Genomic DNA, 72,089 nt, shown 5'->3' with positions numbered 1-72,089 from the left:
TAAACTCCATTGACAACACTCCTCACTCAAAAATGCCAAAGTCCTCAATACATGGCCCTATACAATCTATACCCTTGTCAAGCTTCCTTTTTAATGACTCTCTCCCTTACTCACTTACTCCAGGAACATGGTCCTCAAATCCACCAGACATTATTCTACCCCATATGTCCTTTCTGGCCTTAGTGCTTACTGTTCCTTTTTCCTATGAAACTGTTGCCTCAGATATGAACATTGCTTCACATTTTCACCTACTGTTAGTCTTTGTTTGAAAGTCATCTTCTCAATGAGGACCACCCTGATTATCCTACTTTAAGTTGCAATTTCTCCCAATCCTAGCACTTCCACCTCCTTGTCTCAGACACACTTTTCCTTTTCTCATAGTACCTATTGTCTTCTACACATCATCTTCTACTACAATACATGGCAAAATTCTATTCATAGTCTGCTGTTGACTTTTCCTTGCTAGAATGTAAACCAACGAAAGGATGAATCTTTGTGTTATCCACTGATTTATACCCCTAGCCTCTAAAGCAGCCTGGCACTATTATGTATTCAAATAAATTTTATAAGTTCCCAATTCTGGAAATTTCCAAAAATAGCTGGATGGGAATTTATGAGGATGAAAGCTTTACAGAAGTCAATCTGGGTAAGAGCTGAAGACAGCTGGAAATACTGTAAAACATGAAGTCACACATATATCCATTCTCTTACTAAATCCACTAAAATTATAGCTCAGTTCAGTCGCTCAGTCGTGTCCGACTCTTTGCGACCCCATGAACCGCCACACGCCAGGCCTCCCTGTCCATCACCAATTCCCAGAGTCCACCCAAACCTATGTCCATCAAGTTGGTGATGCCATCCAGCCATCTCATCCTCTGTTGTCCCCTTCTCCTCCTGCCCTCAATCTTTCCCAGCATCAGGGTCTTTTCAAATGAGTCAGTTCTTCGCATCAGGTGGCCAAAGTATTGGAGTTTCAGCTTCAACATCAGTTCTTCCAAAGAACACCCAGGACTGATCTCCTTAGGATGGACTGGTTGGATCTCCTTGCAGTCCAAGGGATTCCCAAGAGTCTTCTCCAACACCACAGTTCAAAAGCATCAATTCTTTGGTGCTCAGGTTTCTTTATAGTCCAACTCTCACATCCATACATGACTACTGGAAAAACCATAACCTTGACTAGATGGACCATTGTTGGCAAAGTAATGTCTCTGCTTTTTAATATGCTGTCTAGGTTATTCATAACTTTCCTTCCAAGGAGTAAGTGTCTTTTAATTTCATGGCTGCAATCACTATCTGCAGTGATTTTGGAGCCCAAAAAAATAAAGCCAGCCACCATTTCCACTTTATCCCCATCTATTTGCCATGAAGTGATGGGACCAGATACTATGATCTTAGTTTTCTGAATGTTGAGCTTTAAGCCAACTTTTTCACCCTCCTCTTTCACTTTCATCAAGAGGCTTTTTAGTACTTCCTCACTTTCTGCCATAAGGATGGTGTCATCTGCATATCTGAGGTTATTGATATTTCTCCCGGCAATCTTGATTCCAGCTTGTGCTTCTTCCAGCCCAACATTTCTCATAATGTACTCTACATATAAGTTAAATAAGCAGGGTGACAACATACAGCCTTGACATACTCCTTTTCCTATTTGGAACCAGTCTGTTGTCCCATGTCCAGTTCTAACTGTTGCTTCCTGATCTGCATACAGGTTTCTGAAGAGGCAGGTCTGGTGGTCTGGTATTCCCATCTCTTTCTGAATTTTCCACAGTTTATTTTGATCCACACAGTCAAAGGCTTTGGCATAGTCAGTAAAGCAGAAATAGATGTTTTTTTCTGGAACTCTCTTGCTTTTTCGATGATCCAGCGGATATTGGCAATTTGATCTCTGGTTCCTCTGCCTTTTCTAAAACCAGCTTGAACATTTGGAAGTTCATGGTTCACCTATTGCTGAGGCCTGGCTTAGAAAATTTTAAGCATTACTTTACTAGCATGTGAGATGAGTACATTTGTGCGGTAGTTTGAGCATTCTTTGGGATTGCCTTTCTTTGGGATTGGAATAAATACTGACCGTTTCCAGTCTGTGGCCACTGCTGAGTTTTCCAAATTTGCTGGCATATTGAGTGCAGCACTTTCACAGCATCATCTTTCAGGATTTGAAATAGCTCAACTGGAATTCCATCACCTCCACTAGCTTTGTTCATAGTGATGCTTCCTAAGGCCCACTTTACTTCACATTCCAGGATGTCTGGCTCTAGGTGAGTGATTACATCATCGTGATTATCTGGGTCATGAAGATCTTTTTTGTACAGTTTTTCTGTGTATTCTTGCCACCTCTTCTTAATATCTTCTGCTTCTGTTAGGTCCCTACAATTTCTGTCCTTTATTGAGCCCATCTTTGCATGAAATGTTCCCTTGGTATCTCTAATTTTCTTGAAGAGATCTCTAGTCTTTCCATTCTATTGTTTTCCTCTATTTCTTTGCATTGATCACTGAGGAAGGCTTTCTTATCTCTCCTTGCTATTCTTTGTAACTCTGCATTCAAATGAGTATATCTTTCCTTTTCTCCTTTGCTTTTTGCTTCTCTTATTTTCATAGCTATTTTTAAGGCCTTTTCAGACAGCCATTTTGCTTTTTTGCATTTCTCTTTCTTGGGGACGGTCTTGATTCCTGTCTCCTGTACAATGTCACAGACCTCCATCCATAGTTCATCAGGCTCTCTGTATATCAGATCTAGTCCCTTAAATCTATTTCTCACTTCCACTGTATAGTCATAAGGGATTTGATTTAGGTCATACCTGAATAGTCTAGTGGTTTTCTCCACTTTCTTCAATTTCAGTCTGAATTTGGCCATAAGTAGTTCATGATCTGAGCCACAGTCAGCTCCCGGTCCTGTTTTTGCTGACTGATAAAGCTTCTCCATCTTTGGCTGCAAAGAATATAATCAATCTGATTTCGGTGTTGACCGTCTGGTGATGTCCATGTGTAGAGTCTTCTCTTGTGTTGTTGGAAGAGGGTGTTTGCTATGACCAGTGCTTTCTCTTGGCTGAACTCTATTAACCTTTGCCCTGCTTCATTCTGTACTCCAAGGCCAAATTTTCCTGTTAGTCCAGGTGTTTCTTGACTTCCTACTTTTGCATTCCTTTCCCCTATAGTGAAAAGGACATCTTTTTTGGGTGTTAGTTCTAGAAGGTTTTGTAGGTCTTCATGGAAGTAAAAATGCTTTTTCATTCACAAGAATAAAGAGAGTAGCAAGAAGATGATGAAGAAAATTAGCAACAAATTTTAGTACATGTAAAGATGTCTGAGACAGATGGGGTTTCAAGTTTCTCCACTACACTAAATGACTTAAGGAAAGAAAGAAAATAATCTAACAAATTCATGCTGCACCAAAGAAGAAATGACTTAGAGTCAGAGACAAGAGAAGTGAAGAGAATTTTGGAAATGATGAAAAACTTCATCTGCAGGAAGATAACATTGAAACAGCCTAGACAAGAACCAATTCCATCAGAACATGACAACAAATAACTACAGTAGAATAAAGAGGCAAGTGTAGGGAAAAATTAGAAATGAAAATGTGGTGATAGAATAATGGTTGGTAAATGCAAAGGGGAAAGAAAAACTGAAAAACAAGGTGATTATAAATCTATCAAAAACTAAAGTTTGATTAACCCTCCCTTAACTGGTTAAGTTGTAAATCATGTAAATAATTACTGTTGAATTATAAAATAGATGTTATTCATATTAACAGTGTAGGCAGAGAAGGAAAGTTTGTGTTAGGGAAGGGGTTTAAGGTTAGAAAGTAAATCTGAATCTCATATTGTGTGGAATCAATTGTTGTTTAGTCATTAAATTGTGTCTGACTCTTTTGCAATTCCCTGGACTGTAGCCTGCCAAGCTCCTCTGTCCATGGGATTTCCCAGGCAAGAATACTGGAATAGGTTGCCATTTCTTTCTCCAGGGGATCTTCCCAACCCAGGGATTGAACCCACATCTCCTGCATTGGCTGCAGATTCTTTACCACTAAGTTATTGTGGGTGGAATCAAGGAATAACATCTAAACTTTTAAAAAATCAAGTAATAGTAGGAAAGCATATCATTTGAAAATTAGGTCATAAATATCTGAAACAAAATGCCAAAAGAGTTGAAAAGTATATTTCCTCAAGAAGTGGGACTTGGAGATAATATTCTGTGGAAACAGAACAAATGAGTGCTAATCATAAGCCTATAGTGCTATTTTACTTTTAAAACTAAATGCAAGTGTTATTTTAATAAAAATAAATATAAACAAATAAAAGTTTGGCAGATTTATGCTTTGCAATTGAAAACAAACAAGGGGAATCATACCATAAATAAAAATGTTAAATATAAATGTCTTTAAGTGATGGGGCTACAGGTAATTTTGCTTTTTATTCATGTTGTTGGATTTTTCTAATTGCTCAATAATATGTGTACATTACTTTTGTAATTGAAAATCTCAGCAACATTCTTTCTTTAAAAAAAAAGCAAAACCCTGCCTTCATTTATCAGATTAAAAAAATGGGCTTTGGACAGATACTTGACTAATCAAGGTGCATAGTTAATTAGTGTGAGATAAAACTAGAGAGTATATATTTTCATCTTTCAATTCCTGTTCCAAGTATTTCTTCATTAAGATCTTTTATCTTCAAAAGTGGTTATAAAAGTGGTTATAAAAATAAAAATCAGAGAATGTGGGTTAAAATTACATTTATTTTGAATAAGTAACTCTAAGGAAAGAATTTTAAATCATATTCTATAAGTTACCTATGTTAAAATTCATTCTAATTACAGGAAAGACAGGTTATAATAAACACTTAGAAAAGTGTAACGTATCTGGAAACAGGCCTAATGATTCAGCAGCTGGAGTTTGATGAAGACATTAGTGAAAGCCAGAGTTGAAGTGTTTGAATTTAAGTCACTTGCATGTATGCGTCAGTACTTGCTTGGTGTGTGGTTGGTTGGTTTACTTTGAGGGCACTGGGGAGGAAGTGTGGGGAAGAGGCTGGAAGCGTGTGGGTAAGGTTGGTAGAGAAGAGTTTGCTCACATAGAAACGTTCCTGGCAAAGATTTCTCATCAAATATCACAGATCATATTTTAACTTAATGTCTTAAAAATACTTACTGAATGACTACATATATCAAGTATTATGCAAGGTTCTGGATATATTTCTTCAGTAAACTTCATTATTGTTAGTATTATTTTTCATGATACTAGTTTCCACTACTTTACTCTGATCTCCAGAGACTTGAAAGTTCTCTAGCAAGTACTCTTTGTGGTCCCCTGAAAACTACTGCAAATAACAAATGATAAAACTAATTTAGGTTATATGATTACCATGGTATTTAAAATAAAAATTTTAAAAATAAGCCTGTATTCTATTTTGTCATCTCATTTCAGAAAATCTTTGCCTGCATCTTATTTCATCAATAAATCATTAAAATTCAATTTAGCCTGGCATCTCAAATTTTAATTCTGATAGGATTAGATTTTTTTTTCTTTCCATGTTAGAGCATTGTTTTTTGTTTGTTTGTTTTGTTTTTTGCTTTACCAAACCATCTTATTTTAGTTTAGGTTTTTAAGCTGTTTATGTATATAGGGGTAGAACTGATGAACAAAGTTCTGATAGTTTCAGATGAACAGCAAAGGGACTCAGCATACATATACATGTATCCATTCTCTCCCAAACTCCCTCCCATCTAGGCTGTCACAAAACATTGAGCAGAGTTCCCTGTGCTATACAGTAGGACCTTGTTGATTACCCATTTTAAATATAGCCGTGCCTACACGTTAATACCAAACTCCCTAGCTCTTCCCCTGCCCTCATTCTTCTCCCCCGGCCACCATAAGTTCACTCTCTAAGTCTGTTTCTGTTTTGTAAATAAGTTCATTTGTATGATTTCTTTTTCAATTCCGCATATAAAGAATGTCATACCATTCCTTCTTTGCACTCATTTTTTTTTTTTTTAAGGTTTTTCTTACTGCTGAAGGATGTAGTTTTTTTCTTTGAACATCCAGCAGAGGGCATGAAAGCCTACCTATAATTCTAGCCCAATAGCCAGATTTGATGTAACGGCTAAATGAAACCATGAAGCTAGGTTTTTGACAGACCCTAGCAGAATGTAATAATAATGAGGTTCAAATTTGCAAAGAGGAATTTTGCACTTTAGCTCATATTGTTCACAATGAAGCTGAACATCAGACAAGATGCATGCCATCAGAAAATCTAGGTAATTTGAAATGTATTTCTGCAGATGATGTCTGTGAGTTTGAGCTGCCTAAAAAGGCAGACTAATTTATGTATATGCTCCTCCCGTGGACTGTAACATCTACAGTACTGACCCTGTAGGTCTAGTCTGTTTCTTTTTTTGCCTGACTATGAGTTCCCCTTTAATTTTCAGTTTTGTAGTTCCAAATTTGTTTCATTTGTGTTAGGAGCACAACTTTTATAAAATACAACCATAAAATTCAATATCTTTCACGGAAATGAAATGGAGCTAGGATAGGACTGTATAGCATTCAGGTAGACAATAAAATGAAACTCAACCAGAATATTATATTTAAGGCAAAATGTGAAATACTTCAGGTTTGAATAAGAGAAAATGAGACAGTGAAAATGTGTTGGCTGTAAGGCTCCACTATAAATGATTTTTTTTATCAGAACAAAGAAAGGAAATAGAGTATACATTTCAAAAGAATCTTTCAGGTTTGAATTCATTTTGCTTTGTGATTTTGAACAAAATAACAATACAGGATTTCCCCCCCTGTTTAATACTATATCCTGGAAAGTAGTATATCTTTTTATTTTACCAAATGTTGTTCTTGGAAAATGAAATGAAAGTAATATCCATTTACAAAATGGCATAATTTGGTGATAAACAAAAATGTAATTGCATTTGTGCACTTGAAAATAATAATTTTTTCCTCTTCTAGAATTATGTCAGGGTAGACATACTATCTGACTGATGAAACAAGCAATGTATATCAATCAAAATGTCAGATTTTTATATTAGTAAAATGAAAAATGGGCTTCCCTGGTAGCTAAGATGGTAGAGTCTACCTGCAAAGCAGCAGACCTAGGTTCAGTCCCTGGGTTGGGAACATCCCCTGTTGGAGGGCATGGCAACCCACTCCAGTCTTCTTGCCTGGAGAATCCCATGGACAAAGGACCCTGGTGGGCTAGAGTCCACAGTGTTGCAAAGCGTCGGACATGACTGAGCGACTAAGCACAGCACACCATGACTGAGCGACTAAGCAGAGCGCAGCACAGGATGAAAAATGGTGTTTCTCAGAAGCACTGACATTATCAATGAATGCAGGTATCATCATTTCACTATTATGTTTATTGAGGGAAGGATTCCTCTTTGGAAAATCTATTTATGGGATGCAGTAAGTAAAACTATGAGAATTTCCCTTTCTCTAGTAATTAATTATAATATAATTACATCTGTCTTTATATTTAATAAAGCATCAGTTTTCTTTTTCTATGGACATGAAAATTGAATTCATGAATCAATTCAGATTATTCTCTAATTTATGTATCTAAATCTGGATAAATTTATAATGCTAAAAAGTCTTAGTTACTGACTAGTTGCTATTTAGATTTAGAAGGACCTGAAACAATTATCTTTTTTTTTCTTGAAAAATATTGTTAGATATAAATAAGAAAACCTAAGTATTTATTTTAGGACTTCCCAGGTGGCGCTAGTGGTAAAGAATCTTCCTGATGTCTGGGGAGTTTGTAATTTCCTCAGTTCTGTCTGGTCCCAACAAAAATTTGAAGCAATGGACAAACCAGTGTTACAGCTCTCAGACAGACCAGTGTTACAGCTCCATGTTACAGCTCAGTTTTATTTAGAAAGTAAAGGAAAATACATCCTCGAGGCATAAGGGCATGCCAATCCAAAAGACACAAAGAGAAAAGAGGCCCCCAGCTCAATTTTGGCTCCTATTTTTATATGTTTTTTCTCCTCCCCCTAAGCCTGCCCTATGTAAATTGGGCTAGCCAGGAGTGCTGTTTGTTTTACCTGAGGTCCTCACTCTGGTCCTTGGAACTTCCTTTGTTCTATTTTTGTGGGCTTTTCCCTTCCCTTCCCTTCCACCATTCTGGACTCCTTTTTTCTAGTCTAACTACCTAACACTGCCAATGCAGGAGACGTAAGAGACACAGGTTCAATCCCTGGGTTAGGAAGATCCTTTGAAGTAGGAAATGGCAACCCACTCCAGTATTCTTTGCCTGGAAAATCCAATGGATGGAGGAGCATGATGAGCTACAGTCCATAGAGTTGCAAAGATTTGGACATGACTCAAGGATTTATTTAAACTAACTTTAAATACACACAAGGATTTATTTTAAACAATCAGTGGACCATTGAATGCTTACCTGATACCATATGAAATGTTTGTCACTTGTGACATGGCCAACAATATAGACTGATGTTACATTAGGAGAGTTGGATGAAGGGATGGGAATGCCGGTCTCTTAAGGATGCCAAAACATCACCATGGTTCTTTCTGAAGATAATGGCTTTTTAAGGAGAGTTTGCAGTTGAAAGGAACACTTTGGTAAGCTGTGTAAGGAGCAGCCAGTCAAGGAGCAAACACTCAAGTAACAATAGATGGTCACTAAAAAGAATAAGTCTGTAACTGCATGACTTCCATTTTGTTGTTTGAAGCTTAAGTGTTTGGGACTAAAACTAAACTATGCAAGGCAAGAGATTGTCTACATTTTTATTATAATTCTTTTAGTGTAAGGAGAGGATTCCATTGAGAATTGGTATATGCTCAGAAGCCAATACTGGAATGCTCCGTGTGATTAAGCCTCCACTGTGTTTTTAGCCTCTGATTTTGGTTTTCCAAAGACACACTTTTTTCTTAGTTTCCTTCATTTTTGTTTTGTATGTTTTAGACAAGGTTTGCTGAGTCCTTCAGTTTCTTCTGTATTAACTAATCAGTTATTTTTTTATTTACTAACTTGAAGCTTTTCCCTTTGCCAGTAAAATAAAGCACCCCTCTGATTTCCTCCTCTAATCAATACTTCTTGCTCCATAGTTTTAGAAAACAAAGGCATTGTATAATGTTTCAATTTAGTGAAAGGAAAACAAACACTTGTAGCTAGAGTCTTTCCTCTCCTTCCCCTAACTCTCCAGGCTAGGTAGGCTTAGCTTAGCATAAAAAACTTAATTTAGAAAGTAGCAAAAGTGTTTAATGATTCCTACAACCCTCCTCAATTTTCTGCCGATATCCAAAATTTCCCCCAGCAAACTCAGGAAGACCCTAAAGGGACACATCTATTTGGCTTCATTTTCCTTTATCTATGCAAAGGCTGTATCACAAAACCTTTCCCTTAACATCCATTTTCAACTGCAGTCCCTCTCTACTCAAGTATTGTCAACACATTTAATCCACCAGTTTTGTGGAAGCAGTTGAGTTTTTGTGAAGGAAACCTTATAGCACTTTGAATTTTTCAAAGGTCACCTAAATACTGATTCAAATGCAGATTTTAGAAATTAAAGTTACAGTATTGTATTTGAACCATCGCAAATGCAGAGTGTGGATCTTGCATTTAGAACCAGTTGAAAAGGACATTTTTTCAGACAATTAGAACAAAACAGACATTGGGAAACAGATATTAGATATTACTGAGTTGTTAATTGTTGATTTTGTTTGTGGTCTTTATTAGTAAAATTATGTGATTTCTAAGATCTATTTTAAGCAATCAAATGAGCATTCTTATTTTCTTATTTAGCTCTGGAGACAGTCTCTCTGAATTTGAGCATATGTCCATTTTTCACTTATTATTACAGCTTTTGCTTAAAGTATATTTTATTTTAAAAATATTGCATTTATTAGACAATTGCATACCAAAATTCAGCTACTCAAATTTGGATTTACCTATTTTTGATATACACAAAAACATTTTTACTTATTTTTATTTTATTTTAAAATCAACTCGGTTTCAAACTTAAATGTATTTAAATGAAAACTTTAAATTACATAAGTGGAAACATGCTTTTTCAAATCCACATAAAAATGAGTAGGTTGCTATAAAATAAAAATATTTAATGTACCACCTAAAAATATTTCAAATACTATTGCTAGTAAGTACAATATAACACATTTTGAGAAAATAAATACATGTTTTGAAATTGGAAATAGGCCATAGCAGGGAACAAAAAAAAAAAAAAAACAAACCATAATTTCCATCTCCAGAAATAAATATTCAAACAATTAGTGATTATTTAAAAAAGTTTATCAACTATACTCAACTTAGTTAGGTAAATGAAAATCAAAACAGTGTATAATTTTTAACCATAAAAGTGGTAACAGTATTAAACATTGCTAATATCATGTGTTGGCAAGGCTGTGGGGAAATAAGCATTTTTATATACTACTGGGGGAAGTATGAATTAGCATAACATTTCTTGGAAGCCAATTTGGCTACGTGTATCAAAAGTGATAATACATATTTTCATGGATTTGGTACTTCTACACACAGAAGGCAATTTTATAGTTATAATCCTACAAGAAGGCAAAGATGTTTTCAAAAGCATATTCATTGCTTAATAATAGGAAAAATGGCAGCAACAATGGAGATGATTAAGGGAACAAACAATGGTACATATGAACAAAGAACTATGCAGCCATTAAAAAGAATGAGGTGATATAGGAAATGCTATTAAGTATGAAAAGTGAAAGTGAAAATCGCTCAATCATATCTGACTCTTTGTGATCCCGTGTATATACAGTCCCTGGAATTCTCCAGGCTGCAGTACTGGAGTGGGTAGCCATTCCCTTCTCCAGGGGATCTTCCCAACCCAGGGATCAAACCCAGATCTCCCGCATTGCAGGGAGACTGCAGGATTCTTAACCATTTGAGCCACCAGGGCAGCCCAAGAATACTAGAGTGGGTATCTTATCCTTTCTTTCTGACCCAGGAATCGAACCAGGGTCTCCTGCATTGCAGGCGGATTCTTTACCAGCTGATCTACCAGGGAAGCTCATCAATAAGTATAGCTAACTATTAATTTTATTTTTAAAGAGAAGATAAAGAATAGCAGTATGGTGTATATATTTTCAAAGGATTTATATATGCCATAAATTTCAAATCTTTTCTTTGTTAGGATAGAAGAAATATGTGATAGTTATATGTCTTGGGAGAGAGATGGTGGGGGAAAACCATAAAGGTGGGTAAAAGAGACATTGTATAATATTTACATTCTGTATTGTTAAGTTTTGAAAAATCTTACCCATATATAATTTTTCTCTATGTTAACAGACACTCTTTGGGGGTGAGGATAATTGGTGTTTTTATTTGTCTGATGTTTTATTCTTTATTCTTTTCTGTTTTAAACAAATAAAGATTATTTCAATAAAAATTTTAAGTGAAAAATCATCAGATTTTTGAATGGAAACCTAGGGTAACCAATATTGGATTATGTATTATATTGTTTTCCAAATATATCACTGCATATCAGGGGCCAAAATTATTCACTTGAAAGTATTTAGTATTTCAAAGTTACAGAAACTGCTCTAAGAATATATTTTTTTACAAATAATTCCCAGTTTATCTCCTTAAAATGAAATTGGAACTATTCTTTCCAGTATGAGGATGTGGCGATAAAGAAACAAAACCAAAAGGGTAAAAGAATTGATTTGAAAGAAGATTGAAGTGTAATGGAGAATATATGGTAGGAAGATTAATTTGGGAATCAAACTTATCTCTGTGATGGTGAAGTCTGCCTTAATAAGACTTTGCCTCATAGATGATGCTTCAAAGAGGCTGACTGTAGAATGGAAGCCAGGATAGTTACTGACAGAGTAACACTAGCACCTTATGACCTTGGATTGTATTTCTAATGAGTGCTTTTTAGCAAATTTCTTCATCTTCATTTTCTTTCTTGAAAAGGGGAAAAATACTATTTTCCTAGGGTTTTCATTTTAAAGTAATTTGTGAATTTCAAAACCACCTTATCCCAGTTATGTTCTGAGGTCATGGAATTACAATCTTTAGCACAATAGCTGCCCTCTCTTGATTCTATTTCTTTGTACATATTTTTCTCTTTATAAGGAATCATTTCCCTGTTATTTCTTTTCTTTGAAAATGCCTGTCATCCTCCTTTATGCAACTGAAATTTCCCTCTTCTCTGAAGCCTTCCCTGACTCTAAAAGTAGAAGCAGGGGTCACTTTTCCCATGACATTTCATTCACAGTGACATTATGCAATTATTTTATTGTACTCTAAAGTTTCATTTTTTTATGCCTCTGTCCCCTCTTTGCCTTAGGTTGCTTGAAAACATAGAGATGATCTTTCAATAAAACTGCACAAATGTGTGCATGACTAATGGAAGGAACAATTCAATGAACAAATAATTGCATATATTGAACACAAATAAAATACTTAGTTTCTCCGGACTAAGGTATTATCATCATTCATTCACTCATTTATTCAAAAATATGCATTAATGGCTTACAATGCATCAGGCACAGTGCCGGGAATACAGCAGTACACAAAGTAGGAAGTGTTTTGCCTTTTCAGAATTCGCAAACTTGCAAGATTCAGATACAGATCAGGAAACCGCACTCATAGTGAAGGGCAATGGGGTAATGAAAGTAGAGCCCTTGGGTGTTGGGGAACCTAGTCTAGTGGAAGTCAGGGAGGCACTCCCTGAAGAAGTGATGTGTTCCTGGAGACAGGAAGGATGACGGGATAAGAACTGGAAAGGGAAAAGTGGTTCCAGAGCTGAAGCAAGACAAGCATATGGCTTTTGAGGCAGAGGCTGAAGTGCAGTTTGATTGGAGGGTGATAAGATATCCTGGCATTGGTCCCATCTCTTCATGGCAAATAGATGGGGAAACAATGGAAACAGTGAGAGACTTTATTTTTGGGGCTCCAAACTCACTGCAGATGGTGACTGCAGCCATGAAATTAAAAGACGCTTGCTCCTTGGAAGAAAAGTTATGACCAACCTAGACAGCATATTAAAAGTGGAGACATTACTTTGCCAACAAAGATCCATCTAGTCAAAGCTATGGTTTTTCCAGTAGTCATGTGTGGATGTGAGAGTTGGACTATAAAGAAAGCTGAGTGCCGAAGAACTGATGCTTTTGAACTGTGGTGTTGGAGAAGACTCTTGAGAGTCCCTTGGACTGCAAGGAGATCCAGCCAGTCCACCCTAAAGGAAATCAGTCCTGAATATTCATTGGAAGGACTGATGCTAAGGCTGAAACTCCAATACTTTGGCCACCTGATGTGAAGAACTGACTCATTGGAAAGACCCCGATGCTGGGAAAGATTGAAGGCGGGAGGAGAAGGGGATCACAGAGGATGAGATGGTTGGATGGCATCACCGATTCAATGGACATGAGTTTGAGCAAACCCCGGGAGATGGTGAAAGACAGGGAAGCCTGGCCTGCTGCAGTCCATGGGGTCACAAAGAGTTGGACACGACTGAGCAACTGAACTGAAGAAAGGGAGAGAGTGCTCAAAGAAGTAGGAGAGGGATCCAAGGACCAAGTTATGGCCGGCCTTTTAAAATCTTGCTGAAATGTTTGTTACTTTATCCTAGAAACAATAGGAGGACATGTAAGGTAACATTATTGGATATATATTTTTTAAAAGCTCCATCTGACTGTGGTGTAAAGCATTGACAGGAGGAAGGGAAAGAGGAAGCTGACACAACCATCAAAGAGAGAAAAGATAATGAACTATATATTGATCATTATAATATCAACATATCTGAAACTTTTCAAGTTTACAGTACTATAAACAAGGAAATTATATGATGAAGGACATAATGAGACATCTGTATAGTTGTATTGTCCAATCCCCCTGTGTGGAAATCATCTTTACTGTATCAAGAAAACACAACAGCTAGTTTACAAGAGCCCACACAGACCAAAGGTCTGTATCATTTACAGACCTTAAGCATTTAAGTATCATAATAACAATCACTATTATGGATTAAAGCACATAGAGTTAATGGTAAATTGTAGGTTGATAATGACACTTTAATACAAACAAATATTGAAAAAACAATATTCATCACTTTTTGAACTATTAAAAAGAAGGGCCATATCTTCTTACCTTTCCAGGAAAGACCTGACTTAATTATTAATGGCCCCTACTTTTACTTTCAAATTGGCCCTGTTTGGATGATAAATTACATATTATCTCACTAATAAACTAACTCTTTATTTTGTATTAGTGAATTGGCAAACGAAGGGGAAGAATTTTAAGCATTTATCCTGCCTTTTCAGGGTAACTCAAAGAAACTAAGGCTTATTTTTCAGAAGAAATTTTACGACAGATGAAGATAGAACAGAATTAGAAAACCATCTTTCTACAAACTGTAAGCAATGTATTGACTCCAATAAAGATTATTAACTTTAAAACTGTTAATTTAAAATTATTATTATGGTTGATCAAGAATAGGATATTTCTGTAATTTCTAACATAAAACCACAATAATCACTTGTATTTGTCACTAAAGGAAAAATACGTACAACTGAAGAATGGAGGAATTAGATAAGCATCACCCTGATCCAGTGGACAACTTTAGTGTAATTAAGTCTAAATCAACCAGATATTAGGTCTCCAAATACACTTCACATCACCTACAGTATGTTTTAGAAACTATTTAACTTCATTTCTTCAAAGCCTTTTGATTTAAATTTCAATTTGCTGGAAATACAAGGTATAGAAAAACAAGCTAAATAACCACCAGACAATCCAGAAGATGGAACAAGCTAGGAAAAACTGTTCAGCTTTTTTTTCTTTTAAGTAAATTAGGGAATGGTGAAAGAAAATGTAGCTTGATTAAAAGAGACTTGAGTGGCATAACAACCAGAGGAAATGCAAATATTGATTTGAAGAAATCAGTAGTACAGTGCATTTTGAGAAATTTGGGTAAATTTAAACATGGATTGTGTGTTAGATGAGATGAAAAGTTATTGCTATGAAAAGACAATGATAATTAATGGAGGAAATTTTTATTAAAAAGCCACACATCTGGAATGCACTCTTAAAAAAGAAATATATTGTCTTTGTACATATATGCATAAACAGAATATCTAGAAGAATGTGCAGATGTTCAATAGGATTTTAGAAGTAGTGATATAGGTAGAGAGCATATGGTCCCACTATATTTTAGTAAGATAAAGTTTTGGTTGTTTGTGCTTTCCAGCTTTCTGTTATACAATGCACACAGATAACTTTGTTAATAACAAAAGGCTAATTTCAGTTTACAATATGATATTAAAGATTTTATGAATTTTATAAATTTATAATTTTTTATTAAATCTTTTTTGTTTATATATATTTTATTTTTCCATTTTATAAATTTTATTTTTTCTCATCACAATTAATAGGACATGATTAAATTATAGTGCTCAGATTGAGTGGGCTATTTTAATATTTCAATCTAATAACCAGATATGTATATATTTTGGGCTTATATTATTTTTTATTTCCAAGCATATTGATCTATCATTGTGTCAATAATTGCTTCTTCACAATTTGACATTTGCTTTGCTCTTCACTAGCTGCTTTATTTGGGGATGCTTCATTAAATTATTGTGGATTAGGAATAAAGATTCCCAAGGGAATTTTCAAAAACTTACTAATATTTTTCCTAGAATATGCAAAATGTTTTTATTGAGAAAAAAATTCAAAACAGTCTTAGATTTTAATTATCCCCATAATCTTCTGAAATATTTCCTCATAGAAATGAAAACTTTAAGGAGGGAAAATTTGTATCTCTAAAATTTAATTAATTATTTAATTAATTTTGCCCTGCGTTTTCCCAGAAATATTTCAAGATACTTATTAGAATATACAAAACATGACAGACAATAAATCATAAAATAAATGTGGGAATAAAAAATTTAAATGCCAAGGTTGAGTAAAAAGAACAAAAAATAAATTTTAAAATGCTTGGAATAAAACCCATATAATTAATAAACATAATAATTAATTTTGCTAAATGTCAATTAAACAGTTAATAACATCCATTAAGTAAAAGTGAATCAACCAATCACTCTTAATTCTAAGATTAGACTAGTAATTCTCCTGAGATACTGGTAGAGAGATGCTTGTGAAGTATGAACATCACTTTCTTTTTTTTTTTTCATTTATTTATATTAGTTGGAAGCTAATTACTTTACAATATTGTAGTGGTTTTTGCCATACATTGACATGAATCAGCCATGGATTTACATGTGTTCCCCACCCTGAAACCCCCTCCCACCTCCCTCCCCATCCCATCCCTCTGGGTCATCCTAGTGCACCAGCCCCCAGCACTTGTCTCATGCATCAAACCTGGACTGGCAATCTGTTTCACAATTCATAACATACTTGTTTCAATGTTATTCTCTCAGATAATCATTTTCAATGATATGTGAACAAGATGCTATTATCTTATTTTTACATTATTTAGCTTTTTAAATTGGAAACACTTTTTTTGAAGGCTTCAGAAATTCATAACTGTATTTCCATTTTCCAGAGAACTGATTTTTAGTTTGGTTTTATAATCTGTTAAGGTACTGCATGACTATTAATGCTATTCATGTGACTTTCAAGGAAACAGAAAAACTAAGGTTAAATTTTATAGCTTTAAAAAAAACTCTACAGTTTAAAAATTGAAGAATTGTTATATTATGTATGTGAATGAAAGCCATTAGCAATATTTCATTGATTTCTTTAAATGTGTATATAACTCTATTTTTTTCAAAAAGCACATATTTTGTGAGGAAAATTGACTTTTTTCCAGTAGAGAATTGTGAGCCTTTATTGCTTTCAAGCAAAAAACTATTTATTACATTTCATCATATGTTGGCTATTTTGCTGGCTGCTGAGGATCCAGTGGTGAGAGGACACCTGAATCAGTGAATTCTAATATGGCACATTCTTGAAAGGCATTTAGATGCCCAATCAATACTAAGTGAACTCCCTGGTTTAGCTATTAACTGCTGTGGTTTAATGTTTGACAATATACAAGCAAACTTGGAGTAGTGATAAAATAATACACAGATCTCTTATGTTGCTCATGAGGAAGAAAGGCAGCACTGACTCTGATATTAATTTGGTATTAATTTAGCATTTGCTTTTGACATTTAGAGCATTGAGAGGGCACATTTTATCTTTAACTCCCACCAGTGGCTGGTACATGGAGCTGTTCTTTTCTTTTTCTATTTTAACAGAATCAGACCAATGGTAAGCTTTGATATACTGGTTTGAATTTGGAAAAATCATCTTCTTCAGAGTTATCAAATAACTCACTCAGTGGAGAATACAGAAAGTGAGCCAAAAGCCAAGGAAAGAGCTAAAGCTTGTCAGTCCCTTCAAAGATTAGAATCTCCGGCCTCCTTTGAAAGTTTCTGGGAAGTGTGTGTGTGTGTGTGTGTGTGTGTGAGAGAGAGAGAGAGAGTGAGAGAGAGAGATAGAGAGATGGTAAAAGAACATAGAAGAAAGTAATAATTGAGAAGGAGAAACAATAAGAGATTCTAATTTTTTGCGTAAGCTGAGCAATTAATTTAGTTGGCCTTGAGGCCTAGATGTCTGTTCCTGGATAGATCTGCTATTTGGTTAATTTGAACTCACTTGATTAGTTAAACAATATATATACACAAGACTGATACATGTCACTTCACACCCTAGTGTCGATGGCATACATTTTGGCAGTCTGTGTTCGAGGGGTCGCATGTGACCAGGGCATGGAAACAGCTGTGGTTGAATAGGCTTTCCTCGTGGAATAAGGATAGTTCCTCTCAGGTCCAACATCTGTTTGGAAGAGATAAATGTAGCAATATAAAAATAATTATGGCTCAGTAAACTTTCAAGAAAATGTAATTATATATTCTTTCAAAGAGGCAAGAATATAAATATTCTAAGAAGGAATCATCTAAGAACCCTAGAAGAAAATCTAAGGGTTTCAACCTGAAAGTTGTTTTTAGATTTAAAATTCAGCCAAGTAATTTCCCTTTTTTTTTTTTATGAGAAGAGAAATTTCCTAGTTTTTTCTCAGTGACATTTTAGTAACCTAGTAGTAACACATTACATTCTTTAACAACAAGGATACATTTGATTTGACTCTGCATCTACTTCTCTGTTTAACTCTAGAAAAAAATTTAGTCACTTGTGTGAGATGAGATATATAAGATAATGACACATTGAAATAATCACTATCTATTTGGGTATTGGACACAGTTGTAGCTGCTTTGCTTTTTTTCCCCCTTTTTCAGCAAATATATCACTAACTGGATAGTAAGGTTCTAGTATTAAAAATCAGTTGTCCTTGAACAATAGAAATTCCTAATAGTAATAGATAAGTATCAAGCTATCAATATGACTTTGGGCTGGTGAGATGTGTTTCCATTAGGTTGGGAGAAATAACACTGGAGGCAAGGAAGTGTGCTATTTTATTTTGTCCTTACCTTTGAAGAGATATAAACAGCATGTGAGGATAGCACCAGCCAAAAAACAACCCAAAGAACCAGCCATTCCAAGCCAACAGGACCAACCAAATTTATATTGGTTGCCAAGAAATATATTGTGCAAAACCAGAGAAGAACGTTCTACATAAACATCAACGGCATACCAAACAGAGCCAATTATTCCTGGGGCACCTGAAAGAAATGGAAATTGCTAAAAATAATTCAGGTCTTTTCCAAATCTACATCCAAGAAGATTAAGTTATTCTATTGTATTGTATATAAGAGTATTCTATCATGTTGTATTTAAGAGTAGTCTATGACTCTCCTGACCCACCACCCAGACCCATGATTGAAGTTACGTCTACTACGTAATCAGCACCTATAATTTTAGTGATTTGGGGTTAAAAACAAATAACTGAAGTAGAAATTGAAAATTTATCTACCACATCCACCATGTAAGAATAGACTAAAAATTTTGTTTATTTCAAATAAAATTTAATCCTCAGAGATTTGTCTTTCTGAAAATTGACTGGTTTTAAATGATGCAACTAAAGTCCTTTCACATGTATAAATTACAGGTATACATTGCATGTCAGGGCTCAGATTGAAGAAAAAATCATGGGCAGTTGTAGAACAAAAGACAATATGAAAATAGTGTTTCTGAAATCCGTAAGCCCCCAAGAAACACTCACATTTTTCCTAGTAAGTCTGTGATTTCAAGCCACAATTTCATTGCATTCTTTTCACAATTATTTAATGCAACAAGTTTAAGAAAGACCTGATCATGAACACATAGTAACCTTTAGAATACAGGGCATAAATTACTACATCTTTTCTGTAATACTGCAACCTATAGGTTTAGCATGAAAATTCTTTTTTTTGAAACTTAAAACATATTATATATATTATATATATATATATATATATATAGTACATATATAATTCCAAGTCTTTAGTCATCTTGAGTGATTTATTCAGTCATCTCTTTAGCTAATCCTGCAGGAATTTTCTTCATTGACTTATTTTTCTTTAAATTTAGTTCTGATATTTTATAAAAAAAAATAGAGTAGATTATCTAGTGATGTCTTAAAAAGAATTCTAGAACAAAATTGCATAACATTAAATGATGTCTAAATTTGTTAAATAAAGCACATTGTTACATACAAAATGTTTATGTTTTCACTAAGCTGGATATGGGAATTGATATTTTGAAAAGAAAAAAAAAGACTAATAAATTATTGTGACTTTTTAGTGCAATTTAGGATCCTTAGGACCTTGTGTGAAAATATCAGGGAGGTCCCATTTTTGACCATGTGATGGGTAAGACTTTCTGCTATGAGTTTACTCTGCCCACATTGGGATTACAGCAACAATTAAGAATGGATACTATTGCTGGGACTTTACCCTAATTTTCAGATCAAGAAAAGGAGACAGATTAATTAACTGGCCTAATGTCCCACATTACACATATATACATATCTCCAAGTATTTTAAGTTTTAAAATTCTCATCAATTTACCCTTCTAGTCAGTTTCCCACTTAAATTTGCTTTGGTGATTGTTTGCTGCTACCAAAAAAGAAGATGGTTTTCACTTTGGAGGGTAAACTTATCAGTTTTCAATCTTCCTACATTTTGGTTTTTTCATAGTGCACTTCCTCCCAATTTGCATTATGATCCAAGAAAGACACAGTGTTTTATTTAGGATGACTAAATTGAAGTTAATGACTGACTTCAGGAAAATATCAGTTTTCCTGTTTCACTAATAAACCCCATATAAAGTGCATCTTGATTTATTGTTTTTTAGTCTTGCTTGCTTTATGTCTTCAGAAATCCACTTATTCTCTGCTTAAGTGAAGATAAGATCATACTTGTTTATTGTTACAGATATGATCATATGAGTTGGCACATGAGAAAAGTCTAATATAGAACTTGATGCAACTTAGGTCATTGTAAAGAATTGGTGAGGATGTGGACAGGCAAGGTGGTGGCAGCTTGGGGATTACTGTAGGATTTAACTTCAAGAATAATCACCAAAAAAAGTTTTTAAAAATTTAAAGCTTTATATGCTTTTTAAGTGGTTAAAAATTGTTTGAGGACATCAAAAACCTTGATTGGGGATATTAACCAAAGATTAATATCTGATTACAAAACTAAGGAAAGCAGGGTTGGTGGATGTGCTCCTTATTCCTTCATTCTAGAAAATCAAGTCACATATGATCCTAAAATGAACTCCTTCAGAACAACACCCTTCTTCATCCCAAGACCTTAGTTGAGTAGCTTTATCCCCATCACTAGTCCAGACCAGTACCTGCTATTAGTAATGTGGTTCCAGCAACAAAGCAGATGCGGACTTTGATGTATGGCTCATCAGGGAGGAATTTCACACAGTCAAGTCCAAGGAGCAGGGTAATAAATCCAAACGCAGCTAGAATATCTGCAGTAATCATCAGCGCCCGAGTTGCCACCAGCTTCACTAGAAGATCAGAGCACGTGGTTTCAGCATAATCAGAGGCAGGAAACGTGTTAATACACAGAGGTGCACCAAAGAGAAAAACACAACCGCATACATCAAGACATGCCCAGTGAACACAATCACACTTTAAATGTGCGTGAACTTGAAAATAAACACTCTTATTTAATTTTTTCATAAAATTCAAAAGTATTATAAGACAACTGACATTAATTGTTTAAACAAACATTATTTGTTTAAGCACTGCTTATTGTGATCTTGTTGGCCTCTTAGCAAAGTGCCTGGCATATGGTGGAGACTAAATAACTATTTCTCTTTTTCCTCCTGTTTTGGAATGAGTGTTGTTCACAAGTATTAGCTGAAAGCCATATTGAAAGTAGAGTCTTTCTTCTTCCAAAGATACCCAATAAATATTCAGTAAATAATTAATCATTATATTTGTTTGAATTTCTATTGAAAAAGTGTAAATAATTGGTTAGAATTTGATATAGAGGAGAAGAATAAAATACTTCAAGATGTCTCATGCCAATTCAGGTGGGAGCCATCAGAAGATCTTTAGGAGAAGGGACTTCTGTTATTAAGTAGACTATTTCTGGAATCCAGAATCATATTTTCTTTTAATTCCTTTATACTGTGACCCTTCCTGGCCAACACTCTGCATTAATCTATCCACCTTGCATTGTCAACTGCACATATTTTAAAGCCATCGCCAATGAGAATATATGGCAGAAAGTCCAGGAGAGAGAAGATCAGGTAAATAGAAGTAGAATAGTAGCAGTCATCTATAATGGGAATATCAACTGTGAAAGTTTCCTCAATTGTGAGTCCCAGTGATACTAAATTAAAGCTAGGATAATGTTACCACTAACGGAGGATTAATTATCTGAAGTCAGAACTATTGGTACTTTATCTGGCTAGTGGAGAGGAATAATAAAATTTATTGCTTTGATGTTACAGTAATTATGTTTTATTTTCGTAGTGATTTGGGGTTTCATTTTATTGAAATAATTTTTTCCCCAATGATGAGACGACTTTAGGACCTACTTAGTTATAGACTGCCTATAAAAATGTTGCCAATCTTCCTCATTTCAAATATAAAATATTTTCATAATCCATCTAAGAGAGGAAATCAATGCATAAAATCAATCTGTACCTTAATAGGTAAATATTTAAGATATCAAAATGTGATGATACTTTTAAAAATTTAGACTCAAATGTAGGCCAAATCTGAGGTTCATTTTTTTTTTCAAAATTGAAGAAAGGTTAAAATATGTAACTTGTTAGGTGATAATTTGTATATTTCGACAGATCTCCTTGATCCTCAAATGGGCATACACATGTAAGCCGCCTGTTAAGCACTCCAAACCAAGTGGTCCCACACTCTGGAGTATTTCCCTTGAAGTTTTGTAAGTCCCCTTTGAAACTTAGGTCAACAGGGCCAGGACTGTCATCTGGATAGAGTGCCCTGAAATCACTGTGGGCCCTGGTCTTCCCCTGTCTGACCTATACTCCCATACAAAGTGTGATTCAGATGCTCCGTGGAACTTGAGGACTCACTCCTATGGTGTCATCCAAGGACCGTATAGCTAGTTCAGTTTCAAGAAGGCAGCTCTGCAAGTAGGTTGCTAATGCTGGCCAGTCAGGAATCTCCTTTTGGAGGTTGTCTGGGATCTGGCTACCAGAATATTAAATACTCTGATTTGAAGAAGTGAGATGGACTCAGACTAATAGTATCAACAGAGTCCTAAAAAATGCATCTGAGTCTAAATACCCTAAGTAGACAAGAGCAATGAGAAAGGTGGTCTAATTGTGATTGTATAAAAGATATCAAAGACTAAAAATAAAATCCTACTCTCTTATAGGTAACATCTTAACTTAGAGGATACAGTTTATTAGTTTCTTAGAACACATTTTTATCTCCTTTGTCTTTAAGCATATGGTAGAATTTTTAAAGAATATTAAGAGATTTTTTAGGATATTGTTTAAAAGTAATAGATAAAAATATATCAAGAGAAAAATGTGAAATAGTATAGGCAAGAGATACAGGACGATTTTAAAGTACAAACAGTGGCTTTCTCTGTGTAGTAGGCTTATGAATGATTTTATTTTCTTCTTGCATAAATGTACATAACAATATTTTAAAAGTTGGAAATATTGTAGCTATTTTCTTCTCAGCTTTAAACATAGCCCTGAATTTCTAGAATAACCTAGTGTTCACATGAACACAAATGTCCATTCCTATTGACCAAATCGTGCTTCTTTCTATGTAGAACTAGGTTAGTGCAAGGAAAAAGAGAAAACATAAAAGGCTTTTTTTTTAACTAAAAAAAATGAAATAAAAGCCTTATGAATTATGTTAAACAGTGTTCCAGGCACTCAAATCCTAAATGGCAGAGAATGCTGTTTTTAGAGCACAACTCCTTTTAAGTGTTTTTCCCTGGGCTGAAATAGCTGTCCAGGGGAAAAGTCACATTCTAAGGGTTTACTTGTCATTTATCTTGAAAAAAGAAGTTGCTATGTTGTACCACCACCCATCATTTTATTCGAAAGAGATTAAAACGAATTTGCTTTAATGATTGCAACAGTACTTAGCACAATTTGATGTTCTAAATAAATAAATAAATAGTATGGAGAAGAGTGGAGAGAAATCAGTAATAAGGCTTTTCAATCTGTGAAATCTCTTTATTCAAAGAAACAAGGGCCCTGTTGACACCTAACTATATTTTAAAGCTAAAGGTAGAGAAGATGAAGGAACTGGCTTTTTATATTTTCAAAAAATGTGTCACATATCTGAATATTTTTCATTCCCTGATCCCACAGTCTGTGTCTCTTTGCCTTTCTCTTTGTCTCCCTATCTGCCCCTCTGCCTCGACCTGCTCTCTTTCTTAGCAAATCAGTCACTGAAATATTGTAAACTTTCTATCTGACCTAAGTCATTGCTAAAAGACTTCTCTGAAATCTTTTCATCTAACCTATCAACTCTAGTCATAGAAGTCACTGACCTTAAGGAATTAATTTCATTTTTTTAAGTGTTTACTATGAGCCTACTGTGTATAAGCACTATAACAGACTGTTTGTGGGAGAGCAGACCTGAATAAAGTAACAATTTTACCCTAAAGGAATTTATAAATAGATGGGGAAAGATTAAACATGCTAAAAATGCTTCAATTCACATTGCAGAAATAATAAACTAAAATTTTAATTGAAGCATTTAAAACTGAACAGAACTTTGCTATAGTATAGTAGAAGACAAAAACACATCATGGAAACCTGAGTTCAATTTCCTTTGGTCTCCCTGCCCTGACAAGGAGGGATGTGTAAGGCATACGTACAGGAGTGCTCAGCAAGGATAGAATCATACTCATCACAGGTGCGAATTCCATCAAAAGCATTTGTGACACACTCCCACCAGAGACCTCGGCATTTGGTGCTCACCTAGATGTTGGAGAAGACAACATGTGAAACGGCCAGGCAGACACACTTCAGTTTACCTTGATCAAAGGAAGAACTTGGCTGTTATGAGACTAATAGCAAAGTACAGTGCTTACAAGGGTGATCTGAATTTCATTGACAACAAACACCATATATTCTAGAGTATTTTCTCTTAAGCACTAACAATAAAGACTTTTCTCAACAGAGAGTAAACTTATTTCCTGATTTGGGAGTGGAGGGGGAATAAGTCATGCTGAAGATGGATAAAATCAGAATTAAACATATGCAGATGCCTATGGCTGGTTCCATCATGTCGATCTAATCTGGCAGCACTTCATTTCATTTTGCTATGCTGACATTTACTTATAAAAAAAGTCAATATAACAGTAGGTGACCACTGTTGACATCTTGAATCTACTAGGAATGTACATTAATTTTTCTTCATCATGAACATGAATCCCATGAAGAAACATTTATTATACATGAAATTCACAAATTTAAAATAATGGTCAAAGAAAGTTATACAGGAAGACAACAATAAATGAAATATAAAGACCGCACGACTTCACCCCTGCTCCACTGACAGACTACAAATGCTTAAGCTAAGATGTGGATGTAAACAAACTGAACATTAATTTCGTACAACCTGACAGTTGAAAACCACTACTACTTAGAAATGTTGTACAGATGATTCTAAATATCCACTTTAAAGCTAAAAGGTAGCAGTGTCCTGAAACTTCTCATACTTTATAAGCTGTAAGTCAAAACAGATTTCCTAGAATTATAAACATGCCAACAGGAAATGTTTTCAAGTATTCTTGACAGAACTGTTGCATATGGAACAGAGCTAATATGATTGCTTATTCTGATTCAATTACAGATTACATTATTTTGGCAATCTGGGAATAGTTTAGTAAGATTTAACCAAAAATTATCTTGGAAAATGAAAGCTTAAAATATTCCTTAAAGAAAGAATAAATAACAGAGCAGAGTGGGAAGAGAAATGAAAGGCAGGACGATTATAACTGATGTGGAGAAGAAACGAATATAGAACATTTTGATTTGCAAAAGAAAATTATATCAGAGAATAACTGTACTATGAAACTCCCTGCCCCATGTTCTGCTTTGAAATTGTTTTGTGCAGCAAACAAGATTTCACTGCTGGCTGAAAGTGAAAGCGAAGTCCCTCAGTCGTATCCGACTTTTTGCGACCCCATGGACTGTGTCCTGCTAGGCTCCTCATCTACAGGATTCTTCAGGCAAGAGTACTGGAGTGGTTTGCCATTTCCTTCTCCAGGGGATCTTCCTGACACAGGGATAGAACGTGGGTCTCCCACACTGCAGGCAGACTCTTTACTGAAATGACTTAGTACACACATCTGATCGGAGACACCACAGAGACTAAAAACTTAATACAGAAAATTCATCTTATGAAATCTAATATATCAGTTTCTGAAGGAGGATACGAGCATACAAAGTTATATGAAAAATGAAAGAGTTAGTTGCTAAGTTGTCTGACTCTGCGACTCCATGGACTGTAGACCACCAGGCTCCTCTGCCCATGGAATTCTCCAGGCAGGAATACTGGAGTGGGTTGCCATTCCCTTCTCAAGGGCATCTTCCTGAACCAGGGATTAAACTTGGTTCTCCTGCATTGCAGGCAGACTCTTTACTGTTTGAGCCACCAGTGAAGCCCAAAGTTATATACACATAAAATTTAAACTATAAATGATAAAACAGACTTTAAATTGACACTCATTACTTGTGTTGTTTCTTTGAGCAAGATCTTACCTTTCTGAGCCTCAAACTCCTTGTCTTTATATAGGAACTAATACCAGAGTGATTATAAGAACTAAAAATTGCAAACATACATAATACAAGTAATTTGCTCAATAAATGATAAAATTTGTAAAGTACTTACACATCATAATAACCTGAGTTGTGACTAAGTTGAGCGTTACTAATGAACCATATGAAAGTTGAGAAAAGCAGATGTAATTGGTTGAATGGCAACCCCTGCCCCTAAATGTAACCATGTTCTAATCCCCAAAACCTGTGAACGGGACCTTACTTGGAAAAAGGGACTTTGCATATGTAGTTAAATTAAGAATTTTGAGATAAGGAAATCATCTTCAATTACCAGGGTGGCCCTAAATCTAGTGATAAGTGTCCTTATAAGAGATACACACATGTACACACTGCTATATTCAAAATGAGTAACTAACAAAGAGCTATTGTATAGCATATGGAACTCAATGTTATGTGCCAGCCTGGATAGGAGGAGGGTTTGGGGGAAAAAGGATATATGTATATGTATGGCTGAGTACCTTCCCTCTTCACCTCATCCTACCAAATATTGTTAATCAGCTATGTTCCAATACAAAATAAAAAGTTTAAAGTCTGAAAAAAAAAAAAAGAAGAGAAAAGCAGAGGAGAGACAGACAGAAGAGAAGGAGGCCATGTGACCACAGAGACAGACTTCGGAGTGACTCAGCCTCACGTCACCGAATGCCTAGGTCATCAGAAGCTAGAAGAGGTGAGGAATGCATTTATTCTCTTCTATGATCCTTCAGAGGCTGTGCAGCCCTCCCAACACTTTGACTTCAAACTTCTGGCCTCCAGAACTGCAAAAGAGTAAATTTCTTTTGTGTTAAGTTAACAAATTGTGGTAATGCGTTATGGCAGCCTGGGGAAATGGGTATAGTAGAGACAATTTGTACTAAACTATTATAATACAACAGAAAAAAAGCCTTCTCATAGCCTTTTACTGGTTGGAGTCTCAATGAACAGGAACACACTGGGTCTAGTTCATTCCAACTTGAACTAGGTTATACGGACCTGAAGTCACTATTCTAATAATCAGAGACTGACTAATAATCTCCGATTTCCTGCTAATTCAGCTACTAAAATGAACTAATGAAATCTAATTTAGTCATTCTATGTGAGGTTTAGAAAATGAGCTGAGATATATATTTGAGGATACTTATTTTAAGCTAAAAAGTATTTGTTTCTTGCCAAAATAATCCAGTAGTGGTGTCATTTTTCAAGGCTATTGATCATTTACCTGCAATGACCGCATTTAGAAAAGCAATGAGCTCATTAGGGGAAACAAGGAATCCAATTTCATTAGGTATTAATGCTCTAGGGCACAATATTAGATTGTTTGGTATTCACACTCAGTCAAGGTACGTGAGAATAGTGGCTGTAATTAACTAAACTTCTGTGTTAATATAGCACTTACTGGAGACACCCTTAAAGGTGCCTTTGTGCCCAAAAAACAAGGTTAAAAGACTATAGGTTATTTATCACATTTAGGAAAGCCCTCCTTGCCTAAAATTTAGAGTCTTCACTTATCCTCCTGTTGTATAATGGCTTATTAAGAACTCTCTAAAAGGCAGAAAGATAAGTGAAAGTGTTAGTCACTCAGTCATGTCTGACTCTTTGTGATCCCAGGGACTGTAACCTGCAAGGCTCCTCTGTCCATAGAATGCTCCAAGCAAGAATATTGTAGTGAGTTGCCAGTTCCATTCTCCATGGGCTCTTACTGACCCAGGGATCGAGCTTGGGTTTCCTGCATTGCAGGCAGATTCTTTACCCTCTGAGGAAGTCAGGTAACTCTATAATCCTTAAAGTCTTAAGAAAAGGTTCTTGCAAAGCAGACTGATGCTTAAAATATTATGGTTAATATTTCTTAAAGGGCAAAAATGACATTAACTATAATTTTATCTCACAATGTTGTCCAAAATGGACAATTCCAAATTTAAGCTTTGTCCTTTTAACATGTGATCCATATATTAACAGATAACATATAAAATAAAACTTCCATAATTTTTATTTTTATTTATTTCAATTTTTATTTTTTTTAATTATAAAAGTATGATAACACGTTTACAGAAGACTTGGAAAATACAGAACAAGGTTACATGTGGTTCCACTATATACTACCATTATCTTTTAAGTAGATAAATTAAGATTTTTAGTTTGGGGTTTCAATATCAAATTCAAAACTTCACAGAATGAATCTACAGAGAAGTAAAAGGATACAGTAGACCTGAAAAGCATTGTAAACCAACTCAACATAATTAAGATTTATACAGTTTTCACACAACAGTAGGATACAAGTTCTATTCAAGTTCCCATAGACTGCACGCTAGGAGACACTGGAACATATCTGAGGATGTAAAACGAGGTACAAAAATTTCATGGTCTAAAGGCATTGAAATCATAACAGAGCTTGTTCTCTTATTACTGTGGAATTATGCTAGAAATTAATATCAAAGATACTTGAAAATAACCCACATATTTTCAAGTGCAATATGACATTTACCAAGACAGTTATTTGACTTAGCCATTGAAAGCCTCCATAAAGTTAGACTGATAAACAACATAGAGGGTGAATGCAAAAAGAAAGCATTTAATTTTCTGTAAATAATGTTTTCCCTGGTTTGTTTTTCACTTTTTAATTTTATTTTCAAAGAGTTTTTATTTTTATTATTTATTTATTTGGCTATGACACATCTTTGATCTTTGTTACAGCATGTGGGGTCTAGCTCTCTGGTCAAGGATCGAACCCATGACCTCTGTGTTAGGAGTGCAGAGCCTTATCCACTGGACCACTAGGGCAGTCCTGATACTTGATGAATTTTTATACCATTGCAATGAATATCTGTTGATCCTGAAGTGAGGAGAAGTCAGTTTACCAAAGGTGTGACAGTAAAAGTACAAGTCACAAATATGAAGCCAGCATAAATTTCTTAATATTTATTATTTGCCAGCAGTAAAACATAAAGGTTTTATAAGAGTTCAGATTTCTGGCCAATCTGGCCACCTGGAATTCCTAGTTCCATGTAGCAACAACTAGCAAGAACTGAGTGGTTCTTCAAATTTCTGCCTATCATTGAAATCTTGCCTCAAAGGTATGTCTTCTTCCATGAGATTCTTGCAGTCTCTCCAGCTGGAGTTAATGTCTTCTTGGATCCTACAGCAACCTGTCTGTATTTCTATAGCATTTATAATGTTGCATTTATCTTTTCATATGCATTTATGTGCATCAGTCTCCCAAGTCTGTCTTTCAGACCATGTTCATTCATTCAATGTCTGTCCCATGTCAGTCAATCACCTAATGCTGAGGATACAGCAATGACCAAGTTAGGCATGGCACCTTGCTTCAAGGAGCTTACAACCCCTGCTTCTCAGGGTATAATAGATGCTCAGTAGACATTTACTGAGAGAAAATATTTATCATTTTTTTTCTAATCCATACACATTAACTCTCATTTCAAATTTGCCATGGAAAATGGTTACTGTTACACTAGATGTACAATTGATGCTTAATATGTCCTTTCAGCTTGACTGAATAGAGTAGAATAGCCAAATCCAGGAGTCGAAGAACTATTACTGAGACTAGGAGTTTATGCTGATTGGATGTCAGCCTGGACCCTATCTACGCAGTTGGCTCTGGAAAGTATTTACCACGGTGGTAAAGATAAACAGGATACCACACAGACAAGACTTAAGGAAACTAGATTGATGATCTCTCTTCCAGTTGAGTATATAATGGCATAAATTAATTCCTTAATCCTGGGATTTCTTATTCTAAACTCTTTAGTAGTTTCCCATTAAGGCGTCTCTATCCTAGTCTTTGCCAATTTCTCTTTTCTCATCACTCTGTGTTACGAGCAGCAACACACAATTTTGCCTGCATTGTCTTATTTACTACAGTTTTGCGTGTGTGTCTTGCCTGTATATATTTTACATATCTTTTGAGAAGAGAGAAACTTAAAATACCTTAATTCAGATTTTCATATGTAGTAATTATACACGGCAAGTAAGTAAATATTTTTTCTTGGCTGACCACTATCAAACAAGGTTTTTCTTTTTCACCATGCATTATGTTATAAATGCATATGCATTGTGATTTATGTGTAAATATAAAATATAGGAAGAATAATGCACTAGTCAAAAGAAAACTGGGATAAGTCATGAAGATATATTCTTTTAAAAATCACCGTAAAATAGAAATTTATAGTTTCACATCACTTTGCCAACCTCATGCTAGTATATTGTAATGTTGAAGACGCAACATACTTGTTTCCAGTACTTACTTGAATATATTTATTAAGATGCAAAAGTTTTAATAATACTATAGTAAACAACATTTTCTAAAACATGAAATATTTTCACTTTGAACAAAAATGGTTTTTGAATTTTTTTATACTAGAGTTCTGAAATTTTCATTTTTATATTTTATTTTCTTTTTCTTACTATTCTAGGGCCTAAAAGAACTCAAGACAGGTATTTATAAGGATGAGGAAGCAAAATTAAAATAAACTTAATAAATGTCATCTTTCCCTTCTACTCCATTTACATACCATGAATTTATTTGCTAAAATATGTTTGGTTAACTCTGCTTACTTAGCTGGGAAGCACTGGCTAAAGGTATAAATGGCAAGAATGGGACGACACAAACTTAGTGGGTAAAATATAATGTCTGTGGTCTTCATGATAATATCTAATTTACATATATAGGCTATATAAGTATTTCAATTGTAATATTTATTATTTAATTTAAGCCATATATTTCATCTTTTTAAAATGTTTTCCTTATGAAAGTATGGTATCTTAATTTTGCAATGTTTACTATCCAGTGACAGAGATCACAATTTATGTTGAGTGAATTATTATAAAATATTAATTTCCTTTTGTATCTCTCCTTTTCTTCATTTCTTTCCCTCTTTGAAGCACCAGGAAGAAAAGCTATGTTTTCTAGATGAGAATACTGTCTTCACTAATTTTATCACACATCTCAGGGGACTGGATCTTTATTCTTATCTGATTAAAATGAGGAACCAGATCCACATATTGGAAAAATTTAAATTGCAACAAGATGAAAAGTCTTGCCAAAGAAAAAATAATGATCTTTCTATAGAGATACTTCTTGTTCAATGTGAGATTTCCAAATAGTACTTCATATTTTATTTCATTTATTTATTCTTTCTTTTAGTAAGTGTGTCAAGTATCATAGTAGGTACCCATTCAGTTTATATTAACAAATACCTCCTAAGTTCCCATTATTTAGAAGGGGGTGCTAGGAACTGTAGGAGACAATGAGGCGAATTAAAGAGCATTTGTAGCCTCAAATGTCTGCTGAAGGAATTGGAAATAAGTTAAAAAGTACAACTAGTATAGAAATAATCAGAGTATATGCTAGTTATAATAATTTAAATATTTATTTTATATCTGAAAGAATTGTAGCATCTTTAATGCTTGTCTTATGTCTGAAAATTGTCTTATGTCTGAAAGAATTGTAGAATCATTAATACAAATGGAAATCCCAGGGGAAAATCTTGTTATGAAAATAAAATGAATCCAAATGTGGATTACCTTTTATTTGAGGTAATAAAATTTTAATCATAGCATTGCTTGATATAAGGCATATTTTCTCAGTAAATAACTAACAAAAGTTGAACTTAAAAATGAGGGAAAAAAAACTTGTGAAAACATTTTTTTCTTTTTGATAATTGAGAGACCAGTAATTTTTAGAGAAGCTACTTTTCAATTTCACTATGGATAACAAAGAATTACACATAATATAATTAACATATTAATAATGTTGTTAATTCATAATTTATTTTCTGTTAAAATGCATTTAATGGAATACTTATGCTATTTTGTCTTTATTCTCTGCCTTATTCTCCTAGTTAGACAAAAAGGGTACAATCATAGGAACTAAAATGGAAAAACCAACAGCTCAGAGAAATAAACAGAATTTGTCCAAGAGAATCAATAGAGAAAATAGGAACAGGACTTAAATCTCATATTTTTCCCTTCAGTGAACATTCTACAAAATGTCATCTCCTCCTCCAGAACAAAAACAAAGCAATAAACTGCAAATAGACAATATTATATCTAAACATTTATTGACTGATTTATATTTGCCTGGTACTGTGGTAAATACTTTAGATATATAGGCTCATTTAACCCTCACAAGACACTTATGATGTGCATATCATTATTCTCCTTTTATAAGAGAGGAAATGTGGTTTTACAAAAACTTAAACGTTTGTCCAAATTCACACAGTTATTGCCTGGCAGGTTGGGATTTCATCTCAGGTCCTTCTAACTTCAAGTTCAACCTGTAAACATCCACACTACAAAGCATTACCTTTCTGGCCCCCACAAGGTGCTGTGCAACAATCTAAGTGAAAAAGAAATGGCATGGTGTAGGAACATTTTTGCTTAATAGCTTTTGCATAAAAATTAATTTTCCTCCATTTAAGCTCTAGGTGAATGATTCCATCCTTCCTTTCATTGTCCCAAAACAGGAAAGTGGATTTCAAATTTTAGTTCTCCTTGTGCATCAGCCTTGCAATCAACTATCAATCCCACCAATTCAAGTTCTTTAGCTTCTCATATCTTCACATCTTCTAATGCTTGTTGCCGCACTAGTTTAGATTATCAATGTTTTCCTCCTGTTCTATGGCAAAGGCTTCCTAATTGGTCTCCCTGTGATTCATTTTACCCTTTCTAATCCCCACATTAACCAGAATGATGGATTTTTCTAAAACATATATATTTATATATGTTTTCTTAGAGTGAACCACTCTTGTCTATGATGTAAGATCTATGGTAGTGGTTTAGATCAGTCGTGTCTGACCCTTGCAACCCCGTGGACTGTAGACTGCCAGCTTCCTCTGTCCATGGGGTTTCTCAAGCATGAATACTGGAAGGGGTTGACATTTCCTTCTCCAGGGGATCTTTCCAACCCAGAAATCAAACCTGGCTTGGGTTTCTTGCATTGCAGGTGGATTCTTTAACAACTGAGATAAGGGAAAGCCCCATATAAGGTCTACATTTTACATGAAGACAAATCCCTTGATGATCCAGCACCTATATTCTTTCCCTACACTGGAAACTCTTGCCATGCTGCAATATGTCCAAAGACACTAACATACAGCATTCTAGCATTCTCATACCTAGATCTCTGCCTATATCATATCCTGTGCTTGCAATACTCTCTTCTTTTTCTGGCCCTTTCACCTGTTCCTCTAGTCTGGTTTGGATACTTCTTCTGGGTAGCCTTCACTGATTATTCATGATTGAGTGAGCTGGCCACTCAGAGGTACCTGTAATCACAGCACTGGCCATAGCATACTGTGTCTATGAGCTCACCTTTTTGTCTCTCCCAATACTCTGGGAGAAACGTAAGGAAGATCCAAGACTCATCCTCTTTCATAATGTGTACCCACTACAGTATCAGGTAGACAAAGAGCACTTGTGGAATGATAGATGATAGAAAAGAAAAAAGGGGAGCACAAATAGAGGGATAAAGAGACCAAGGAGAAGAGGAGGGGAGAAGAAAAAAGAAGAAAAAGGAAGTAGAGCATAAAAGATTTTTTAAAAGAGAGGAAAAAAGAGAAGGGGAGAAGGAAATGAGAGGAGGAAGAAAGAGGAAGAAAGGAGGGAGTGGGGCAGAATAGAAAGGAGAAAAAAATAGGGATGGAAGGAGAGAGTGGGAAACAAGAAGAAAGAACATATGAAGCTACAGAAAAATGAAGACTATCAACATTAGATTTCTTAGTGGAAATTTCTGGGGAGGCTGTAGATGCCATTGGTCCTCCTATGTTGGCTGGCCATCTCTCTGGAAGACATAGTCATGTCTCTAGACAGAGTCATAGCCAAGGAATTCTGATGTTGGAGAATATAAGACTGAAAAGGGCCTTGAAACAACTGAGTTCGACTTCATGTTTATAACTGAGGAAACTGGGCCTAAGACACGAGCTGTGACTTGCTCAGTAGAAGACGGTTAAGATGCAAACACGGGCTACAATAATCTCAAAACCCAAGTTCTAGTCACACAGAAGTGTCTCCAGGACACATGGGACCCAGGAACGACAGGAGGAGCAGCACTGTGGCTCAGGACCCCTGCTGCCTGACTTGGGGCTGTGCACGACACCATCCCATGTGCTCTTTTCCTAATGTTTTTTTATTTCTTTATTTTTTATATTGGAGTACCGTTGATTCACAGTGTTATGCTGGTTTCAGGAATATAGCACGGTGATTCAGTCATGCATACATATGCATCTATTCTTTTTCTTAACTCAAAGAACTTTTCTTTTCAGGACAGGTGTAAATAAGACAAAATACTATTTTGTTGTATTTTGAATATTCTCTAGTAAGGCAAAGGGGGTGTTTGAGCTTTATCTGCCTCCTGCTCCCTGTTACTCACATTTGTTCTGTATTTTTTTTTTCTATTTGTCCTCCCTCGGAAGACCTCTGCTGCCATTTCTACTTTTTGAAATCCTTTTGGATCTTTTTGAAGCTTTGTTCAATGGCTTTTACTCCCTGAGGCTTGTTTCAATGTCCCTGACAGGAAATAATCGCCTATCTTCTTTGTTCCATTGGTACTTCATTTCATTCTCAATATGAATTGGCCTATGCCCTTTATTATAGTTTCATAGTATCTTTGTTCCTGTCTAAGTGTACACTCATGAAAGGCAGGACCTGCTCTTGTTTTATCTTTGCCTCCCCTAGTAGGATTAGCAGAGCACCTTTTACAAGACATACATTTCATGTTTGTTATGTTATCCTGAACTATAGAATCCATTTTCCCACTCTGATGTCTTCATCACAATAAAGATTAACAAAGTTAAAAATTCATTATTTCCCTTTTTGTTTAAATTTTCTATGGCTATGCTTTTTTTTTTTTAAAAAAGCACTTTTATTGTGTCAACTTTTTTCCAACAGTTGTTTAAAGTGAGTTGTTAACATGGACTAATTATATATATATATATACACACACACATATATGAATATATACATATATGTATATATGTATATATATCCATGAGAAGGAAGCAAAGAGGGAGAACAGTATAATTGTGTCAGTGAGTATCATATCTTGACATTTAAAGATAATATTATGACTTTATATGTTACCAAATGAAAGAGCAATTATTATGAGAGATCCACAAAATATTGACAAATAGACTGCTGGAGAGAATTTTTGAAGGTTCTTTTAATTAGGAGGCTTCTTGGGGAGTATTTATTATGATACATTTCAGGTACAGGAAATATGAAAAAAGCTAGGAACTACTAACTATAGCCCAAGGTTCGCAAGGATTTACTGGAGGTGAGTAAACTGGACTGCTCATTCCATTCATTTTCACCAGAAGTGTTCTTGCACAGAAGAGATGGCAAATTGTTTGTATGTACCGAGATGAAATCAAGGAGACACTTTAAGTGCTAGAACTTTCAATCTATCTCAGCAAGGTCTGACCCTTTTAATATTTTTATTTCTTGTCAAGTGAAGTTAGCAGTTCCATCAGCTTAAGAAGAAAGATTTTCCAATTGATTAGAAAATATTTTAAGAATGCTTTTAGATGTGATTTTGCATATTTTTAAAAAGGTAATTTTAAGTGTGCTCAAGTCCAGCATATTTTTGTATTCATCACCGAGTACTGACAGTCCACATTCTAGCAAGCTAATGGTAGCAGAATGTTTCTATCTGCACTTTCTGAGTACTGTTAAAAGGACAGTTTTTTATTTCATTCACCAGTTATGTGCATGGTCAGATAATGCACCCTGGACTACCATATAACAGACATCCTTTATAATATTTCAATTCTATCACAATTTTCAGAAACATAATTTTCAAGTGCTAGCTAAAGAAATACTTAAAACTCTATTGGCTTTGAAGTGCCATGTAGGAGTCAGAGGAAATTTAAAAAGAAAGAAAAAAATAAAACAGAAACATAATAATACACAGAAAAACAGAAAGATAATGACTTTCCATCTGAAACTCCAACTTGAGAGTTTAATAAACAAAATTAGTAGAAAAAGTATAAAAAACTTGCCCTTGGGCATCTTTCTTAAACTTCATAAAGTTATAGCATTTGTTAGAGTAAATTGTTCTCTTCAGGATGTACACAGGAGAACATAGTGGGTTGCTATATGTTCTGTATTTGAGTTCCTGATATAGTTTCTTTTTCTTACCTACACTTTTTGCGGTCTTGCTAATGAATAGTTGCTGATTCTGAAGAACTTATTTTTACCTCTTTCAGATTCTTATAGCCACTGAAAAAAATTCTAAATTTCAAAATTACTTCATTCGAACTTCTTTAGTGACAAAAATAAAATTTTCAGATGTGAACCGCTCACTCATCTCTTGGACAAACATTAGGTTCCCAATATTAACTCATTTTTAAAAGAGGGTTTCTTGAATCCACATGTGTCCCCTGCACTTTGGGACATACTGCAAAGATTTGGTTTCACATGGAATTTTTTATCCTGTTTGGAAACTCCTTAAAAGGACATTTTTCCATTACACAGTAATTGGGTAGGTTTTATATGACTTGAGTTTAATCAATTGATCAATATTTTAGATGATCATTTCTTAAGAAGGTCTATCACATTACCCTTAATGCTATATTCAAGATTAGCAAATTTCTATTTGTGAGAAAGGATGTTACTGGAAAGTTATTCAATTGGGTATACACAGCAGTGGAAGAGGTGTTTCTGGAAAGCTTATATAATTACACTTGTATGAGTTTACCTTTATGAAGAAAGGGGGTTATCCAGTTACCTCATCTGTAAAATTGGATAACAATATCTACCCCATAGATGAGCTGTGTGTATTAAATAAGTTAATAATGTAAAGATTCAGTAAGTAGCAAGTAAGGAATAAGTCTATCCACTTTGGCTAGTACTACTATCACTAGTCCTAGAATGTAATGAGACAGCGGGCTTAGAGAAAAGTCAGACGGACTTGGGTCAGTAAAAGAATCTATTGACTTCTTACCTCCAAGGAGTCATCTGCATTCACCATCCAACAGTCTGTCCAGGTGGCCACAACCAAGAACCCAGCGGAGAAAAATGCAAAGAAGCAGGCAACATACTGAAGAAGATCCCTCATCTTAGTGAGCAGACTGTCTGGAAAGGACACATGGGAAGCTGCCAGCCCTGGGCCCATGCAGGTGGCTGGGATGCTGTTAGTCTCCTCTGCTTCTGGTTCCTGGGGATGTCGAAAATACTACTGTTAAGGTGTCTTAACAAACAGGCTGTAATCCACAGAGGGGTCTTGGAGGTCATTATCTGCAGCAACCAGCCTCCAATCAGAAGCCAGGTCAGTGAAAGGACTGAGCGTGTTTTGGGTGGGGGAGAAAAAGAGCCTTGTTCATGGTTTCTGCCCAGACCGTGGGCTAATGGGACATGATGGTCACAAGAAGCACGTGCTGGCGTCAAGATGGAGAGAAGGAAGAAGGGTTACACCCCATGCTGACGCCTGTAAACTGATCTTTCTCAGGCCCTCCAGGGAAAGTGAGCTATTCTCCTCCTCCCCTCAGTAAGGGGGCTACACGGTTGACCAAGCGCTATTTTATTATTAGGACTATTTTAATATTCTCTAACTACCTAAGACAGGCTACTGGTGAAACTATGCCAAGAAGGGCTTGCTCAAGGGAGTTTGCATTCCAAAGTGCTGGGCAGAACAGCCCATAAAGGGTTCCCAGCACCTGGGCCCCGGGTAGAGCCATGGCTCCTAACCTTTTGACATCATTCAGAGGGAAAGAGTGCGCATTTTAATCCAGACAGCTCAGGGTATAAATCCTTGTCCTGAAGTTTATAGGTTGAAGGTGCTTGGGCTCCAGTTTCTGTAAAATGAGGATATTAATACAAGCAGACATCATGACGTGCTTGGGAAAATAAAACAATATTGTGTCTGTAAATCATTTAAAATAGTGTCAGACAAAAGAGCTAAATGGTAAATATTAACATGACCAAGAATTCCCTATACGGTTACTTTTTCCCCATGAACCAACGTTTGAAAAGATGCCTGAAAAAGAAACTGTGTGTGCTAGAATAAAATAATTTTTTTAAGTGTGCTATATAGCATGGGCAACTTGAATTTCACCTACACCCAAATGGGTAGCCTTACTGAGTATAAATGCTCAAAGAAGCAAAGGGAATGCGTTCAATATGTCCAACTCTTTGTGATGCCATGGACTGTGACCTGCCAGGTTCGTCTATCCATGGGAATTTTCCAGACAAGAATACAGGAGTGGATACCCATTCCCTTCTCCAGCAGATCTTCCAGACACCCAGGGATTGAAAATGGGTCTCCCGCAGAATTGTAGGCAGATTCTTTACCATTTGAGTCCTAGGGAAGTTGCTAAATATGCCATAATGAGTGGTATTTTCAAAATACTTAAAAGAACATTCAATCATCATCAGACAGATCCTTCTACACTAAAATACAGATTTGTAAATGAAAGTTAAAAAAATTATGTTGTTCTTAATGCAAGGGAAGGAAGGAGAAAGACAGAGAGAGAGAGATTGAGAGAGAAAGAGAAAGAGAAAGAGGAATAAGAGAAACGGATTAGAAACAGGTCATTACTCTGGGAAGAATCAGCTACCAAGACAGTTATTTTAGTGACAGCTGAGGTTGGGATTACATTTTTCCATTTAATGATTCAGTTATAATATTTAGGGTAAAAGGCTAAAATCAGTATTGATAAAACATCCTTCAAGTATATATTAAAATAATATACTTTTGTGACTAAAGTTTCTTGTTTTCTAGCTTTAATTGATTTGTGTTCAGAAGTAGAGAATGTAAATATAAATGTGAGAGCTTTTGTAAAGCCATATGTGGAATATAAGTCTATTTATTGCCATAAACAAGGCTACATATATATATACACACACACACATATATATGTCAGTAGTTGTCATTAGTTGGTGCATTACAAATTTTTTTAATTTTATTTACTTTATTTGTCTTATTTTGCTTAATAATTGGAGAAAAGAATACTTATTTTTAAAGTGCTCACTCAAAGAATGGCATTTCCTATAGTGTAAGGCCGCTACAACACATACATGCTGCTTCGTGAGTCACAAGTGAGTCTGTCCCTGTGCTCTAAAATCTAAAATGCTCATGCTCTGTTGATCTGGGCAAGGAAACCGATTCCAGAAGCACATGCCCATTACAGGAAAAGTCCTGGACTTGGCTGCTAGCTTGCCACCCAGGGACCTTTCACAATGTACTTTTCCTGCTAACAATGCACCCCAGGGCAATGGTTCTTAAACTTGAGTACACACTGGAATCTCCAAAGCCACTTGTTATAAATGCAGACCTGGGAGCTCCAGCCTCAGAGATTTGAATTCGGGAAATTTGGAATGAAAGCCAAGAGTTCACATTTTGTAAATGTTTTGTACAAAATTCTGATTCTGAGCCAAGCAACCATGCTTAGAAGGATTAAGAAGAGAAGAAAAATCAGCATTAAAACCAGCATGGTACTTTACAGAGTCATATACTATAGTTCCATGGACAGAGGAGCCCGGAAGGCTACAGTCCTCGGGGTTGCAGGACTGAGTGACTAACGCTTTCATACTATATTATAGCTCACAGACAAAGCTATGGAAAGGGGGATACCAGAATCACATCTTTGGTACCAACTCTTCCTTAGTTACTGCTACGCTGCTGCTGCTGCTGCTAAGTCACTTCAGTCGTGTCTGACTCTGTGCGACCCCATAGACGGCAGCCCACCAGGCTCCCTGTCCGTGGGATTCTCCAGGCAAGAACACTGGAGTGGGTTGCCATTTCCTTCTCCAATGCATGAAAAGTGAAAAGTGAAGTCGCTCAGTTGTATCCGACTCTGTACGACCCCATGGACTGCAGCCTACCCGACTCCCCCGTCCATGAGATTCTCCAGGCAAGAGTACTGGAGTGGGGGTGCCATTGCCTTCTCCCAATTACTGCTATATTAGGGCCCAAATTCAAATATCAGAACTGAATAGAGAAGATGAAATGGAAAAAAAAAACTAAGCACCATGCATGCACTATGTATGCAAAAATATACATGTACACACACACACACACACACACACATATATCTATATATATCTAGAAATCAGAGATTCTTTCACAAGAATAATGTAGGCTGTACCTTAATTTATTTCATTCCCAAAGTTGTACTGGATGTTGTATGTGGTTAAGGATTGGGAGACTACTAATATGACCATAGAATTATTCCTGAATCAAAGTATAGTACTTTTAAAGGGTAACATAGGACAAGCATGTTTAAAGGTTTATGTCTATGTCCTTCATACGACAGGAGATCCAAGAAAGGAGAGCCATGCAGACTAACCAATGAGTAAGGAGGATGTCACAGGTGTGGTCTGAGTGCACCTCAAAAGAGGAGACAGACGTGCTGGGAGCCATGAGGACGGAGGTGCAGGTGTGGAATAAACCATTCATGAGCACAGAAAACAAACTGATGCTTACCAAAGCACACAGCAGAGGTGTTCAATGGGAGCTTGGGGTTAACATATACACACTCCTATATATAAAATAAGTAAACAACAAGGACCTACCGTATAGCACAGGGAACTATATTCAGTATCCTATAAGAGGTATGATGGAAAAGAATCTGAAAAAAGGATATACAAAATATGTGCTAATTTGCTTCAGTCATGTCCAACTCTTTGCAACCCCATGGACTGTAGCCCACTGGGCTCCTCTGTCCATGGGATTCTCCAGGCAAAAATACTGGAGTGGATTGCCATGAACTTCTTCAGGGGATCTTCCTGTCCTAGGGATCAAACCTGTGTCTCTCATGTCACCTGCATTGGCAGGCAAGTTCTTTACCACTAGCACCACCTGGGAAGCCCCGTGTGTGTGTGTGTGTGTGTGTGTGTGTGAAGTGTGAAAGTGTTAGTCATGTCTGACTCTTTGAATCCCTGTGGACTGTAGCCTGCCAGGCTGCTCTGTCTATGGAATTCTCCAGGTTGTACTCAGAGTTGGCTGAACGGACCCCTTAACGTCCTCTTGTGTGTTAGGTTTTGGGCCACTCACTGGGCCACTCACTGCAGCTTCTTAAGGACAGGGACAAAGGCAAGAATACTGGAGTGGGTTACTACTCACTTCCCAACCCAGGGATCAAACCCAGGTCTCCTGCAATACAGGGAGTTTCTTTACCTTGAAACTAACACAACATTGTAAATTAATGACACTTCAATAAGGCAAAAACAAAAGCAAAAAAAAACACTCATGAGTCTGTATAATTAAATCTATTCTTCATTCTCATGCTCTAGATTCCAATACTTAGCTTTATCAACTCAATCCTAGGTTAGGTCCATTCCATTCAGCACGCATACAGCCTACTCTGAGCAGTGCTCTGCTAGATCCTGGAGACAGAGAAAGTAGCATACGGAAGCTCTGGTCCCTGTCCTTGAGAAGGTGGCCTGAGACCTGGCACGCGAGAGGAAGTGAAGGGCTCCGTCAGCCACCGGAGTGATGGAACTGCTTCCGAGCGTAGTGCAGAGGCCCATCGGCTAGGAACATGCAGGGTTTCCCAGTGTAGCATGAACACGGAGGACAGTCAGCACTCTGCAAGGGACCCAGCAGTGTTTACAAAATAGTTTCAAACCCATGGTCTCATCTAAGCTCCATGAAGACAGACAGTTTTGCTTTGTTGACCAATCTACCCTCAAGGGCTTAAAAGTCAGCCCGCTCTATAGCAAGCTCTCAGCAACTAGATGATACATTTTATTTACTTCTCACAGCTCTCACATTTGACAGTGGACTTGGTCCTTCAGAATCGACCAGCATTCCCTAGGATAAATACTGGGCCAACAGGGGTGGCTCCATTACTTGCAGCCGAATAGCTGTTCATTCCTCAGGATCCATAAGATGTTGTGGTTGATTCACAAGCACCACGTTCCCACTGGCCCAGCATTTGAATGACTGCTGGTTGCAGATTTAGAGCCACCTGGTGATGAGGTGAGTGGTGCCCTCAGCCGAGCACCCTGACTCCGGATCTCAGCTCAGCTGGAAATACTGTAATTGTTCCTTTGGCCGGCAGGTGGAAGCAGCTCTGCATTTTCAGCTGGGAAAAAACAGCAAGTTGTTTTTGTGCTCTTGTTTCTGTTAGTGTCACACGCTGTTCCTTCTATGTTCATTATATGTTCTTAGGAGAAATAAGCTGATTTATACCACATCTTATGAATAATCTTTTCACTACTTTTTAATTGCCCAATGCTCAATGGAAAAATGTACATAATAAAATCAACTTGCTGCTGTCAAACACCATACTGCCCACATCTAAGGGCAAAATAAATCCACGGTGAAAGAGTTTGGTGCTCAGAGTCAGCAGACTCAAGTTCAGGCTAAGCCACTTAACATACATGAGCTCATGGGCACACTACTTGCTACTTAATTAATAGCTGGCTCAATAAGATGAAAATGACAAATTCTGTCTAAGATGACTATGAAAAATAAATAATATTTGTAAAGATCTTCTGACAGGGCCTGAAACAATAAATAAACTATAGCTACTATTTTTTTACATTACAATCTTGCTCTTCTTCAGATGTGCCATATATATATATATATACATGTGTGTGTACAGGTATGTATCTGTGTATGCCTCTGCATATCTATGTACATACACGTAGACATGATACATACATAGATAGATAAATAGATAGGTAAAACAACTTAGTCAACTGAACACAGAGGAAACAAAAGGTGTAATCATGAAGCAGTCTCATTTTTCTCTCCTACAGTCCTTTCAAATACATTCATTTGGGGCCAATTCTTCACCTGCCTCTTGGATTAAATCTAGGGTAAGTCCCATGATATTGCTGTCATTATTGGGTAATATACATTCTAGCAGTCATTTCAAGGCACAAAGACACAGTGTCATTCCAGTGATAAAAACATCCGTACCCTGCACAATGGCCAAACTCTTTGTAGCCAGTCTTCCTTCGTGCAAGGCTCATAGCAATGTGCCTACCACAGTTCCACCCTTTAGATTTCTTGGACCCAAAGGTGGACAGCAGTCCACTATATCTTTCCAGGTTCAGGGAACAAATACCAGGTTCTCAGTGTAGACAAGTTGAAATTCCTTTCTCTGGGCTTAAATTAAAGTGCGAGAACTCTGCTTGGAGACAGGGAAGTGGGACTCAATATGTATCAAGAATTTTCTGAAAATCTCTCCTAATATCCATCTCTTTTCTTGGAGATAACTGTCTATTTTGTATGTGTGTGTGGCGAGATTGAGAAGGGTAGGCAGAGTGGAGATAACTGGCCCACTAAGAGTTGCAAAACTGGTTCAAAGACAACTCTTTTGCAACTCCTGTGTGGGGTCCCTCATCTCATTTTGGAATGTGGTATTTACTGTCTAGTGACTTCAGTCGAAACTGGGACTAAAACAGTTCCAACTGAAAAACCTAATACACAGACTTTCTTTGTGTTAAACTGAAACTCTGGTGTTCATCTTAGCTAGACCCCATCTGGAATCACTGTGTTTGCTCATGAGTCTTATCATTTAAGATAGACCTAAGCTTACCTAGAGGAGAAGGTTCCAGTTAGTGAAGTAAGTGAGGAGATTGATAACCATCTTATATTAAGTATAACTGAAAGAAGTTGGGAAGAAGAGGATATTTAAAATCTTAATAAAGGAGAGAGTAAACATGACAGTGGGTTTTAAGTAGTAGAAGGGTTGTCAAAAGGGAAATGAGTAATAATCTTTCCAGGAGGCTTCAGAGAACACAACAAAATGTTGTAAATGCACAGGAAGGAAAAGTTATGCTCAATTCAGGAAGAATTGCCAACAATCAGAACTGACAGAAAAGAAAGTGGTCTGGTCTGATGGGTTCCTTAATACTGGAGATGTTCAAACAGAAAGGATTACCATTTGCAAAGGTTCCTGAGTCAATTCATGATGGGATAATTGAACTCTGATTTGGAGAATGCTTGGAGAGCATGGGGTCCTGGAAAATTTGTATTCCTAATTTATCTCTTACCTCACATAGAATATGAGACCTTCTTAAGCCAAACTTCAGAGATGACTCAGTGAATCATTCATCAATAATCACACCTCAAATTCAGCAGCAATGTATATATCATTATTCATTCTGTAACTTATTTCCCCTTGAGAACCAAAATTTTCATTACGGTGCAGTATGAGTAAGATATCAAGGGTGCTTTGGGTGAACCACAATATAATAAACCCAGTGTCAAATGTTAGTGTTTTACTCCCTGTGAGTTAACTGGTAACTCAGGAAGCCATCCTAACATGAAACTTTTCTCTTGAATGGTTGCATCCTTCCACATGTATCCTTATTTTCATTATTAAAGTGGTTTTAAATAAATATATCAAAATCAGTTATCTTATAATTTGAACATCTTTTAATTGACTCAAGCACATTCGACTATTACAATTTTTTTCTCGTCATTTTGTACTTCCTTCTTATTTTCTTTCCACATATTAAGCATTCACTTATGAGTCAGTTTCAGCTCTTTTTTTTAATTACAAAGGCTGTATTAATGATGAATATATTTACAGTGAATGTTCACTGTATACTTAGTTCACACTGAGTAGGAAAATACTGAAACTGTCAGGAAACTGTAGAAGATGCCCTTATATACTGTTGAGTTGTATCCTTATCATTGTCCTTGTGTTCAGCTTTACAATCCAGTTGTCTTAATTGATTCTTAACTCAGCTCATTTGGAATGGAAATTGCACAAAGCCCTTATCTAAGACAGTAGATGGCAAATTTGGGGTTTCATTCAGTATACTGGTGAGAGATTATATCAGTGATAAGAATAACATTATCAAGGGTCTAGAGGCAGAAGGACAAAGTATAAGATGAAGAAGCACTGAGTGCTCTGCTATGCCCAGAGTTACGTGTATGTTTAGGAGAGTAGAGGAAAAGCAAGCTGGAGTGGCAGCATCACAGAAGATCCTCAATCCTAGGCTAAGGAGCATGGATCAACATACAATTTGTTGAGAGCCACAGAAGGTTTTAGACAAGGGGGCAAGAGTGGTCAAGTAGTAGGCAGGTCAGGTAGCATCCCTTTTTACTACTATCTATAAAATTAATTCCTATCTACCCTAATCTTTAGCCTTTAAACCAGAGTGATCTTCTACAAAGTATGAAGAAACAAATAAAAACAAGTTCTAGTCAATTAATTATATTTTAGAAAACTATTTTCGGTCCTCCCTCTTCACTCTGTGCCTAGCTAGCACTTTGCCCCACATCATCCTGTACTGCTGTCCTGTCTTCCTGGATTCAGTCTTTGGAGTTTATCTGTCATTGAAATCCTACCATGGACCTTTCAGACTTAGAAGTTGACTGTATTGCCTAGCTTTTGGTGCTCCCTAGGGCACAGCTCATGCCCACCCTCGCCAATCTGAATAACCTCCATTGTATTCTACTCAGCTCTGGCCCCAGGGACCCGACCTTGTATCAGTTAATTAGCAGGCTTATTTCCCTCTGTCCACAGAGGGGAGGTATCTCCAAGCCTTGGTTGTCTCTCTGATTCATTGACAGGTGAGCTAAAATTCTACTAATTTAGAAACAAATCTACAGTCCTACTTTTTTAATCTTCATAATTTTCCAACAGGATTTTCACGGTCAACTTTGATCAGGAAAAGCAGGAGAGAGTGAGAAGAAAACAGAAACCCAAAGGTCTTAATTGTCCAGGGGAGAGGAGGTAAGGTTGGGTCACTCCACCACTCCCTCTCTGTATCCTAAGTGATGCTCCATGTAGGTGACTCTTGCCAGAACCACAAATACCCTCTCCTTTCCCGAATTGTACCTTTGTTCATGCTGCTTTGCCATCAGGAATGACCCCTACTAAAATCCAAAATCTACTTATCCCAAATTTTCATATTCTTCAAGATATCTTTTTCATAAAACCTCTTATCAATAATGCTGGATGAAATTATCTTTCTACTATTTCCTCTGTATGTCTTTTGATAGCTAACTTTCTGTATCAAAATGATTGTGCCATACAGTGACCAGATATTTGGTCAAAATATCCAAACACGAGGGTGTTTGGGGTGAGATTAACATTTAAATCAGTGCATTAAATCAAGCCGATTTATGTTAGACATGGGCCTAACATGAGTGGGCCTTGTTCAATCCATTGAAGGCCTGAGTAGAACAAAAAAGGCTGGCCATCCCCCCAAAGAGAGAGAATTCTTCCTGCCAGACTGCCTTAGAATTGGAACGTTGGCTTTCCTCATCTATTAGCCTTGAGCTGAAGCTAAACTTGGGTCTAGAGACTTCCAACATTAAAATGAGAAATATACCAGTGGCTTTCCTGTTTTTCAAAGCTTTGGATGTTGAACCTAGGATTCTCCAGGGTCTCCAGCTTGTCTACTCACCAAGCAGGTCGTGGAATTTGACTTTCCCACCTCCATAATCCAGTATGTGTATGTACATGTGTGCGTGTGTGTGTGTGTGCGTGTGTGTGTCTGGAGAACCCTAATAAATATCTCATAAGATTATATATCACTCCTCTTTGCTCACTCAATCCTTCTCCATAGAGTTTCATTCTGGACATTATGCACTTTTTTCTTAACCTCTGGTCACTTCTGTCTTTGAACATATATTTATGCTATTTCTTCTGGATGGAATGCTTTTTATTTTTCTGGCTATTTATTATAATCCTAATAAAGCTGAAACTCCAATACTTTGCCCACCTGATGTGAAGAGCTGATTCACTTGAAAAGACCTTGATGCTGGGAAAGATTGAGGGTGGGAGAAGTGGACGACAGAGGATAAGATGGTTGGATGGCATCACCAACTCAATGAAGATGAGTTTGGGTAAACTCTGGGAGTTGGTGATAGACAGGGAGGCTGGCGTGCTGCAGTTCATGGGGTCGCAAAGAGTCGGACACGACTGAGCAACTGAACTGAACTGAACTGAATAATCAATCAAGGGATGAATATTAACTTTACAAAGCCTGATGTGATATTTTTAGCTCACTCTCCTCTATCTGTTTGACATGTAATCAGTAACCATATTGTCACGCGAGTGTATGCTCCTCGGTTCTTTGTCTCGTCACAACAAAAATTTGGAGTGACGGACATTAAAGCCCTTTGGCGGGTCACAGCTCTCAGAGGACAGACCATGTTATAGCTCTCAGGTCTCAAACAGACCGTGTTCTAGCTCTTAAATAAATCAGTGTTACAGCTCAGTGTTACAGCTCTATTTATTTAGATAATAGCAGGAAAATCCATCTTTAAGGCGTGAAGGCACGTCGATCCGAAGACGCGAAGAGAAGATCGCCCCATCGCGCTGGAGAGAGAGAGAGAAAAAAAGGGGAGAAGAGGGCTTTGGCTCCTCTTTTTATATGTTTCTCTGTCCCTGGGCCTGTCTTATGTAAATTGGGCTTAGGCAGGAGCGTTGTTTGTTTTACCTGAGGTTCTCATTCCGGTCCTCGGACCTTCCTTTGTTCTAATTTCGCGGGCTTTCCCTTCCAGGTCTTTTAGCCACAGCCATTTTGGACTCTTTTTCCCTATTCTAACTACCTAACAATATCATTTAGCATGCCATTATTTCAAGGTTTCTATACATTAGTTTATTTATCTTGGGGGGCTCCAAAATCACTGCAGATGGTGACTGCAGCCATGAAATTAAAAGATGCTTACTCCTTGGAAGGAAAGTTATGACCAACCTAGATAGCATATTAAAAAGCAGAGATATTACTTTGCCAACAAATGTTCATCAGTCAAGGCTATGGTTTTTCCAGTGGTCGTGTATGGATGTGAGAGTTGGACTGTGAAGAAAGCTGCGTGCCGAAAAATTGATGCTTTTGAACTGTGGTGTTGGAGAAGACTCTTGAGAGTCCCTTGGACTGCAAGGAGATCCAACCAGTCTATCCTAAAGGAGATCAGTCCTGGGTGTTCATTGGAAGGACTGATGTTGAAGCTGAAACTCCAATACTTTGGCTCCCTCATGTGAAGAGTTGACTCATTGGAAAAGACCCTGATGCTTAGAGGGATTGGGGGCAGGACGAGAAGGGGATGACAGAGGATGAGATGGCTGGATGGCATCACCAACTCAATGGATATGAGTTTGAATAAACTCTGGGAGTTGGTGATGGCCAGGGAGACCTGGTGTGCTGCGATTCATGGGGTCGCAAAGAGTCAGACAGGACTGAGTGACTGAACTGATACATTAGTTTGATGTCTCCAGATGATGTTTAACAAAGACACAAAAAAATTTACCAAGTAGAGAGTGTCAGGCACACATTAAGTATTTCATATCCAAACATTAATAAAACACCATTCATGAAGTTTTCAATTGTTTGGGAGAAGAGATAGATAGAAACATAAATATAGAAAGGAAGACCAATCCTTTGTTGAAATATCTGTTTTTGAAAAATGTTTTAGGAGTATAAATGATGGAGTGGTTGACATCTCTAGGCAAATACAAAATGCTTCATGAAAGAGAAGATGGCTGGTTTCGTTCTAAAATGATGATAATTCATTAAACATAAAAGAAGGGAGCAGACAAATTAAACATCTTGAAAAAATGAGAGGGAGGGTGAATGTGCATCATCACATTATTGAGAAATGAGTTTGAGGCAAACACCAATAAGCAAGCAGGGATCTTTGTTTTTTAGTTGTTTGTTTATTTGTTCTTGCCTGTCTTAAATGTTCCACAATATCCAGTACAATGATGGCATCATTGTAGAAGCACACTTGCTGGGGACATTTGCCTGATTATTTAAGAATTTATGCCCCATGGAAATAGAAACTGTGTTGATTAGCTTTATTAAATGCTAGGTTTCAATAAATACATGTTGAATGAAAAAAATGAATGAATTAGTTCCATGTGTCAGACATCATGTTAGTTTTAAGACAAAATTTCAAGTATATTTCTTTACCTATGCCTCAAATGAGCAAAAAGGTCTACATACCAGTTCTTAAAGAATTAATGAAAACACTCTGAATCAACATTCCGAATTTTAGTCATATTTAATTGCAGTTTGTAGATATTTTCACTTATATTATTTCATTTTGTATTAAAGACACAATTGGAGAGGCATCATATCACCATTTTACAGATGAGGAATGTAAGGGCTATTTGCTAAGTGACTTATCCAGATTGACAGAGCTAGAAAGTGGCAGAATCAGAGTTAGGATCCAAGAATACCAAAGTGGAGCACAGGCAAGCATCCAGTGGAAACTATAAAAGTGAATGGAGATGAGTCAGGGAAATGGAAGTCCTCCTGAGGAGAACAGGCCTACTCAAACCTGGCAAGTGTTCAGGGACAGTCCCACTCTATCTGTTACCTGTCCAACATCCTGACTCCTTAATCCTCAAGCAGGAGTCAGGTGTAAGATCCATCATGACCACCACTGAATAGGCAAGAATCAGGACCTGGCAGTCATGGTATTTGTATTATCATACCGGTACAATGAAAGCTCTCTACTGAAACTATGAAGCAAGTCATTTTACTCATTTGAATTTATCAGTGACATAGTTTCAACCAATCTGCCCTCAGGGAGGCAGTGACATCACTCATGAAGGATGGGCCGTTCTGTTGTACTTTATGTCCTGTTTCATGCACATGTATAAATGCTGTGAAGTTCTACCCTCCTTCTCCTCCCACTCTTGTCTCTTCTCTCTCTTGTCTCCCAAATCTATCCACTGAGATCTTCTTCCATCTTCCAGGATCTTCTCAAATGTTCTCATTGTTTGAGTGTATTGTGAGGCTCCATTTGTATGTAATCTCTCTTTGAATCAATATTAACTTTTAGCTTGTAAAACACTTATTGGGGACTTATTATATGCTATGGACTAAGCTGGTTGACTTTTGAGTGTTATGTTTTTACATTCTCCCAACAAGTGCAAGAGGTAGTTCTAGTATACAATTATGGATAAAGAAACACATGATTAGAGTGAGAAACTCATCTTCTTATCACCTGCAGTACTGCACAGACATCTTGCTTATAGTAAGTGCTTAAGAATTTAATTTTATTGGGTTGTTTTGTTATCAGAGATCACTAATTAGAATATACATATTTTAGCATATTGGGATTCCCTTGTGGCTCAGAGGGTAAAGAGTCTGACCACAATGTGGGAGACCTGAGTTCGATTCCTGGGTTGGGAAGATCCCCTGGAGAAGAAAATAGCAACCCACTTCAGTATTCTTGCCTGGAAAATCCCATGGACAGAGGAGCCTGGCAGGTTACAGTCCATAGGGTCGCAGAGTCGGACTTGACTGAGTGACTTCACTTTCACTTAGCATATTGTGATTACTAATTACATATGTAGATACAAACTAATAATGATAATTTATTTGCATATATAAGGAGGCTTTAAACAGAATAGCAAAACATTGGTATTAGGTGTGATTTTATTTACTTAACCATGGACCAACTGAAGTCTGCTTAGCTAAACTGACACACAGAGATGAAACTAACTAAAAGTGATAAAACCCAAAGTGGAGCCCAAGGATGGAAATTCTTATGACAGAAGATCAATCATGTGATTCCTCCATTTTAGTGAAATGTTTCAACTACAAAATTCAAACATTAGTGAAAAAATAAAAGCTTTCAGAATCAAATACATTAGCAGTAATTCCTTGTGCCTCCGCTACCACATTGCTCTCCACTACCCTTTTAAAGATTCTCATCACTCTGAGGATAAAATACAAAGTGTTTAGAATGGCATGCAACATCTCTCTCAATTTGACACTTCTCTGCTTCTCTAGGTTCACCTGTTATGACTTCTTACATGCAGGCATGTTCTTTTGAACCAATAACTATCTCTTCAGGATCTAGAAAATGCTCTTCCCTCTGCCTGGAAGATCCTTGCACTTCCCCTCTCCTCACCACTTAACTAATTCCCTCTTGCCTCCTTATAGACTCAGGTTTCATTATTTCCTAGCTGGCTGACTCTAAAACTTTGCTTGTCTGAATCACCTGCATAGTTGTTACCAAAAAGCAGACACCCAGAGATATTATGATTTACAGGAATCATAATTTCTTAAAATATCTCCTGGAGATTCTGAGAAATCACTGTCATAGATAACTTGCCTTTTAATCTCTCTTCCATCCCAGGTCAAGAGCTCCTTATCAGCAAAGACATACCTTCCATTTCTCTGATGCCAGTTAGCATTAGACCAGTAATAAGCAGTGGAGGAATAAATGAATAAAAGAAGTTGGCAAATCATCCGTTTCTTTGCTTAAATTGTTTTCTCTACCTACACATGAGCATATCTATGCCTTTATTTTCTGATAACATTTTCAGATCCTGTTGGTTAACCTTTCCTTGCTGTAAAATACTATGGCAGATATATTTCTTTTTTTCTTGTAACACTATGTGGTTTAATTGCTAAGTTGTGTCCAACTCTTGCGACCCCATGGACTGTAGCCCACCAGTATTTCTAGGCAAGAATACTGGAGTGGATTGCTATTTCTTTCTCCAGGGAATCTTCCCAACCTAGGAATCAAACCCAGGTCTCCTGCATTGCAGGCAGATTCTTTACTGACTGAGCTATGAAGGAAGCCCTGTAACACTTTATAGCCTGACTTATATTTATGTATTTGTGTATCTCTCCCACTGAGTTCTGAGCCCTCAATGTTAGAGACTAAGTCTTTTTCAATTTTGGGATCAGTTTACCCTACCCACACTTTTTGAATTAAACCAAAATTTTATTTAATTTTCTAAAATATTCTAAAATTTTCACATTCCTAAAATAAAAACCTTATGACTACATAACATATAGTATGCAGAAATGCATCCAATAATCTTAAATTGATCTCACATGCAGAGCTTTGATTCCCAAACTTTATGAGGACCACACTCATATCAATATGTGAGATACACACACATACACACACACACACATACACACACACATATATACACACACACATACACACACACATCTCCAACAGAAGAGAGATGAGGTTTCAGACCTTTGGAGTAGAATGTAATCAGTGCAATAGAACAGGGAGACAAATTCTTAGTAATAAGTAAATCTGTAATAGATGATTTCAGTAAAATTTATTCTGAAGGCAGTGATGTGGATTAGTTTGCAAATTGTGCCTCAATCAGCCAAACTTAATGTCTCTTTAGCTCCAAACTATGTCAAGCAGGACCTGTCAGTAAAAACAGTAAGTGAGAATAGCTGTGGGAATTGACAAAGTGAAGGAAGTGGTTACTGGATTTACTGCTGCAGATGTGAAAACCTGAAACAAAATCCTGAGACAACAGACACATAAATGTGTAACCAGGTAACCAGTCAGGGATTTTGTAAAAGGAAGAGCTAATCTCAGGCAAGAGTGAGTAATGGACAAGGTTTAGAGAAGAAACATAACCAGAAGAAGGTAACATTTAAGTTGAAAAGGGTAAATCGTCTAAAAATAGAAAACATATGAGGCACTTATTTTTGGATTAACTCACAAATACCTTGTTTGGTAGAGAGTAGATGCTTGAAGGGGATCAACTAAATGATGAATAAATAGATAAATAATTAATTAATAAATGCTTGAAAGATCATCTGGCTCAATTAATGTCCATAATTTTAAGTAGTACCATTACACTCTGTTCTTTTCTGTCATCCTCTTTAAACAGAAAAGTCTAAATCTCTCAGATGTAACCGGGCTACAACACAAAACAAACTGGATTCTTCCTTTATGAGTCACACTCATATCTGAAGCATGTTCTCTGACTTGCTTCATGTGGGTCTCCCTTCCCCAAGCTCCTGCACGGCCAGGGGTTTTCTCCAGTATGACCTAACTCAGATATTGAATGAGGCTATACTCATAACCCTGACATTCCAAAGAGTCCAGGGGTTGAAACAAAATTAAATGTTAAGTCTTCAAAACAGAATAAAACAGCCTAAATCCCCTTGGTCAGTTAACATTTGCAAAAATGCTGTCAGTTAAGTTTTCAAGCAAACACCATTTATTTGACCTTAGAGAATTATATGTAAAAGGAAAAGGTAGGACTACTTACCATTTATCTTAAAGTGTGTTTCACTAAACTGAAGTTTGAACACTCATTCTGAATATGTAAAAATGACAGGGGTAGGCACAGAAAGGAGAAAAACAGAAATAGAGTAATTCACAATAACACACAAGAGGTCTTTGAAAGTTTTGTAAACATACACCCCTTTTAATAAAGAAACATGGCTTAGATATAAATCTGTAATGCCACTTAAACTTATTTAACTGTTCCCTATTCTGCTACTTTTAATCTGAAGATACCACATACAATGTTAACTCTAATTAATCTTTGGTTATATTCTTATTTAAAATGCTCAAGTTACAGCAAATCTAGTGTTAAAATGTAGCATGTAGTGTGTATAAACTTTTAAAAACATTCTTTTAGGTATTGTAGCCTTCAGTCTTTTTAAAAAGACAACAACAAAAAACTCTTTTCTAACAGCTGGTATTGCTGAATTTTTTAAAAAATAGTGTCAACTGAAAAATTAAGTCTAACAAGTGATATACCTAGATCTAGGTAGATAAGTTGGTGTCTAGATATGGGTGAGAACTCAAGAATCTTACATGCTGACCTCCATGTGCTGCACGTATTAGGTTCAACCACGAGAGGATTGTTTTCCAAATAGATGGCCAACAGTGAGTCCAGTCCTGCAGAGAGATAGGGAATAGAGTGCTTCATGATATTAGAAAGATCAGGAGAAGAAGAAAATAAGCAGTCAATATGCCACTCCTTTCAATGGCCTCCTTCAGAGCTGTGAACTTTTTCAGCTCTAAAGCAATTCATGGAACTTGCTGAGAACTTACAAGTTTGGCCCTATAGGCATTAAGGATCTCTGATTCTGCCTCAGGGGAAACTACTACACACACACACACACACACACACACACACACACACACAGGCTATTTTCACTCTTAGAAAGAAAATGGAGAAACTCATTGTTGCTTCCGGTGATGGATGGCCCCACCTATCACATGGTAGATCAATATAGATACTCGGTATCTGGAGGTTTTTACCTGCATTTTTAACTCTATAGAACTTTTTTGTGTCTGAGTTCTATAATTACAAAAGATATAAACTAACAAGCTCAAACTCTCCTGCCTAAAATCCCTTCTCTTACTGCCATCACCCATAAGAGAGAAGAAACATCCAAGATGACCCTTAGGATGTTTCTCCTTAACAAAAGTGGAAGAAAAGGGGAGTCAGAAGTTCCTTAATAAGTAAGATAAGATTTTTTAATTGCAGGGTAACTATGTATATGGATCTCTTAGATCCCTAACCAAAGTATGAAAACAATACTCTGATTGCCTAATATTTATAAAAGTATGGGTGTATTCTGAACTGTCATATATTTTCTTTGTCATTGATTGGTTCTGAAGAACTAGTCATAGATTTTCTACATCATTGACCTGTTCTGAGAAATTTATTCATAAAGAAAAAAATGTTGCCTGAGCGTTGCGTGAGTTATTGAATAACAAACAGATGACTAAGAGGATGTTTTCTAGGAGCTCACAATCTACTTTGACCATAATAGCATTTCTTGGGACAATGTACATTAAATACCATGAGTTACAGCTATATTTGATACTTATATACTCCTCATACTTAAGAAGTTTCAAAACAGAAGAGTTTCTTAAGACTTCTGTTAAAAACATAGCTAAAAGTCAAAGTTTCTCTACTAGAGCTTGCCAAGCAGACTAGGAATCACAGAACATACTTCTTTTTCATAAATGAGTCACTTCTAAAAATACAATATGTTCTTTCCCTGTATGGTTTATGGAATCATTAATAAAGTGTTTCTGCTGTCATAGGTATGAAGTAAGAATTTGCTAGCTAATAGTCTCAGTGACACCCTTGAGATGGAGCTAAGTTATGAATGAGGAACAGGGAGCAAAGTGAATCACTCAATGGACAAGGCACTGGGGGACTAAAGTTTCAGCCCCAATTCAGAAGTATATTCATTATTTTAAATTATTTCATTACCTTCAGCCTCATTTTCAAAGCAAGGGGAGGAAAGGAAGAGGGTTCTCCGCTGCATAAAAGTCTTATTTTAAATTTAATTTCCTAAACCAGACAAGGGAACGGAGACAGAGTCGGGCTGGTGATGTCAGGTACTGGAGGCAGACAAAACAAAAGGGCTGCATTTTGAGAAATGGATAGATACTCAGCATATACAATAAAGAATGAGAGACAGACAGAAATACCAGAGGTGAGCAGTCAAAGGCTAATGTCAATAGTTAGGGAATAGAATCCTGAGAAGCAGGCTTTGGCAAGCAGATCATATCCACAGACCAGAAACAAGTCAGCTACATTTGGAAGACCTTAATACCTAAGGCTGGCCTTTGCCAAATCCCAAGCCTTTGTGTTTCTCATAAAGTAATTAGCCTCCAACTAATAAAAATAAATAGAAAAAAAAAAAAAGAAAAGAAATAGAGAGACTTCTCTGGTGGTCCAGCGGTTAAGACTTCACCTTGCAATGAAGAGGGTGGGGGTACGATTTCTGGTTGGGAAGCTGAAATTCCACATGCTTCCTGGCCAAAAAAACCAAAACATAAACAACAGAGGAAGTATTGTAATAAATTCAATAGAAACTTTAAAAATGGTCCACATCAAAAAAAATGTTTTAAAAAAGTTTAAAAAAAGAACCAAAAAGGAATAGAGAGTAATATGCATCTAATTGTTAGGTGTCAAATGTCATATTATGTCCTTTCACAAATGTGAGCTCTTTAATTCCACTTGCTTTTGAGGAAACTGAGGTTCAGAGAATGTTACCAACTGACCTAAGGTTCAGGGAACATGAAAGAGCTGAATGTCCATCCTGAAAAGATCTGGTGATAAGCCCCTTGGCTGAAAGTAAACCCTGTTTCTTTTTGCAATGCTTCCCTGGTGGCTCCGACCGTAAAACCTCTGACTGCAAAGCGGGAGACCTGGGTTCTACCCCTGGGTCTGGAGGTTCCCCTGGAGAAGGAAATGGCACCCCACTCCAGTACTCTTGCCTGGAAAATCCCATGGACAGAGGAGCCTGGTAGGCTACAGTCCATGGGGTCGTAAAGAATTGGACACGACTGAGTGACTTCACCCAGTTCTTTAGGTTGTCAGGAGGGCATGGAAACAACTTCAAATGCTGTCAAAATTAAAATCTAAAAATAATCAGACTTCAAGTATAGTAAGTCCTGCCAAGGCGTGAGCTAAGCAGGAAATGAGGAAGGCTGGGAGAAATTGAGGAGGCCTGGGACCCAGAAATGAGACATGCTTCACGTTAGAGCAGGTGCTCAGAGCCAGGCTAAGCCCTCAGAGATTAACAAGGTAAACAGCTCAGAAGGCAGAAGACAGGGAAAAAAAAATCATGTTGGCCATGTATAGGGAGCATTTTAGTCAGGCAGATGTTCAACTCCCTGGGGCAGCATGCATGTAGGCGCCACTGTCAGAGTCTGGGGTCTAGAAACATACAGAACCAAGAAGAATGGCAGAAGGTGTGAGGGCAGGTGTCTGGGTGCCTGACTTAGAACTCAGGTTTTGGAGCAGGCAAAATCCCTGCTGCCAGTTGACTTGGATAGGATAATCCATGGTTCTATCCATTAATTAGGGGCTTCCCTGATGGCTCAGCAGTAAAGAATCTGCCTGCCATGCACGAGATGCAGGATATGTGGGTTCAATCTCTGGGTCAGGAAGATCCCTTGGAGTAGGAAATGGCAACCCATTCCAGTATTCTTGAACAATCCCATGAACAGATGAGCCTGGTGGGCTACAGTCCATAGGGTCACAAAGAATCAGACAGGACTAAGCACATATGCATGCATCCAGTAATTAAAATCAATAATTTATTTTGTATGTACTGATCTCAAACTCTTGTTTTAACCTGTGATAGTCTGAGTGAACAAGGCAGACAAAAACGCCCACCTTCATAGAACTTACTTTCCACTGGAAGAAAGAAAGTAGCAAGTAATTCAGGTCCCAAGGAACAAGGCAAGAATGTAATTAGAAGAGCAGACATTATTGGGCAAATTGAGAACATCAGAGAGCCTGATTCTATTCTCTTAGCCTGAAATATTATCCTAAGACTTTAAAGGTTTCTTCCTAATAGGAACATGTGCTGTGCTGTGCTTAGTCACTCAGTCGTGTATGACTCTTTGCGATCCCATAGATTGTAGCCCACCAAGCTCCTCTGTCCCTGAGATTCTCCAGGCAAGAATACTGGAGTGGGTTGCCATGCCCTCCTCCAGGGGATCTTCCCAAACCAGGGATCAAACCCAGGTCTGCAGCATTGCAGGCAGATTCTTTACCAGGCAGGTCACCAAGGAAGCCAAAGAATATTGGAGTGGGTAACCTATTCCTTCTCCAGGGGCTCTTCCTGACCCAGGAATTGAACTGGGGTCTCCTGCATTGCAGGTGGATTCTTTACCAGCTGGGCTACCAGGGAAGTCATACTTGGTCTTAAATCCTAGAATGATATTGAATCTGTAAAGTGTAGAGTTTGGAAGGGTAGAACAGCAGGAGTCACTACTGGTGTCAGGGTATATATTTTTAAAATTATTATGAATAATCTAGACAGCATATTAAAAGCAGAGCCATCACTTTGCCAACAAAGGTCTGTATAGTCAAAGCTATAATTTTTCAAGTTGTCAAGTACACATGTGAGAGTTGGACCATAAAGAAGGTTGAACACCAAAGAACTGATGCTTTCTAATAGTGGTACTGGAGAAGACTTGAGAATCTCTTGGACTGCAAGGAGGTCAAGCCAATCAATCCTAAAAATTATACCTGGATATTCATTGGAAGGACTGATGCTGAAGCTGAAGCTCCAATACTTTAGCCAACTGATGCAAAGAGCTGACTCACTGGAAAAGACCTAGATGTTGGAAAGATTGAAGGCAAAAGAAGAACTGGGTGGCAGAAGATGAGATGGTTGGATAGCATCACCGACTCAATGCACATGAGTTTGAGCAAACCTCAGGAGACAGTAAAGAACAGGGGAGCCTGGAATGCTACAGTCCATGGGGTTGCAAAGAGCTGGACACAATTTAGTGACTGAACAACAACAACAACAAACAACATTATGAATAAATGTAACCCTCACACACATATGACTTATTCATATCTACCTGGTTGCCTATATTAGAAGCTTAATAATCATGAGAACATCCATAGACACACTAGAAATATAGGCAGGTTCCACATTACACAAGTCTAGTTCATCATTCAGTTCACAGTCTATGTGAATTACATCCTTACAGATGTGCAGCTCACAGCTTGAATGGCCATATCCAGCAGTCTTAAACTTTTCTAAGAGATAACTAAGTTCATTTGTATAAATTTTTTGGATTCCACATATAAATGGTATCATATGTTATTTGTCTTTCTCAGTCTGAACATATTTATAAAACAGAATAAGACTCACAGATATAGAAAACAAGTTTACCAAAGGAAAAGATGAGGAGGGGTAAAGTGGGAATATTGGATTAGCAGATACAAACTGTGACATGTAAAACAGATAAAAAGAAGGTCCTTCTTTATAGCACAGGGAATTATACTTAATATCTTATAATAAGATATAATAAAAACTAAAAATTTTAAAGTAGTCTGCTAAAAATAAAGCATAAATTGAGGAAATATCATATTTCTCCTGTCTTATTCCAAGTGAAAGGAGGAACTTGCAAAAGATAAAAATACTTGAAGAAGCAAAATTTGACTTTCCACATGTTTTTAAAAGAAAAAAATCCACATCTTTCAAACTAACCTGGAAGATTCAAAAACTAGCAGAGCTAGAACACCTCTAACAGATATGGGAAATGAAAAGAGACTCTTCTAACGTTATAGAAGTGCAAGTGACAGACCCAGATTCAGAAACCAGATTCCTGAAGGCCTGTTTGGTCCTCTGCCCACTATGTTATCATGACCTTCATACAGAGAGTGTCACCTAAATGGTGAAAGATTCAGCATGCCATCTCTATGCTTCAGGTTTTCTCAGAGTATAAAAGTTGTCTTGAAACTTTGTGCTAATTCTGACTCAGTTCACAGACGCTTCACAGGTTTCACTTACCCACACCTACTTTTATTTGCGCAAGGAAAAATAGCATTAGTACTTCCCTCTAGCAAGTCTTGACAAAGCCAAAGCTGGTTTGGTCATTTTTCCATCCATTCTTTCATAAGATTTTGTTTATCATAAGGAAGGTGAGTTACTGTTTTTCCTAAAGATAGAAGAAATAAATAACAGAATGATTTTTATTACATTGAACCCGGTAAACAAATTAACATATTTATATTCTTTTGACATGGAAAGATATTCAAGATATATTTTAAATGACAAAAAAGATATATTTTAAAATGACAGTTAATAAATAGTAAAGGCTCATTTTTGTAATGTAAATATACAGTCTTGTTTAAAAAAGGGGTAGGATAATTTACTCCAAAATTGAAACAGCCAAGAGTACCCTTTTAGTATAAAACCATCTAGGTCCATCATTCTTGATACCCATGGTAAAATTTAATTCTTTTTATGGCTGAGCTGGGTTTTGAAGAGACAGAGGAACCTGAGATCAAACTACCAACATTTGCTGGATCATAAAGAAAGCAAAGGAGTTCCAGAAAAACATCTATTTCTGCTTCATTGACTACATCAAAGACTTTGACTCTGTGAACCACAGCAAACTGTGGAAAATACTTAAAGAGATGGGAATATCAGACCACCTTACCTGCCTCCTGAGAAATCTGTATGCAGGTCAACAAACAACAGTTAGAACTGGACATGGAACAACAGACTGGTTCCAAATAGGGAAAGGAGTACGACAAGGCTGTGTATTGTCACCCTGCTTATTGAACTTATATGCAGAGTACATCATGAGAAATGCTGGCTGGATGAAGCACAACCTGGAATCAAAATCACCAGGAGAAATTATCGATAACCTCAGATATACAGATGACACCACCCTTATGGCAGAAAGCGAAGAAGAACTAAAGAGCCTCTTGATGAAAGTGAAAGAGGAGAGTGAAAAAGTTGGTTTAAAAGTCAAAATTAAAAAAAAAAAAACCTAAGATCATGGCATCCGGTACCATCACCTCATGGCAAATAGATGAAGAAACAATGGAAATAGTGAGAGACTTTATTTTCTTCGGCTTCAAAATCATTGCAGATGGTGACCGCAGCCATGAAATTAAAAGATGCTTGCTCCTAGGAAGAAAAATTATGACCAACCTAGACAGCATATTAAAAGCAGAGACATTACTTTGCCAACAAAATCAAAGCTATGGTTTTTCAAATCTAAACTTGTCTGTATAGTCAAAGCTATGGTTTTAGCAGTAGTCACGTATGGATGTGAGAGTTGGACTATAGAGAAAGTCGAACACCAAATAATTGATGCTTTTGAATTGTGGTGTTGGAGAAGACTCTTGAGAATCCCTTGGACAGCAAGGAGATCCAATCAGTCAATCCTAAAGGAAATCAGTCCTGAATATTCATTGGAAGGACTGACGCTGAAGCTGAAACTCCTATACTTTGGCCACCTGATGTGAAGAACCAACTCACGGGAAAAAGACCCAGATTCTGGGAAAGATTGAAGGTGAGAGGAGAAGGGGACGACAGAGGATGAGATGGTTGGATGGAATCACCATATCTATGGACATGAGTTTGAGTAGGCTCCAGGAGTTGGTGATGGACAGGGAAGTCTGGCGTGCTGCAGTCCATGGGGTCGCCAAGAGCTGGACACGACTGAGTGACTGTACTGAACTGATACTGGGAGATAATGAAGGACAGAGGAGCCTGGTATGCTGCTGTCCTTGGGCTCGCAATGAGTTGGACATGACCTGGTGACTGAACAACAAATATTCAACACACACACACACATACATATAAATAAAATTGTGCCTCCAGATGAGACTGCACCCTTGACCAATCCTGAATCAGAACCATCCAACTAAGCTGACTCAGTGTTCCTGATCCATGAAAACAAAAGTTTACTGTTTTAAGCTGCTTAAGTTCAGTTGCTCAGTCATGTCTGACTCTTTGCGACTCCCATGGACTGCAGCATGCCGGGCCTCCCTGTCCATCACCAACTCCTGGAGCTTGCTCAAACTCAGGTCCATAGAGTCAGTGATGCCATCCAATCATCTCATCCTCTGTTGTCCCCTTCTCTTCCTGCCTTCAATCTTTCCCAGCATCAGTGTATTTTTGAATGAGTCAGCTCTTTGCATCAGGTGGCCAGTTTTGGAGCTTCAGCTTCAGCATCAGTCCTTCCAATGAATATTCAGGACTGATTTATTTTAGGATTGATTTGTTTGATCTCCTTGCAGTCCAAGGGACTCTCAAGAGTCTTCTCTAACACCACAGTTTGAAAGCATCAAGTTCTTTTTTTTTTTAATTAGGAGGGAAACTTTATTGTGTAGACCTTCCCAAGACGACTGCTAACAATGAAAGTATTCATCTCTGTGAGTCTTCCAGTGCTTATGGCTTCTTACTGTGAGAAGTTAAACAAAATTACCAATGGTTCCTGAAGTTTAGGATGATTTTTAGTAAGAGTTTTTACGTTGTTTTATCTTTTGTTTCATTTTTGTTTCCATTTATTTTTATTAGTTGGAGGCTAATTACTTTACAATATTGTAGTGGTTTTTGCCATACATTGACATGAATCAGCCATGGATTTACATGTGTTCCCCATCCCGATCCCCTCTCCCACCTCCCTCTCCATCCCATCCCTCTGGGTCTTCCCAGCTCACCAGCCCTGAGCACTTGTCTCATGCATCCAACCTGGGCTGGTGATCTGTTTCACCCTTGATAGTATACTTGTTTCAATGTTATTCTCTCAGAACATCCCACACTCGCCATCTCCCATAGAGTCTAAAAGTCTGTTCTGTACATCTGTGTCTCTTTTTCTGTTTTGCATATAGGGTTATCATTATTGTTACCATCTTTTTAAATTCCACGTATATGCGTTAGTATCCTGTATTGGTCTTTATCTTTCTGGCTTACTTCACTCTGCATAATGGGCTCCAGTTTCATCCATCTATAAAACTCAGTCTATACACAGGCAAAGACAAGACCATGTCTCTAAACCTTAACAAGCATCTTAACTTATAACCTATTATTACACCACAAAGGGTAGTCTTGTAAAACATCCTGAGTCTCTGTATCTCAAACATCTGGTCAGAGGGTTTGACAACCTGATTAGCTCACCTTTCCCTTCCTCTGGATTAGACTGTCTTGAGTTTTGCTTCTTGACAGAAGAATTCCTTTCAATGAAACACTGTTGTTCACCCCCATTTAGGTTGTCTCCTGAGTAGAAAATCTTGCTTCCATATTCCACGCTCTAATTCAGACAGGATGCCCAGATCATAGCTTCCTTTGAGTGGCCAAGTCTAAAGTCAGTATAGTACAGGTCCATTCACCCTGACACTACCTTTTCTTTTCTCTGTGGTGATTGCCACTAAGGCTCCAGGTCCAGTATATCTTCTCACTGGCTCACTCACAAAGCCATTACAAGATTCAAATAAAATTCCGTGTAGGAATATTGGAGTGGGTTGCAATTTCCTACTCAAAGCGATCTTCCCAACCCAGGTATTGAACCTGTGTCTCTTACATCTCCTGCACTGGCAGGCAGGTTCTTTACCACTAGTGCTACCTGGGAAGCCTGATTTCATAATAGTTGCTCACTAAATATATATTGGTTGCAATAAAAGATCTCTTTACCTTGAGAAATGAATATTCATAAGGCAGAATATAAAGAATTGGTATAATTTGATTATTCTATCATTTTTATTAGTGAATATTTATTATAGAAAAATTAGAAAATCTAGATAATAAACTACTCTGTCAATTAAAATTATCTAAAATATATCCATCAGATATATTTTATATATAATATAAAATATGCAAAACCTAATTAAAACTGGAAATATATACATATTATATACATATACATATATATATATATATATATATATATGAATCCACTTGCAATGCAGGAGATCCCAGTTTGATTCCTGGGTTGGGAAGATCTGCTGGAGAAGGGATAGGCTATTCACTTCAGTATTCTCAGACTTTCCTTGTGGCTCAGCTGGTATAGAATCTGCCTGCAATGCAGGAGACCTAGGTTCAATCCCTGGGTTGGGAAGATCCCCTGGAGAAGGGAAAGGCTGCCCACTCCAGTATTCTGGCCTGGAGAATTCCATGGACTGTATAGTCCATGGGGTTGCAAAGAGTCAGACATGACTGAGTGACTTTCACTTACTATACTTACTCTCTCTCTATGTGTGTGTGTATATCTATAAATTTCAAGTGTATAGCACAATGATCTGACTTGCATACATCATCAAACAGTTATCATGAAGTTTAGAGATCTGCTTCCACTCCACTATTTTTGGCAGGCCCTAGTTCTGATCACTTCAGATCTTCATGATATAAGCCCATCCATTGGCTTCCTAGTGTCTTCAAGACACGACAGCTGACTGCCTACAGAGGAGTGGTCAGGGAGAGTGTGCTTTCAAGAAAGAAGCTGCAATCATTTTTATAACCTAATCTCAAAAATACCATCAATTCCGCCAAATTTTACCAGTCACACAGACCTGTAAGAGGTAAGAGTGAACTACACAGGATGTAAATACCAGGAGCAAGGAGAACATTGGGGGTTTATTGGAGTCTGGTTACAATCATAATCAGCACTCTGCAGCCAGGAGCAGCATCGGCTTCTATAATACCATGCAGGAATCTAAGATAATTAAATCTCACTGTGTTCCCATGAAACTCTAATTCTAATGGATTGTAAGTTCCACAATAAAGTGGAGTCTGCGAATAGAAGAGTTCAAGCAACAAAATTAGCATGTTTCTTTGGGGAAAATAAAAGTCTTTTTAAACAAAACATTCTGTAGGCCCTGTTTTCTATGAAATTCTCTTTGGCAACATTTAACTGGACATTTGGAGAACATTTCCACTTTGATTTCTCCTTTAATCCTAATATATTATATACTCCTTGATTAGTCAACAAGTGTGACTTGAATGTTCTCAGTGGAGAAATTCACCCCAGAATAGTAGTTTTGAGTCTCTAGTTTACATGCCAAGTTTCATTATTTGATAGGTTTCAGCTGATGTGTGAGTAAATTCTTGAAGGAAGGTAATTTATGCCTATAATTTAGAATTCTAGGCAATATCAATTTTCCAAAAGGTCACAGGATGGAAAGATTGTTGCATGGAAGTAATAATGATATATATTATCTTGCTTTCTATCACACTCTAAGTTTCACTATGTATTTTTATATCCATTGTCAAATACAAACATTTGTAGTTATCAGTACAGAATGTATTACCCCATCATAAAACAAAGAAGAAAAAGAACTTTTCTTTCAGAATGAAAAATTTATCTTCCTACTCAAAAGGAAGCAGGATATGAAAGATAGTCTTCACTTAAATTAGAAGATTAAAAAATAACTCAGGATTTCAAATGGTGTGTTGAACATTTTGTATGTTTTCATTTATCTTGTTCCTTGAACACTCCCACATCCTGCCCTAGAGCAATTTTAAGGTTTTTGAAATCCTCAAACATTCCTATTTTTAGAGGCCCCAGCTCATGTCATATCAAATATAATGGAAGCTGTGGTATGTTGGCCAAACCTTCTTGAAAATTAAAGCATCCACTCCCTTAAGATTCTGGGAGTGCTGGACACTGGTGAATCATAGCTAACTAATCCCCTCTTTCAGTATTTCTCTCAGTTATAGGGAGCTCCTAACCAAACATATACTCCTTCCAGGGAAGCAGCTCACATCTTGGGATGTAGGGAAACAAATTAATGGGACCTTTCCCTAGTTTGGGACAATCCAGGCATCCAAAGTCAAGAGTTCCCTATGGGATTAGCCAAATCCTTACTGCAACTACATTCCAGTTCAACCTCTCCCTCTGTCCAACCTTCTCTTCTCACCACTTACAGATATGTTTCAGTGAGTATTTCTTAGTAAATCTGATTTCTAGTCTCCATCTTGGAACCATTGTTCCCGGGGAACTTAAGACTGTTAGTATTCAGAGTGGGACTAAGACAGATTTTGACAATGGGACTTTAGAAGCCAGACTGCCTACTGATGGAGTAAGTATGGTTTTTGGTATACTACATTAGTGAAATAGAAACTTTCACTGGTGATTAACTTGGATGGCATAACACTGGAATGGAATACCTTGATGGTACAATTTACCATACATTTGGAGAAAGACAACTAAAAGCCAAAGGTCATTATTTATTTAAATGATCAACTTAAAGTATAAAACAGCTGCAATATATACAGAGATTCTTATCTCTTATAGCTGGAAGACTGATACAGTAAGAGCAATCCAGTCCTCAAGAGCTCCAAAGAATGAACTGCTGCCTAGTGAGTGTTCTATGCCAAGATCAGGGCCCTCATTGGGATGGAGTATGAACTTTAGACTTGAAATGGAAATAACTAAGTTGGTGTGCTTGAAAAACTGAACTCCCCAACCTGAATCCCCTGGACCTGTAAGAGTAGCCACTCCTCCAAGTTAAAAGCCTAGTTTACCCCCTATTTAAGAACTATGTAGAGATTTTTGCCTTGCAAAGCAACACATACCCTCTCTACCTTTGAATATTATCAAGGTTTCTCCTCTAGACCAATAATGCTAACATAATTTGACTGGGAAGAAATGGGTCACAAAAATGAGGAATGAGACACAATGCTGAAAAAAATTGCTAGATTTACCCAAAGTAGTGACAGGAGCTGGAGCTGAAAGAGTAGGTAGAGGACAAGCCCTAAGAGTGCAAACTGAAAGAGGGTGGGCAGAACTCAATGTTTGATTGATATGTGATTGCTGTTCTTTGATACAAGATTTAATTCTTTGTCAAATTTTCTAGAAAACAATACTAATAAGCTTCTAGGATGGCTCTAGGAAGCTTGAGGAAAGAAATGGCTCATTACTAGGTGAAGTGAAAATATGAGAACTCTCACAAAGGATGGTGGCAGGAGATAGCAAATGGTTTGAAGACAGGAGCATGCCAGAACAGTTATACTACCTAAGGCTGGAAGCCCACCACCCAGCTATTTTCCATGGAAAAGCCCAAAAGATGCTCCATTTACTAATATAATAAGGAATGAGTGATGCATCAGCATGGTTGAAAAGATCAGTCACGGCAGTAGACCAAAACTGATGCCAGGAGGGGCAGTTACAGGATAATGAGGATTCCCAAAAGAACACAGGCCAGTGGTGGCAATAGACCATCGGAGGCAAAGGGATCGTTGTTGCAAAGGTTAAAGTGGCAGCCAGAGGAAATGAGAGATGTGCACACCTGCAGACCTAAGATGATTAACAGACCATCGTGTTCTCAGGAACAAGAGAGTTGGGTAGTCAAAACAGTGCTGCTTAATTTATACAATCAAACAAATCAAGGATGAATAAAGAGGGGCTGGGGGCAACTGTCTAATCTAAGTCCTAGTTTCAAGATCTGAGCCGGTTCTCAAGACCAAAAGCCACTGGCTAAAGGAGAGAAATGAGAGACAAGGCCCCAATGAGAACATCTAAAAAACATCCAGGGGTGTTTTGAGGGACTTTCCTGGTGCATGGCATTCTAAGTGAAAGTGTTAGTCACTGAGTCGTGTCTGACTCTTTGCGACCCCATGGACTGTAGCCCGTCAAGCTCCTCTATCCATGGAATTCTCTAGGCAAGAATACTGGAGTAGGTAGCCATTCCCTTCTCCAGGGGATCTTCCCAACCCAGGAATTGAACCTGGCTCACCTGCCAGGATTCTTTACTGTCTGAGCCACCGGGGAAGCCCATAACTTTCTAAGACTTCTCTGAAATAAACAAACAAACAAACAAAAACACTGGGCAGCCTTCTTTGAAGACAACATACTTCCTCATTTACCAAATGATTTGCAAGGCTGCCAGCTTTGAATGGGCCCAGATCATAAAGGATTCTGTTATTTAGACAGCAGTGAAGGTAATCTTATCACCTGAGTCATATGAACAAGCAAACTCTAATGTTATTAGAAGTATGACAAGTTCCAAAAAGAGAATAACATATAAATACCTAGATTTATGAAGCAAGTTCTGGTAAAAGGCCATGCAAGTAAACACTTTTTGGAGAATAGTCCTTATGTGCTACTGGGGCCTTGTATAGAAAGAATATCTATTTGTGGGACAACAAAAAGACAATTGACCAGAGCTACCCATCATGAACTATATCTTATCAGAATGGCAGAGTCATAATATCAGGAATATACACAGTAATTTTATTGTTAGACAGAAGAGGCACATCCAAGATGGCATGAACAGGATCAGAGCTAGGTGGTCTAGACTCCCAAACTGTACATTTCTAGAATACTGGCACCTGTCTTTGAGTCAAAACTTTGTTCACAAAAAAAACAAACAAACAAACTTTGTTCACATGGAGGCTTCTTACATCTGGCTGGATTAAGTAAGAAGAAAAAGGACAAACTTCCATCACAGATAGTTTCGCTCAACATGTGGTGAGAACCAAAATGGGCCATTTCACATTGTAGCCTTATTCAGGGCAACACTAAAAACAGCACTGAGGAGAAATCCTCCTACAGGCAGAACTTCAGGCGGTTCAAGTAATCATTCACTATGTGTGATAAGAGAAATAGTTCTTAGTAAGAATATACATAAACTCAAGAACAATAACAAATAGTTGGCTGGGAGACTGAAAGAAAGTTAGATTGGGGAAAAAGAGGTCTAGGGACAGGTCAGTGGGGCTGGGCACAAAGTGTGGTTCTTGGATCACCTGTCCACCAGAGAACATCTATCATGAAAGAGGCAATAAAAAAAACAAATAGCCCATCAGCAGATGAATGGATAAGGAAGCTGTGGTACATATACACCATGGAATTTTACTCAGCCGTTAAAAAGAATTCATTTGAATCAGTCCTAATGAGATGGATGAAACTGGAGCCCCTTATACAGAGTGAAGTAAGCCAGAAAGATAAAGAACATTACAGCATACTAACACATATATATGGAATTTAGAAAGATGGTAACGATAACCCTATATGCAAAACAGAAAGAGACACAGAAATACAGAACAGACTTTTGAACTCTGTGGGAGAAGGTGAGGGTGGGATATTTCAAAAGAACAGCATGTATACTATCTATGGTGAAACAGATCACCAGCCCAGGTGGGATGCATGAGACAAGTGCTCGGGCCTGGTGCACTGGGAAGACCCAGAGGAATCGGGTGGAGAGGGAGGTGGGAGGGGGGATCGGGATGGGGAATACGTGTAACTCTATGGCTGATTCATATCAATGTATGACAAAACCCACTGAAATGTTGTGAAGTAATTAGCCTCCAACTAATAAAAAAAAAAAAAAAAAGAAAAGAAAAAAAAAAAGAAACTACAAAAAAAAAACAAAAACAAATAGGCAGCTGACATCAGTCAGTAAGTATAACTTGTTTGCGGGGATAGCCTCAACTCAACACTTGGAGAAATCTAACTGACAAGCATAACACTCTAATTTCCAGACAGAGGAGAGAAACGAAACAAAGCAAAATTATAATTTAGTCTGCATTTTTATTCACAATATCTGAACTATAGATAAAAACATAATTAAAAAGTATGAGACAGTCAATGAAGTAGAAATTTGTGACTAATAATAGAAAGAAAATAGAGTCTACAGGCACAGTCTAACAAATGACCCAAACCTATTTATTCGAAGTGCCAAGGACTTTAAAATAATAATTATAAATATGATAAACTATTTATAGGTAAAGATAGATACAGTTAGAGAGAAAGAAATGGAAACTCTAAAAAGAACCAAAAGGAAAGTTTATAACTGAGAAATTCAATATTTGAAATTATAATGCTAACTGAGTGGGCTCACATGCTGGAAAGTAAAAGAAAAAAAAAATAGCAAACTTGAAGATAAGCCAATAAAAATCACCTAAACTGAAACAGAAAAAATGCTAGGGGTTGAGGTATTAGTAACTTGTGAATAAATGATCAGTGTGTAACATGATTGTAAGTGTTTACATAGAATGAAAGGAAAAATAAATTGCAAGCAAAAATACATTTTAAAGGTTATTGCTCAACTTTGTTTTTTAATTTGATGAAAAATATCAATGTACAAATCCAAAAAATTCAATAAGCCTAAATAGGAAAAATACAAAAAGAAGTACACCTAGACAAGTTTTTTATGAAAACCAAAAATAAAGAGAAAGTCTTGAAAGAAGCCAGAAGCAAAGAAAAAAGAAACATAAAGAAAAAATATGTATATAATGTATAGGGAAATAGAATGACTATTTTGATTACTGATTTCTCAGTCAAACAATATAAGTAAAAAAAAAATAGAATAACACTTTAAGAGTTGAAACAAAGCAAGTCAAAACAAGAGGTCAAATTATAATTTTAATTCAAATAAAATAGCCTTCTAACATGAAGTTAAAATAAGAATTAAGTGAGATAGTTCATTTCAGTCGCTCAGTCATTTCTGACTCTTTGCGACCCCATGAACCGCAGCACACCAGGTCTCCCTGTCCATCACCAACTCCCGGAGTTCACTCAAACCCATGTCCATTGGGTCGGTGATACCATCCAACCATCTCATCCTCTGTCATCCCCTTCTCCTCCTGCCTTCAATCTTTCCCAGCATCAGGGTCTTTTCAAATGAGTCAGTTCTTCGCATCAGGTGGCCAAAGTATTGGAGTTTCAGCTTCAGCATCAGTCCTTCCAATGAACACTCAGGACTGATCTCCTTTAAGATGGACTGGTTGGATCTTCTTGCAGTCCAAGAGACTCTCAAGAGTCTTCTCCAACACCACAGTTCAAAAGCATCAATTCTTCAGTGCTCAGCTTTCTTTATAGTCCAACTCTCACATCCATACATGACTACTGGAAAAACCATAGCCTTGACTATACCAATCAAATGCCCATGCCCAAATGTTCAATCCATAATGGGCATTTCATAAATAGTATATAGACTAAGATGTCACTGCCTAATTATGTGACTTTCATGTAGTGGGCACTCAATAAGTACTAGCTGAATGAAAGAATCGCATTACATTTAAGTGTTTAATGTCTGTGTGATTATAATAATAAATGTTTGCCCTTTATTAGAAAAAAATCCCAATAAGATAAAAAAGGCATTTGCAATAAAAAAAAAAAATTGAGGGAATTAGTTCCTCTCAGAAAATTCACACTAAACCTAACACCTTAAATTCCTTGTGTGTTAGTAGTTCAGTCATGTCCAACTCTGCTACCCCATCGCCAGGCTCCTCTGTCCATGGAATTCTCCAGGCAAGAATACTGGAGTTGGTTGCCATTCCCTTCTACAGAACCCGGGTCTCCTGTATTGCAGGCAGATTATTTACTGTCTGAGCCACCAGGGAAGCCTTAAACTAATTTCTTTAAAAATCATTTGATGGTTTAAAGCAGAATAGTAACAAATAAATATGGAATTTATCACATTTGAAAATAGCACAGAGAAGAGGAGGGGTAAATATATGTATGTTTTGTAAATGTCTAACTTTTCTAAGTATTATAATATTATCCCAAAATAGACTGATGCAACTGCACTCATTTAAAATGCTTACATGGTAATGATCAAAATCCTTCAAGCTAGACTTCAGCAGTACGTGAATTATGAACTTCCAGATACACAATCTTGGTTTTAAAAAGGCAGAGGAACCAGAGATCAAATTGCCAATATCCGCTGGATCATAGAGAAAGCAAGGGAATTCCAGAAAAATATCTACTTCTGCTTTACTGACTATGCCAAAGCCTTTGACTGTGTGGATCACAACAAACCATGGAAAATTCTTAAAGAGATGGGAGTACCAAGCCACTTGACCTGCCTCCTGAGAAATCTGTATGCAGGTCAAGAAGCAACAGTTAGAAATGAACATGGAACTACTGACTGGTTCTGAATTGAGAAAGGAGTTACATCAAGGCTGTATATTGTCACCCTGCTTATTTAACTTATATGCAGAGTATATCATGCGAAATGCCAGTCTAGATGAAGCTCTAGCTGGAATCAAGATTGCAGGGGGGAATATCAATAACCTCAGTGATGCAGATGATATCACTCTAATGGCAGAAAGTGAAGAAGAACTAAAAAGCCTCTTGATGAAAGTGAAAGAGGAGAGTGAAAAAACTGGCTTAAAACTCAACATTCAAAAAACAAAGATCATGGCATCCTGTCCCATCACTTCATGGCAAATAGAAAGGGAAAAAGTTGAAACAGTGACAGATTTTATTTTCTTGGGCTCCAAAATCATTGCGGATGATGACTGCAGTCATGAAATTAAAAGATGCTTGCTCCCTGGAAGAAAAGCTATGACCAACCTAGATAGCATATTAAAAAGCAGAGCCAACACTTGGCTGACAAAGGTCCATCTAGTCAAAGCTAAGTTTCTCCAGTAGTCATGTATGGATGTGAGAGTTGGACCATAAAGAAGGCTGAGCACTGAAGAATTGATGCTTTTGAATTGTGGTGCTGGAGAAGACTCTTGAGTGTCCCTTGGGCTACAAGGAGATCAAACCAGTCAATCCTAAAGGAAATCAGCCCTGAATATTCATTAGAAGGACGGATGCTGAAGCTGAAACTCCAAAATTTAGGCCACCTGATAAGAAGAGCCAACTCATTGGAAACTACCCAGATGCTGGGAAAGACTGAAGGCAGGAGCAGAAGAGGGCGAGAGAGGATGAGATGGTAGGATAGCATCAACCATTCAATGAACATGAGTTTGAGCCAACTCTGGGAAATAGTAAAAGACAGGGAAGCCTGCTGTGCTGTGGTCCATGGGGTCACAAAGAGTTGGATATGACATAGTGACTGAACAGCAACAATAAGACTATGATATTTTAAGAATATGTATTTTAATCCCTAGAGTAATTGGTGGGGAAAAAAGAAATAAAAGGATACAGTCAAAAAGTAATAAAGAAAATTACATGAAACACTAAGAAAAAATAGCTCATCTAAAGAAAGCAGCAAAGGGAGAAAAGTTCTAAAAAACGGGGAAAAAAAAAATGGAATGATGATAGAC

General features: G+C 37.0%; 1 protein-coding gene across 1 annotated transcript; it reads right to left on the bottom strand.

Annotated features, from left to right (window-relative positions):
- Positions 1–16,293: 16,293 nt before the first annotated feature.
- Positions 16,294–37,602, bottom strand: CLDN16 (claudin 16). Its single transcript, XM_043874885.1, has 5 exons — positions 37,150–37,602; positions 24,251–24,353; positions 20,757–20,921; positions 18,449–18,640; positions 16,294–17,795 (listed from the first exon to the last, which is right to left on the bottom strand). Exons 1-5 carry the CDS (start codon positions 37,318–37,320, stop codon positions 17,662–17,664), a joined length of 765 nt encoding a protein of 254 aa, XP_043730820.1. The 5' UTR covers positions 37,321–37,602; the 3' UTR covers positions 16,294–17,661.
- Positions 37,603–72,089: the final 34,487 nt, after the last annotated feature.

This window comes from Cervus elaphus, chromosome 19, assembly GCF_910594005.1.
Source record: "Cervus elaphus chromosome 19, mCerEla1.1, whole genome shotgun sequence".
Taxonomy (NCBI): domain Eukaryota; kingdom Metazoa; phylum Chordata; class Mammalia; order Artiodactyla; family Cervidae; genus Cervus; species Cervus elaphus.
The sequence above is the reverse complement of the archived record's forward strand: the minus strand, read 5'-3'. Positions and strand labels throughout refer to the sequence as shown.

Bases quoted from the DNA above. Each gene is read 5' to 3' on its own strand.
- CLDN16 (XM_043874885.1), bottom strand. From the start codon at position 37,320: ATGGGCCCAGGGCTGGCAGCTTCCCATGTGTCCTTTCCAGACAGTCTG. The intron at 24,354-37,149 runs GTAAGAAGTCAA...TCCAACATCTAG, and splicing joins ATGCAGATGACTCCTTGGAG to GTGAGCACCAAATGCCGAGG. The intron at 18,641-20,756 runs GTACTGGTCTGG...CATTTCTTTCAG, and splicing joins AACCACATTACTAATAGCAG to GTGCCCCAGGAATAATTGGC.